The sequence below is a fragment of the Phymastichus coffea genome, unplaced genomic scaffold, assembly GCF_024137745.1.
Source record: "Phymastichus coffea isolate CEN01 unplaced genomic scaffold, Cenicafe_Pcof_1.1 PCOF00125, whole genome shotgun sequence".
Classification (NCBI taxonomy): Eukaryota; Metazoa; Arthropoda; class Insecta; order Hymenoptera; family Eulophidae; genus Phymastichus; species Phymastichus coffea.
Window position 1 is genome coordinate 390,996 of NW_026706936.1, and position 66,539 is coordinate 457,534.

The following is a 66,539-nucleotide window of genomic DNA, read 5'->3' on the forward strand; positions in this document are numbered from 1 at the left end:
AGCAAATTGCGTCTTAAATCATATTGATTGTAATTTTTCAACAAGTAGATATTTTTATGTGTTTTATAAAAGTAATGAGAGATCGCAACAAAAATTGAACTTTTACAAATGAAAAGATGGTTGCCATGAACATTAAACCGAGTAAGCGAGATGAGAAGTATAAAAAAAATTCAACCTCTGGAATCTTTACAAATATAGCCAACTTGATTCAAAAATTTTTCAAGCACAGTAGTCACACGTGAGAATACTACGGGGCAAGTCTGAGGCACTTAAACGAACGTTCACTTGGTTTAATCCCACGATTCGTCATCTTGCGTTGCCAAAGCTGTCTCGACTGGAGGTGCCTGAAAAAGCGAGGTACAATGATTGATGAGTAATAGGCTTGTACTTGAAAAAATTGCACGTATTATTACGTGCTCGGAACAAAACTCACAACAAAAGAATTAGAACCAGCTTTGGGCTCTGAAGGCTTGCTCTCTGCCGGCTTTGGAACAGAGCCACTCGGTGAATCCCAATTCTCTTCCCAATCCTTCGCAGGCTTACTGTTGAAGGATGTAAGGGAGACATACGATGGGCTGTCGTTGTCATTTTTGTTTCGGTCAGGCAAGCTTCGTCCAAAGGGTTTGTTGCTCCAATCTCGATCATGACCCCCGTTATCGCGGAAACCGCCAGGTAAGCTTCGGCCAAATGGCTTTTTGCCCCAGCTGTCGTTATCGCGAAAACTACCTCCACGTCCGCCTCTACCACCTCGATTACCTCTGTCTCCTCTGTCGCCATTTCTTTCATAGGGACTGTGTCTGAAATAATACGGAAAATGAAAAGTTGGAGCAGAAAGATGATGTTAATATATAGCGGCAAGTAGAAATCATGAACTGACCTATTTCCCCGTGAATGTCGGTGGCTGAAGGGATCTCGTCCTCTGTCTGCAAAGCTTCGATCATTTCTATCTCTAAAGCTTCGTTCGTTTCTGTCGAACCCGCGATCATTATTGGACTTGTTTCCAAAACCGCGACCCCCGCGACGCTCTCCGGAGAAGCTACGCTCACGATCATTAGAGTTTCCAAAACCGCGCCCGCGGCGATCCCCGCTGAAGCGGTCACGGTCACGGTCATGATCACGATCACGATCACGATCACGATCACGATCACGGTCACGATCACGATCACGATCACGATCACGATTATCACCGCCAAAGCCCCTATTTCCACGATCCCAACTGGAATCACGCTCACGGCCACTAGAGCCTCCACCAAATCCAGAGCCGCCAAATCCTTTTTGCCCAAAACCTTTAGCCAGACTCGCCTTGGTAGATCCGCTGCCTTCGCTTCTCTGACCATCTGAGTCTGATTGCGTTCGGGCGCTTGGTTTGAAAATGGGAATGTCCTGGGCTACCGGTGCCGGTGTGTCATCGTCCCAATTTTCTTCACCGTCTGCCGCTGTAGCTGAGCTAGTTATTGGCGTTGACCGAAGTGCAGGTGAACTGGAACCATTGTTGTGGCTGCTGGGAGGCTTAAAAATTGGTATTTCAGCAGATGGCTGTGGCCTGCTTATTTCGCTGGGTTCGTCCCACGATTCTTCCTCGTCTTCATTGCTAGTTTGAGTTTTGCTTGGTCTTGATTGTACTTCTGGTGTGCGAATGCTATGATGCTGTTGTGGAGTACTTGACACGCCACTTGGTCTAAAAATCGGTATGTCAGTTGCCGCGGGTGGATTATTCTTGCTTTCCGAAGGGGCATCATCCCACCATTCTTCTTGGTCTTTAGCTGCATGGTTAGTGATAAGACTAGTACTATTGCTTTGCCTTGAAAAGCTTGGACTATAGGCTGGAACATTATCTGACTGTGGAGTGGCTGCATGGATTTGTCTTGCTGCAGCTGGATTAAAGATAGGTATTTCGATTGTCGCTTGTGGAGATTTGTAACTGGAACTTTCTCCCGATGGTACATTCCAGTCTTCATTGTCTACTGCAGGAGTATTTGCGAATACAGGAGCTGTCGCAGGTGGTGGTTTCCATGCCCCGTTTATATGACTGGCAGATGGTGTTGGAGCATCCCAGTCTTCGATGACAGGTACAGGAGGTCTGCTTGAGAATCTAGGTTTTGATGTACCAAAGGATTTTCCAAAACTGTTGTTTTGTGAGAAATTGTTGTTACGTTTTGTTGGATCAAACCTAGAAGATAATGGAGCGGTATATTTGCACCAACAAGTAAGCATGAGACAGTATACCTATTGCTACTGTTTCTTTCATGTCTAAATGGCCTTCCTTCTCCGTAAGCATTTGAGCGCCTCGACCCTCCATAGGAGGAGGGTTCAACCCAATCGTCAATATTTGCTGGGCTTGCCAGAGCTTCATAGCTGTATTTGTAGCCATCTGTGATTTTCAATGTTTGATGAGTACTTGAACTGCAGCTGGATGTAGCAAGTGCTTTTGGGGTACTTGGAGTACTTGGTAAGTCCCAATCCTCATCTTCAACCATTTTTTATATACCTTGATTGTTTTTATGTCACTACAATTATTCACAATTTTTAACATTTGAATATTTCAGATAATTGCATATTTTATTAAACATGTAAATAAGATTAAATATTTTCAACATATTTCGAACTTATTAACAGTTGTTATAAAGTATTCAAAAAGTACCAATCAAATTTTGAAGACATTTAAAGTATAAAGTGGCTGTTGTCATTAACTCAAAGATTTAGATTAATGTAATAAAAATGCCGACCAAGTGTGCAAGGAAATTCAACCGAGCTAATATATCTCAAGTTTTTCACGTGGGAAAAAATGGCTTGGACATTAAACAGCTGATTTTAAATAAATAGTCCGAGCAAATACAAGTTGATTTGTTAGAGCGAAATCAATAACGCGTATCAACTAATCTCATAATATTTAATCTAAGTAGCGTTTGTTTTTTTTTCCGTGCAGCGAACGTGAGTAACTTAACCTACCTGAGATTTTTCACGATACAAAACCGAATCCAGTATTCCTACGTTATACCTCCAAGCCGGTCAAACTAATAACTTAAAAAATGTGGTCCAGTGTACGGAAAGGTTTCGTGAATAAAAAAAATAGCATCTTATCTTAAATCATGCTCAGTGCTCTGCACTGTCAAGGGGATCCTAAACTGTTCACTAAACTCTCTCGTATTCCCGCACTGGCCACTGATATGACACACTGCACTGACTATTTGTACAATACGTACACACAAAGGCAATGGTGCCACACTATCAAAAATATATACAAAAACACAAATAATGTTCGGGAGAGATGAGTTTTATCAAGGAGAAATGTTTCGTTGATTGTGTTTTCTTCATTGATTTTTCTGAAAAGAAACGCAGATTGTTTCAACACATCATTTGAATTGCATTTAACTTGACTCGAACAGGTAAATACGCGTATTAATATTCATACTTGCTAGTTTGTTACGTACTCTGCATATTTTAATGGAAGGAATATATGTTATTTTTTTCTCTAAATTAGAGATTGCAATTACGATTTCAATTTTGTTTATATATAGCAACGCAGCTCTTATAGCTTATAATAGTTATTATGCACATATAGTAAAATTAAAAATGAACACTCGATCGTTGTTGATTTTTATTATGCGTACATGTATCCTGGAAAGATAATTTATCTAGGTCTAATAATTATTTAACAAGTTCAAAACGTCATTAACATTATTGAAAATAACCGCGCATATTTTACGTATATACATACATGTATACACATATTACATACATCAGCATTTTGCAATCTGCTCTGCATTTATTTTTTTTAAAATTGTAAATATTATTATTTTATTTTTATACTTTTAAATGACTGAAATCGATTTATATCGATACATCGATAAATAATTTTCATGAATTCTAGATATGAACGAGTATATTATCAAATTATTATTTATAGTAGTGCACAATTCAAAAGTATGTATGACGTATGTGTTTTGTAAAAACAGAAAATATATCTACCTAATCTCTAGTATAACAAATCAATTAAGTAACATTTATTCACTTTAATTCTGTAGGTAATGATACTTAATAAATTTAGATGAATTTGTATTGAACATAATATTCAATCCATCTAGTCTCTTTTACAGCGTTTCTAGATGAGTGAGCGTATATAAGGGAAAGTGGAATGAAAATTAAAATATAATATAATAAATTGTAGATTGTAGAAAATCGTAAATTGCGCGAGAACAGCAGATGTCGCGGAGAGCGCGGCAGCTATAGATATATTGAATATTGCCAGAACAATTTTTGCGTGCGCACATTGAGGTTATAAATTAGAGCTTTCGAGTCGTGTATAGCGTCGCGTGGCGTCGCTTCGGTCGGATACTTTCTTTCCCCTTTCGCCGTGTGCCAACTATCCCCTCGGTCGCCACGGAATTATTCACTTTGCCTGTACGTTCGACAACGACGCACGCTAGCGACCTTAGACTTCAGCCTCCGATAATCGGAATAAATCAAAGCAATCACAATGGCAGAAGAATACCTTTACGGTAAGTTTCATTGTACGGCTTAGCCGACGTATTATTAGCGCGAAATTTCAGCGAATTAAACATTACTTGCGGTACAATGAACGTTCGTTTTCGGCGTTGCGTAGACGCCGGTAGGAACGTTCGGCCATTGTTGAAGGCAACAGCTCTAATTTCGTTAACGTTAAGTGGGAGTTTTTTTCTTTTTTACCTAGCTTACACAACCTTGCACCGAGCGTAACTCTATGTAGATATCCTTTTATGTAGATTTCCAACTCGCTATGAATATTGTTTACAAAAGACTAAAATCATTTCCGTTTGTGTATGTGTATGCGGGTAGGAGTCACGTTGGACGGCGCCAAGACCAGCGAGGTTTGGGATCCAGAACCAAAAAATGAAGACTCTGACAGCAATCAACAATTTGGCGTAGATCAAAAACTCATCATCAAAATGGTAAATATATCTTTGTGCACATTTATTTTGAGCAATTGAACTGACAGCATCGATTTGCAAGACTTCAAGCCCACTCCACGAGTGACCATCTGCTTTATAAAATTAAATAAAACTTGCTATGATCGATAATTTGGATAACAAGTAAATAATCATACTGTTATGATTGAATAATATTTAAAGATTATATACATTAAATCCATGTGATCATTCTGAAATTAATGTGATTAATTGTTGGCATGATACTTTTCAATATTTTAAATTCATATGGTAAGGAGTAAAAAGTAATTGAGATATCTTATGAAATAAGAACTGAAATACAATGTATTTTAAATAAGTAAAATGTATTATTTCATAGAATGCTTTTGTTTGTTCAAAGGTTTTGTAAGTAAAAGTGTTGAACTGAATTTGAACTGTTTTGTAAATATATTAGATAATTTAAACTTATTATTAAAATATTTCTAGGCACTTTTGGGACCAGAAGCTAAGCCTGGTGAACTGAATGTTCTCCAAGTAGAAGCCATGGGACTCAAAGGACCGATAAAAATTCCCATTGCTCTCCTGGAAATGGGAAAGACTTCACAAATTATTCTTGACCTCAGTTTCCCAGATCCACCAGTAACCTTTTCGCTTATCAAAGGAAGCGGGCCAGTTCACATAGTTGGACATAATCTCCTTGGTATGTTTACATAACAATAAGATTAGTTGTATAAAAAATTGTTTATATCACTTATGATATTATAAATCTTCAACAGCTACACATATCGATGAATTTGAAGACATGGAGGATGAGGAAGTTGAGGTTGAACATTATGAAGATGAAGACGATGAGAAGGTATGTTGAATTTTGTATATATTATAGAAAGAAAACTTCTTTTCTATTAAATATGTTACTAGTTGAGGGGAAGTTTATTGTTAATGAGATTCTTTTTTGAGTAGACATTGCTCCCTTTGTAGAGTGAACTATTATTTGTAAAGACTGGCCATAATAGTTTCAGGAACCACAAAAGAAAAGAAAACTGTCCTCAGAGTTAAATAAAAATGGCACCAAACGCGCCAGGGTGGACGAAGGGGTAGACAAGTGATTGTGTTTGACAATTTACTTTTGTTTTATATATCATTCAACTTTTATAAGGCGATATCGAATCGATCTACAGTATTTTCATAAGACTAAAAAGGATAATTACTATTCAAACTTTCAACGACAATTTCTATAATTTCTTGTAAATATAAGTATGATTCAGTAAATCTTTACCACTTGAGTTCTCTTTTTAATAAACTGTCGTACAAACAGGCAGCTCAAGAGTATGTATTGATGACCTTTCTCTGCATCTTGGCGCATCAGTCAATAATTGTCGATAATAAACGTTTCAACCCCGTTCTAATAAAAGTAATTTGAAAAACAAAATGTAAAATACTTTTTATATGCAATGTAGGACCAAGAAGATGAAGAGGAAGAAGATGATGAGCCAAAAAAAAAGAAGAATAAGATTGCTGGACCACCCAAAAACAAAAACCAAGTAAACAAGAACCAAAACCAAAATCAAAAAAAGAAGTAAATTTGGTTGAAATATAGCTACGAAAAATCACAAGATCACGTATATTAAAATAACTGTAAGTTTACTATTAGCATTTTGTAAAAGTGACATCGTTTTATTATCACTTCCAACGACAAGCGCTCGGTAGTTAATATTGATAATGGATCATTATATTGTGATTCTGGTGTGGATTCTGAAGCAAGTGGTTTATTTATAATTTATTAACAAATTAATTGAGAAACTAAACATTAAAATAGCTGTCACGCAGAATATTATTAAATTTTAAGAAACAGTAGGCTTGTACTTTTTATCGTTTATTTTGTACAGCACTTTGTTTAAACTATAATGCTAGCTTCAGAATCATGCAACAATACATTTTCGAGTGCTGAAGAAAAATCCATTTTGTTATAGTGCATAAACTTTCATATACATTCAATTTCACAAGGCAGAAAAAAAAGCATATTTTTTTAAGTATACATTTTTCATCTTTAGGAATACACATGTATAGTTTAATTTTAGACACGAAGAAGTTGTTCTTATTCTTATCTAAAATGAATAAATTTTTCATCAAAAACTCAGTTTTGTGGCTGCTTAACAAGAGCAGAATTGAAAAAAATAGAAAAAAAAACTCGTTTACCGATTTATAATGTACAAAGCATCAATTGATTTTTACGCTGTTCTTGCATTATTAGCGAGGAAACGAGTATGAGTGACCATTGGATTGTTCGTGTCAATCTAAAAACAAACTTAGGGCTAATGATCAAATGTCTTGAATTTGTTTTTGAAGGCATTGAAGCGATTATAATTGAGAATAGTCCAATTGATAATTGATAGTGTGAAAAGGGAGACTAGAAGTATTCGTATTTGTGCTAAAACATTTTGCAATGGGAATAAGCTGACCAGAACTAAATAACATTTTATTTTGCAATAAATCCTCATAATGGGTAGACGCTGTGTATTTTACAAATATAACTAAACTTCTTTATTTGTGTGAATGATTATAGTGTGTACATTCATTTTGTACATATATGAAATAAACGAAATAAATTTCCGACCAGTGAAAAATGGCCTTTAGACTTTTGAATGATAATGTCGAAACCTAGCAAGAAGTGGCTACTAGCATCGCAGTAAGCTTCGACGTTGGTTCCTAGATTATCGACCGGTGGTCGACAAACTCATCAGTGTGTAGTGCTGTTCGGAAAAGAGTAGAGGGCGCAGGCAGCTCGAAAAAAAATGGCAAACAGTATAAACGAGCGTTATATAATTAATAAACTGTTGAGTCTTGTGAATGATTGGCGAGCGGAGCGTGGATGTAATTGTTTGTCCAAGGCTGGCCCAGGAGGGAGATCGAGGCTGCAGAGAGCACGCTGAAGCAGGCTGGTCGGAGGTAGAAGCGAGGGAACAAGGAGACTGGCGCGATAAAATAAAAGGTAAGAAGGGAATTGGAAAGCGAGATGGTTACGGAGAGGAGAGCGCGACGAAACGAGCGCTGCTAAAGTGGCGGCGGCGAAGGGCAAGAGAGTGGAGAGCCGGTTCGAGGAGAAGAGAAGAGAGCGGAGAAGCCACTTAATGATCGCACATAAAATTTGCGAAGGAGAATTAAGACGTTGCAGCGGTCGGGTAGCTCTAATAAGCAATCGAGCGCCCAGTCCAATTAATGTCCGGCGAGGTGTAGCAGCAGCCGCGCTCTCGTTCGTTTTGTCGCTGCTCGCCTGAATAATTGGCCCGATTAATTTGCCGCGAGCGGTCGTCGAAATATGGGCGCAGAGCGTCGCGGAGCGCGCGCTCGCAGCGTCGCACTCGCAGCGTCGCGCTCGCGCTCGCGAGCGACACGGATAGTCGTCTGTCGAGGCAGAGCAAGAAGCGGAGAGAGGCTGCTTTTTGCAGGCTCTTTCGGCTCGCGCGCTGCTCGGCTCGCGTTAATTGGCCCGAGCAATTAATTGCGACAAGTCCCGACGATGTTGCGGGGGGCCGCGCGCCGAGTGGCGAGTGCCCGGGAAAGCAAAGGAAACCTGTTCGCACGGCCGCGCCGCGGAGGACAATCGCGGCGGGCGCGAGGCCGTTGCCGCCGATATCCGATTATTTGCGCGCGGCCCGACGTTAATCGCTTAATCTGCGCTCGGGTCGCCGCCGCTAATCAAGACTCCCGAGTACGAGCGGGCTTCCGATATTTTTGCCGGTGCTCGCGCAGCGCCCGGGGGCCCGAGGAAAAGCTCGCGCGCGCGCGCGCGCGACTAATTGGCCGATAAATCAAGCCTGCCTTTGCTCGCAGCAGCGCGCGCTCCTCTCGACGTCTCCCGCCGATCGTCGACGCGCGTCCTGCAGCGGCGTCGTTAGGTGCTGCCGGCGCGCGCGATCCGCGCCCGAGCAGTGCGGAGGCGCGGCTCCTCGCGGCTCCTCGCGGCTCCTCGCGGCTGCTGCCCATTGTTAGGGCCAGCCTCCACGCGCTAACGATCCCCGGCGTCCGACCGCGCGGGTTCGCGGGCCTGCCTTTGTCCTTTGTCCGGGCTGCCCGATTGCGCGGGCTCGCTGCGACTCGTTTTGGCGCTGACAGAGCCTCGGCCGGCTTTTATCGCCGCTCGCTCTCACTTATTGTAATTGTGCAGTGCGCTGCCGGCAATTTGCGAGCAGTATAAGCATATCGTAGAACGCGGCGGCGCTGATTTACGCCGCGACGCACTTTATTAACAATTACCGGCAACCTGGGTGGCAATTAAACTCGCCGGCCGGCTGTCGCGAGAGCTACCGCGAAGCGCGCATTGCATAATTCTGCGCGCCGAGCAGCCGCGGCCTGCGACGCTTAATTGGCTTTTTTGGCCGGCGATGGGCCGCTCGCGCAGGCCCAGCAGAGCTCAACGTGGCCGGCATTCGTTCACGCTCGCGCTAATCGCTGCAACCGAGCAAAGAGCCTGGCCACTTGCACAGCCGGTGCGCGTCAGCGCCATTGTCGGGCAGCGAGCGCAAAACTTTCCGAGGCGTCGGCTATACGCGCATCGGAACTTCGGGACGACGGCAACGGCGAGCGATTAGATAGCGGGCTCGGCCGGCGAGGAAGTGACATAAGCAGCGCTCGAAGAGCGGGCTCATCAAAATACCTAATCTCGGCTGATTTCCATCGGCGGCCGATGGGCTGGCCAGCGCTCGAACAATCGGAATAACAGCGCTCGCAAAGGCGGACTGCGAAAATCACAAACAATGAATAAAGATGCGGTGCGGCGAAGTTGCGTCAAGCCGAACGAAGAGGCTACTTAGTGTTTCAAATCATTGATCCGCAATCCGAGGTCAGCGCGCGATCGGCTTGCGAAATGGCGCTGGGCAAAAGTCGGCTCGACGCGTCGATTACCGCCGCCGGGGGCCCCGGGGCTAAAGTCATAATCGGGCTGATCTGCAGCGATTGATCGTGTTTGCTCGCGGCACGTGCCGGCCCGGCTATCTTTCGCAGATATTAGATATACGGAGAAGGATATGGGCCGGGCGGCCTGGGATTATTAGAGGGATTAGGTGCCGCGGCTGCTCGCTTAATTATTTGGCTCGCTCCCTCGGCTTCGATCCCTCAGCAGACGCGCGCGCTCAGCAGCCAGCCATTATTGCCGCTCCACACAATAACCTGTCAGCGATATTACGGCCGCTTTTTCCGACGAAAAACCCGGCCTTTTCAATAAGGGCATCCTGTAACCGCCTGGCAGCGCCGAGCGCGCGACCAAAAAAGCGCGCATCCTCGCCTGCCTGCCCGCCTGCCTGCCTGCCCTCCTGCCTGCCCGCCTGCCTGCCTGCGCTTCTCGGAAGACAATCGCGCATAATACATATGCAGTGCTCGGGCGCGCGCGACGTCAGCGACTGCGTGTCCGCCTGCAGCGGGCCCCGCGCCTCGCGATAATTGAACGCCCAACCCGGAGCCCTCTGCGCTCGCCTGCTCGCTTCTCGCCTCTTCGCTTTCGCAGCTCGCCGAGCGCAGGCGCTTTTTGCCCGGTCGCCTGCATCGAATAATTAGATCGCGGCCGCGCCGCCGACGATGAGTCCCCGAGTGCTGCAGCGACGGCCGCGACGACAACGACGCCGCCATGAGAATCCGAAAAGATTCCGCTGCTCAACTGACCCCTGCACTTCGCCGTGAGCATTGACCTTCGAGCGCCAAGCTGATTGTATTCCGATTGCGCTGATTGCGCGCGCCCGGCTATAATCTAATCGTTTCATTAATCGGTCGACAATCGCCGGAAGCCCGGCGCGCTTTCCAGCTCCAGCCTCGGCCAGCTGGCCGTCCGCCGCGACAATGTCGCGCACTCCGGTTTCCCGAAAGGACGCCCGGGCAGCGCAGCGCCAGTTCATCTCTGGACAAAGCCGGCGACGAGTCTATCGACCGACGGCGAAAGAGTGCAGCCACTCGGTCAGGAGGAACAACGGGCCGAGTATCTGCCGATTCACGCGGCCCTCGGCGATCGCTGACAACTCGACTTTGTCAGCGATGACTCGGCTCCGGCTGATCGGGCGCCATTGTCGGCCACTTTCCGGCCACTTTCCGCGGAGCTGAGTCGGCCGTGCGCGCAGAGCCGCCAGAGCCGCCGGAGCCGCTCGTAAAGGGGACGCTCTCGGGGCTCGTAACTTTGGAGCTCGCGGCCTCTCCACGCACTCTTATTTATTCGCGGAGAGCGTTTAATGAAAAAAGTTGCGCTCGCGCCGCAGACGAGTGGCGACGCGCGCATAATGGCTCATCTGGCTGGCTGCGCTGCCGTGGGCGGAGGGCGGAGGGCGGCCGGCAGGCAGCGTCGCTTTTCTCGCGCGACTTATCGGGAGCCCGGGCATATTTAATTTCCGCTGCCGAGCGCCGCCGGCGAGCCGCCCTTATCTACCCTTTTCCAATAAGGCTTTGAAGCGCTGGCTGCTGGCGGCGCTGCCGAGAATTACCCCTTTGCAACGGCACGCTATCGCGCCCGCCGCGCACTTTGTCTCGCGACAGCTCGCGGCTGGCTCTTTGTTCGGCGGCGCTCGCTAAGCCGTCGCCGCGCGTCCCTCGGAGCCCGATCAATTTTCGCCAATTGCATCTCGCGGCGTGACGTCGCGCGCTATCTGGGCCGTGTCCGCCGACGCCGCCGCCGCCATTACGGCCGCCGCTATTGCTCGATGTTTTCAACAGTTATGTAATTTCCTGGCCATTGTCGGCCCCGCAGTTATCGTCCGTCGCCCGCGCGCGCAGTTCCGACAGCTCGCCCAGCCGCCACCCCCTAGCAACCGGCGCGACCGGCGCGACCGGCGCGACCGGCGCGACCGGCGCGACTGGCGCGACCGGCGGCAACCCCCCGGCCGCCAGTCCTACTTTGCGCAGGCGTGCACTCGGCCAAAGTTTCTGGCCTGCCGCGTCGCTCCGGCGCGCTATCGACTGTCGGCGGGCTATCGACGCGGCGCCTTCTTTCCCTCCTTTCGCTCGGCCGCGGAGCGCACTAATTAGCCCCGCGAGCCGCGCGCCGGATCGCCAGCTGTCGGCGAGGCGCGCTCGAAAAACTTGGGCCCGGAGCGCGCCGGCTCGGGGCTTTTTGCGACGAAGCGCGAGCCTGCGCTCCTCGGCGCGCGCGCGCCGCTGAATATGCATAGGCCGACAGCTCGAGCGAGGCGCCTAACGAACGGCCTCGCTCCGGGCACAATGACAAGTTGACAGCGCGCGGCGCAGCGCCGAGACAATGGCGGCGGCGCCGTGGAGCGCGATAACGAGACAGCGCTGGCTATTGCGCTGCCGCCAGGCCGACCGGGAGCCTCGGCTAATTCAGGTCTTATTAATAAACGCCAGCTGGCACTGGAGCCCGCGACGCGGCGAGGCTCGTATCGAGCGGCGCCTGCGCAGGCTGCCGCCTCGCGGAGGCGCGGGCCGCGGCGACGAGTGCCGACGGCCACGTCAGCCCCGCCGGCCTTCCGCGGGCCGTCCAACGCCGCTCGTAACTCGGCGCGCAATTAGAGCGCCGACAACGTCGTTGAGATAGCGCTGGGCCGCTGGGCGCTGGGCCGCGGGGCCAGGCGCTCCTCCGATGCTTATCCGCCGAGAGTTGATCGCGCGGCCGCGGCCATAACGAATATTTAATTAAACGCTCAGCGAGCGGCCGTCTGGACCGAGGCGACTGCTGCGCCGCCGGGGGGCAGGGGGGCGGCCAAATTCCCGGCTTATCTGCGCTGATGAAGTCGAAATTAGTAGCCTGCTACCGTACGGAGCGCACGAACGGCTGGAAACGAGCCGTCGGATTCTCGGGCGTTGTTTAAGTAAATTGGGCCCCTAACCGGTTTTCCCGCTCACCGTCTTACTCGCCTCCGCGCTGCCCGCGGCGCTCGCGTCGCGGCACGCACTGGTTGGCCAGCGAAGCGCTGAAATTTCGCTGCACTCGCGCGACGCCGCGGAGAATGGCTAATTAAGCCGCGAGAGCTAATTAGCCGGCGTTGGCTGGGGCTTCACCTGCGCGAGTCCCAATTAAAGTCGATCGCGACTACGACTACGCGCCCTTCGATTGTACTCGCGGCTCGCTAATTTCTGCAGCTGCGGCGCGCCGAGCAGCTCGGAGCTCGCATCGAGCACCCGATGACAATCTCGGCTAGCGGTGCTAGGTGTGGTCCGACGATGCTCGCGCGCGCTCCTCGCAGTCTCCTCGCAGTTCCACGAACGCCCGGCCATTATATTCGCCGGGCAGGCCGAGCCGCGCCAGCTCCGGTCCCCGGCCCTCGGCCTCGTGCATCGGGCATCGTTTAATTAGCTCGCCGCGTCAATCGGCCCCGAAAGTCCATTGTGCCGTTGCTGTCGCTATGACTACGCGCGCCCCAGCGGAGGCTCGTTTCTCGGCGCGCGCCCGCTGCATTTGTCGCGCTCGCTCGCAGCGGCGATGCGAGCCGGCGAGCCTGGGAGAGCCTGCGAGAGCCTGCGAGAGCCCGCGAGAGCCTGCGAGAGAGCGCGCGCGTCAGAGCGCGCAGGTGAACGTCCGAGTTATTGTCGGCGCGCTAACAAGGTGCCGAGCGCGTCCTTTTTCAGAGATGCGCGCGCCCGATATAACGAGAGTCCGACTTTTTGCGCATTCAAATATCGACTAATTGCCCGCCCCGAACCCGAACTCGAGCCTCCGCGGCCGCGACGGCGCGGACCGAGCGCTGCCCGCTGGCTCTCGCTCTCGACCGCGCGGCTAATTAATCGACCGGCCGAAGCGCGCGACGGCTTTCCTCCGCCGCGCTGCGCGCGCCCCGATCCGCAGCAGATCTACAGTTTATGCGCAATTAAAGCCGAAATTCGGAATTCCCCGGCGGCAGATCGCGCCGCGCCGATAAGGCTCGCCGAAAGGCCGAAATATACGAGCGGCCGCTACTGAATTTTAATAGCGTGCGCGCCGGCCGGCCGAGCGCCGCGCGGACAATGGGCCGCCGGCCACTGGAAAAGTGGAAAATGACCGGCCGGCCGGCTAATCCGGCGCGCGTGTGCGCCGTGTAAATTAGCCGGCGCGCCGTGCGTAATGGCGTGTCGATGCGCGAGCGCGCCGCTGTCCTTTTTCTCAGGTAGCGCGCGCCGCTTAATTTACGACCAATTAATTTGGATAAACCGAGCGGCTGCGGGTGCGCGCGCTGCGCGTCCGCACGGCCCCCGGCTGATGCGGCCGACGCGGCCGATCCGGCCGATCCGCGAGCCAGCGCCCGAGCGCCGCGCTCGCTCATTTGCTTATTGATTCGTCGGACGCGCGGGCGCGCCATTAATCATGTTTCCGCGCTCGACAATGGCGGACACGGCTCGGCGTAACGGCCGAATACCCGAGTGGCTGGGCCGATTCCGAGAAAGGCCGATAAGCCGCCGCTCGCTACCGAATAAATAATCTAATTAACATAAGTAAGAGCGGGCGACACTGCTCGGCTGCAGTCCTCCGTTCGCTGGCCGCTGCCTGGCAACAAATTTGAAAACGGGCCATCGCGCGCTATCGATCGGCTCCCGCGCGCCCAACAGGCCTCGCGCTCGACGCGACCCGCTATTACGTATTCCGCGCGCATCGCCGCCCATAATTGGCCGCCGCCGCCGCCAAGTATCGACAGAAGAAATTATTCTTTAATTAATCGGCGGATCCGAGCGCGACGCAGCGGCCCGTTGGCGGAATACAATGAGCGCGGCCTCAATTAAAATAGCTCGTTCCGGAATAAATATGATCGGCGCCGATCAGCCTTGTGCGCGCGGATCTGCATGTGACGGGCGTCCCTCCGCGCCGAGGCGATCCGCTCGGCTCCGCGCCTAATCGCGGGCCAGATCTCTCGCTCGCTCCTGTTCACGTGTTCGGGCGGCGAGGCTCCTTTGATCGAACAGTCCTGAGAAGCAGCTAGCGATCTGGACCATCTCCGGCTCCTCCGCTCGCGTCGAGCCGCGCTGCTTTTTTTCTGGCCGGCTCGCTTTCGAGAGCCGATAATTAGAGCCACTTTCCCGGTGGGCCGACCGAATCAGCCTCCTTAATGAAGAATTATTGGGCTGGCCGCGCGCAGGGAACAAACAACAAGCAACAACCTCTTGTGTATTCAAATCACTTTTATTTCGCTATGCCCAGCTCTCGGCAGCTTATCTTACAGACTCGCTCGCTGCTGCCTGCCCGCTCGTGGCTACTTACAAGTATTTACACAAGCCCTATGTACACGCTGCTCACTCGGTCGCCGCTGGCGACGCCGTCGCCGCGGCCGCGCCTCCGCCGCCGCTATTTACACTATGTACACAGTGCTGAGATCAAAGGGGCTACCGGGGCGAGCTCAGGGCCGGTGCGAGGGCGGCGGCGCCATGAACATGGCCGCGGCCGCGGCGGCGTGCGTGTGCCTGGCCATCGCCGCGGCGATGAAGGGCGGCACGGCCGCGGCCGCCGCCGCCGCCGCCGCCGGACTGCCGGCCGGGCCCACCCCCGAGAACATGAGGCCCGAGCCGAAGCTGGGGTGCAGCAGCGGCCGCGCCGACAGCCGCAGCTTCTCGATCTCCGCCTCCTGCAGCCGCTTCGCCTTGGCGCGCCGGTTCTGGAACCAGATTTTCACCTGCAACCAGCCAATTCACACCAGCCTCATTCACCTGCACTGCGGCTCGCCTGGCCGCTCGGGCCCGGTCCGGCGGCCCGGCGACCCGGCGAGCGGTCGGAGCCGCCGTCGAGCGGCGAGGCCGCCCGGCGGCAGCGCGCGCTGCGTCGGCGCGCCGGCGAATCGATAGTCGGCGCGCAATTAGCCCGAGCCAGCGAGAAGTCGAATGAAAAAGGCGCTGGACCGGCGCGCGGGCGCAATCGATACTCGCGGCGCGACGGCGCGACGCGGTCGCGCACGCCTGCCTACCTGGGTCTCGGTGAGGTGCAGCGACGAGGAGAACTCGGCCCTCTCGGCGATCGTCAGGTACTGCTTCTCGCGGAACTTCTTCTCCAGCGAGAGCAGCTGCTGCGTGGTGAACGGCGTCCTCGGCTTGCGGTTCGGCTTGTGCTTGCGCAGCGTGCACCGCACAGGGCCCGCGTTCGGCCCCGGCAGTCTCAGATCGCCTGCAACAAGGTCGCGCTCTGGTCAGGCGCCTGGCCGACTGCCAGCGGGGGCCGGGCCGCGATAAGGCTGTCGGAGGACGCGGCCCAGGAGCCGCCGGCGGCCGGCCGAGGGCTGGGCAAAAACCGGGCGGCGCGTCCTGCCGGGCGCTCGCGCGCGCGCGCGACGTCTTCATCGGTAATTGACGTGCGGATCAAGGATTAATTGACAGTGTTTAATTGCCGGCAAAAAGGCCTGATGGATGCGAGCGGTCGGAGAGGCCGCGCTCGATACGCGCGCTCGCGATTGCCGCGGACTCGAGTGGCGGCGGCGGCGGCGACGGCGAGGAGGCGGCATTGTTCGCTGACATGTGTTATCGCGCCGGCCGCGGCAAAAACTCGAGCGCTATCGCCGCGATGTTATACACAATATCCCCTGACAAATACCCCGACTGGCGGAGCGCTGCTCGGTCGGTCGGTCGGTCGGTCGGTTGGCCGCTCGCTCGACGGCTCGGCGGCTCGGTGGCTCGGTGGCTCGGTGGCTCGGCGGCGCGCGCAAAAAGCGCTTATTGACAGTCGCGATAAATCTCAATTCATTGAAGAAACTGCACGGCAAAAATCCGCCGCAAATAAACATCGGCGCTGCTGACTTATTGATGCCGATTGCGGAAAAACTGATAAGCGGCAATTAACCGTCGGCATTCCAGCGCCGGCTCGGCTCGCTCGCGCGGAAAAAAGCCCAGCAATATTCGCCGCCTAACAAGCACGCCGCTTTTTGCATCCGCGTAATATGCGCATTATGGGCCTATGACTCTATCAGCGGCGGGCGCGCGCGAACGCGGCGGCGCGGCACACTTGGCCTCACACTCGCGCTTTATACGGCCAGCCGCGCGACCGCCGGTCCCGCAAGATTTCTTTCTCGGAAGCAGCGCCTTTCCCATCAGGCTCGTCGAGCATCACACGCCCGGCGGCCGCTGGAAAAAGCGCGAATTTCGAATGAGTCTCGACTCGGCCTGACCGGACTCGCCGCTGATTGCATACCCGTTCGCGCGCGAAAAACGCGCGAGCCTGTCGATCGCCTGCGCGCATTCCAGCGAATCTTCGTTTCGCGTCGCGCCCATAATCGGCCGGCACTCGCGAGTCCCGCGGCCCTCCGGCCCTCCCGCCCTCCCGCCCTCCCGCCCTCCCGCCCTCCCGGCTCGCTCGATTGAGCTGCAAGAGCGTAGCTAACGAACGTCGATAGGCCTCGCGGCGCGGCTAATTAAAGCGAGCGAGCCGCGATATTAAGTTGGCGGGCTTATCGGGCGAATTAATTAGATACGGCCGGGCACTTGCCTCGCGCGCTCGCCGCAGACAAACAGCCTATCGCGCGCAGGCGAGAGAATCGATGATAGGCGCAATTGAGCGGCCCGATAAGCGCTGCAAGCGCGTAGGCGCGCGCGCGCGGCCCGCTAATTGCCGGGCGACGCGCGGCCGCCGCCGCGGCGTCCCCGGCCCGTCGGCCGGCCGCGGGCCCGCTATCTGGCCCCGCGAGATTAAGTGGCCACTGGCCTCGCGCCGCCGCGACTATCTCGGCGCGCGCAGCGCCGCCGCCAGATAAATTCAATTAAAAAGCGCGCCTCGCAGACGCTATCGCGCGCCGAGCGAGACGCGCCGGGCGATCGACGGCGCGCCGCGCTGCCCGTCGGCCGCGGCTCGGCGCATGCGCGCCGCGCCGGCAGCTCGTTAGGGCTTCCTCGAAAGCTCGTCCGACTGGTCGCCGCGGCAAACATGGCCGTGGCGCGCGCGCTAATGAGGCTAGTTACCGTTGGGGCTGCCGGCCGCGCCGTGGCCGTGGGCGCCGTACAGCTGCGCACCGTGCGGGCTGTGCGGGGTGTGCGGGTGCGGCGGTGGCGGCAGCCAGGCGAAGCCGGCCAGCGCGTGCGGGAAGCCGGGCGGCGCGCCGGCGGCCCAGGCCGGCGGGCCCTGCGCGAAGGCCCGCGGCAGCCCCGCGTGGATGGGCTGCGGGTGCACCAGCGCGCCCGCGCGGGCCCCCGCCGCCCCCGGCGCCGCCGGCCCCGAGCTGTCGTCCGAGTCCAGCACGTTCAGGTCCTCCTCGCTGCAGCGCGAGTCCTCCGGCCCCGGCGCCTCCGCCGGCCCCGCCGGCCCCGGCTCCTGCTCGTCCGCGCTGTCGTCGCTGGCGCGCTCCTCGGGCTCGCGCCGCAGCAGCCGCCGGCCCGAGCAGCCCGCGCGGCTGAAGTCCCTGGCGGCGATGCGCTGCGCCGGCGGCCCGCCCGCCGCCGACTCGGCGTGCCCGCGCTCGCGGTGGCGCGTGCCGCTGAGCAGCGCGTCCACGCTGAAGCTGATCTTGGCCTGGCGCGGCGCCTTGAGCCCGGCCGCGGGCGGCGACGCGCGCTCGCTGGCCGCCTCGGCCGGCGGCGCCGGCTGCTGCTGCATGCCCGGGCCGCTCATCGGCCGGCGCGCATCGCCGCGGGCCTGGCGCTGCTGCTGCTGCTGCTGCTGCTGCTGCTGCTGCTGCTGCTCGCGGGTGGCGTGTCGCGCTCGGGGCCTGGCTCGGCGGCGCGCTCACTCATCACCGCGCACTCGGGCACTCGCGCCTCGTCTGCCCGCGGCCGCGGCTCGGGCTGCGGCTCCGGCGCGGGCGCGTCCGCGTGCTGCCGCCGTCGAGAGCGCGGCTGCGGCGCTGCGGCGCTGCGGCGCTGGCCGACTCTCGGTGCGTCTCTCCGCGGCTGGCGGGAGAGAGAGCGGCAGCGCAGCGGGCTGCCTCGGAAACGGCACTGATTACCGGCGACGCCGCCGAGCCGCGGCTCGCGAGCGCCGCCCCCGCGGCTCGCGCCGCCCGCCCCCCGGCCGCGCCGCCCGGCCAATCGCGGCCGCGCCGCGCGCTCCCCGCCGCGCCCCCCGCGCCCGCCCGGGAGGGGCGGCGGGGAGCGCCCGCCCGCCCCCCGCCGCCCGGCCGCGCGCCGCTAATTGTCTAATTCCCGCCGGCCGATTGATTAGCGGCGGGTCGCGGCGCGCGGGGCCCGTTGCGCTTTCGGCGGCCGCGCGCACGGCCTTCGCGCTCGCTCGCCGGAGCCGGCGTTTTGCACGTCACTCGGCCGGAATTTACGCTGCCGGCGAGAGTCTGGCGGGGCCGCGGAGGAAAAGACATTTCTTCGTTAACGTCGAGCTCGACAGCAGAAAAGGCCGGGCCGGGCCGGGCCGAGCCGGGCAAAGAAATTGATTCTTCGGCGTCGGCGAGCGAGAGACTGGAAATTACGGGAAGACACGCGATAAAAAGGAGGCTTGCGAGTCGCTCGGGAGGCGCAGTCGGCGCTCGCCCGGCCAGACAATGGCCCCGACTGGATTATCGATTGTCCGCGCCTGGCGAATCCGCTTAGGCAAATCTCGCGCCGGTAGACGCGTTCTCGGCCTCTCGGCCACTCGGCCAGCCGCCGAGATGCGAGTCGTTCGCGCTCCGAGCAATTAATTTGGCGTCGCCGCCGCCGCTGCTGCCGCCGCCGCCGTCGCCGCTCGCCGCCGCTCGCCGTGCGAAAGTGCGAGGTGTCAAGCTGCAGCGCAGTCTATTAAAGTGACTCGGCTGAATCGCAGCTCCGCTACAAAATGGCTGTCGTTTAGCCAGGATTAATGGTCTATGCGCGCGCGACAGCGGCGAGCGGCAGATGCACTCGAGAGCTCGCTCGGCTCGGCGCGAAGCGGCGTTAACCTCATTATGTACAGCTATCTGGCTGTGGCCTCCATTATGCTCTTTTTATACGCGCGCAGGGGAAGAAATGAGCTTTCATATTTGAACGGCGTTTAGCTGGGCGTTTCACGCTCGAGTGGCTCCCCTCGGCGCGCACGCACGCTCCTCGGCCGGCTCGTCCCTGCAAAAGGGCTATCTCTCCGGCTGTAGGCCGCCACCTTATAGCCACTCGGCGAGCTCCGCGCACACGCACGTACACACTCGGCCCGGCATTATAAAGCCCGCTGACAGAGATTTAGAGTGTATTTAACGTTGAATTAGTCCGGCTCTCGCCTGCCTGCCTGCAAGCGTCACTTCTCTCTCTCTCTCTCTCTCTCTCCCTCTCTAATTCTTCGCGCCTAATAAGCTGACGCTAATCGATTGACTTTTAACGTTTCCTCGAACATCATCGTCATCTCGGCCTGGGAACGGTCCAGCCCCGACGCGCGCATCCTCGAGCGCGCGACAAAAGGCAGCGCGTCGGCGTTGGCTGCTCGGTAGCCGTGCACTTCAAAGCCGCCGAGGCCCAAGGGCCGCTCGCGTACTCGCCTATCGATTCATCTTTCCACTCTGTCCACCAACACAGCCCCGTTCATTAGAGCCATTGCGCTTTTCATCGCCACCTCCTACCAAAATCCACTCGAGCAGCACTGTCCTCGCAGACGTTGAAGCTTATTCAAACAGTAAATGATATTCTACGCTTCGTCCGTTGAGCGCGCCGGCTTCAACGCAAGCGACAAAGACAGGCCTCGCTCTGCGCGGACATCAGCAAACCTTTCCCAACTCCGATAAACGCTCGCTCACCTCGCTTCTTTCCTACGGGCTGGAGCTTCATAAAGAGCCGCGCTGCTTCATCTGACAAACACAGCTGTCCACAAACTAGTTCCGCACTCTCGTTTTTCAATTTTACGGCTCGCAATGTCACAGTCATCTTTGCTACTCGATTGCACTTGCGAGCCTATTGTAGACTCGCAATGCGCACTCGCACTGATATCAACCAATGCATACTTTCAAAAGTGCAGTCACTTCGTCGCTTCGTCGCAAAGGAGTTTTTATTCTCATTCGCTTCTTTGTAACACCTGGCATGCATGCTTTTACATAACGTTCGTAGTTCATTGGTTCGATCGACCGACAGTGTTTTACAAACCACTCCACGTCCGTTTTGCAAAGCTATTTTTTGAGCGTTACTGCAAAAATAAGTGTGACGAAAAGCGACAGATATGTCAATCCTGTTAATTCAATGCAATTCTACGTACTGCAGCTTACCCAATCACTGCAAAGGTTAGTAGCATTATCTGCAAAAAAATTATCTCCAAGATTAATTAAACAAACTAAAGTAATTCTCTTCTTGATGACGCATACAAAGTAACAAAAAGCTTTCAATTGACGAGGACTATTATTTACAAGCAATATGTCCAAGTAATCCCTTCCAAATAGAAGGTTTGTCCCAGTAGTTCTACAAATGTTTTTGTTTCATCGATTAGAGTACAACATTTGCTTTGCATATAGCCAAAGCAATTTACAGTAGTTTACAAACAGTTGGCCTCGATTCTTTCAACAGAACCATTACGCTTATTTCAGTCGCATATTTGCATCTTTCGAACAAACATCGTCGAAAATTCTTATGTTGGGAAGAATGAAAAACACTTTCTTATTACTTAATACCCCATGAACAAGCTGTCAAGAACTACTTCATTGAAGAGTCAAAGTCATAAAGAGATTGTACGATTGACGTTTAATATTGCTCTTGAAAACTTTTTTACCTTATTACATTTTACCACATTCGATTATTCGCTCACTTTGAGTACTCATAGTTGGCTTGAAAGTATTTTAAAACTCAATTAACAACGATTTTTTCATAATGAACACGTAAGCCGACATTGCCATATTAAAAGAAATTTATGTACACATCGTTACTAAAGTGGGTGATAAAAATCAGATTGAAAATTAATTACAAATATGAGGCGTTTCAAGCCAAGTGTTCTGTTTAGTGCACTATAATACCGACAATCAACCGTTTCCTTTCTCGCCTCTCTTGGCTTAAGAAGTAACAGACAATTGAAACGCAAGCGAGGCTAAGATATGGAAACAACGGCCTTTTTTTGAAAGCTGACAAAATTAACTTATGAGGCCAAAACAGAAATAATGTCATTGTAAAATAGCATTGTAAAGAAGCACTCAGCTTTACGTTTTAATTCTAAATAAAATACGTTAACAAATCCCAAAACAATACTAATTACGAGAAATGGTATAATCCATTTTTTTATTGTATAAGATATTCAAAAAGTTTTTTTATGCATTTATTCTCAAACTGTACAGAAACTTTGGCACGATAAATTCGTGAAAATATGAGATGATTAAACTTTAAAAATAATATAAGGTCGATGCATAAAATCCATCTTCTGCAAAATCCTAAATTTCTATTTCCTATATAAAAAAGTAATGGCCTGCCGAGTGAAGGTATTTTATTGGTAATCTGATTGGCGGAAACGTAGTCACGTGGGCTACCACTGCGTGGCAGCATGAGTGTGTGTATATGCACGTGTACTGGAATTAGTGATATATAATAATATTATATATTAGCGCAGCAGCTCGTATGTTCAGCAAATTTCTGCTAATAAGTATCTCGAGTCGTTTTACTTCGATTTTATATTCATTAATTGAGTATATAAAAAGTAAATAAGACGCTTTGTAGATATTAAAAAAGAATAACGTCCACATTCACTCAACGGCCTAACCTTAAAATAATATGATAAAATATTTTTAATGCTCTTCAATTACATTTATTCTTGAGGCATATAAATTTATTGAACATCTTTGTTACAAAGTTTAGTTTCGAATAGACATCATTAGCATTGAAGAGAATCATAAACTGATTGAATATTTCATAAAATAAAATACTATGAAAATATATGGAAAAATAACCTCAAAATTGTCATGGATGAATTGGTAAAAGATAACAGTTACGTTGCTAGAAGTAAAAATTAAAAAATATAGTTTGCGAAAAGTACTACTCCAAACGAGCCGAAACCTTAATAACTGAGTGCCAGTTTTATTATAAATAATTTGTTTATAAAACAATTTGTTTATAAAATTGCTAGATTTACATGGAAACAGATGAAGCATGACAGTCAAAGCATAGAACTATGTAGTGTATTTTATAATGGTTTTAATTTAATTGAAGCATGAAATTGAATGTTAATATAAACGAGAGGTGAGCTTGACAACACTAGTGAGTTAAAAAACCAAATGAAACTTTGATTTGCTGCTTAACCTTTAGAGGACGGGGATTTGGAATTTTTAACTGCTCAGTATTTTCTATAGAAAATGCATAATATGTGTGTCTAATATCGGAGAATACTCACATGTGAAGTGCCGATCGATGGTCGAGCCACTATAGTGGCTTTCCCGTCCCAGGGGTGATGCTAAATTTGACACTTTGAAAAATTATTTTATTTGGCACTGGAAGATAGTACCCTCGGGTGTTTTATGGTATTTTCGTAATTTTTACCTTGGAATTCGATTAGGCGTTCAAAATTACATCAGAAAATAAATTCACATTCCCTTATACTATAGAAAGTTTTTTTTCGCGACTAGAAGAATAGTTTACCCTTATTTTGGGGTTGGTTTATGGTTGTTTCGTAATTTCTGACTTATAACATCCAATTCGTAATCAGTATGCCAAAAAATCCCAGAAGTAACTTATTTTACAGACTAACACGAGAAACTATTTTGAGCCACTATAGTGGTTTTCCCGCCCTCTAAAGGTTAAACATTAAGTATGCCCTGTAAAACGTGTTTAGTAAGTGGAGTGAAAATAAAAAGAAATTTGAAAATATTTCAGAAAAGTTTACTTCCCTTAATTCATGTTGCAGAAAATTTGGTATCTCATTGGCGTTCAATGAGTGAGAACGCATTAATCTAATTGGAGCACATAAATCAGAAATTTTACTTTCAACCTTTCGAACTGATAATACAGATAATCCCTCTTCGCGAAGGCTAAGAACTAGAACTAAAAATGTGAAGGTACAGTGTCAACAAAGTAACGCTAATAGAACCCGTGCTGTTATTTCTCCAGCTGCTCCAAATATAAACACAATGCATCTAAAAATAAAGTATTGATTTTTCAAATACAAATAAAGGTATAATTATTAACAACATGACTTATGTATTAGTAAAATATTGCATTTTCGACGATGCAAAGAAACCTGATTAAATAAACATAGCAACATTGTAAAGAGAAAGTATTTGTTGAATAAGAAAAAAATTATATGTTGACCAATTGCTGTCAAGTATCGTGAGTATGACAAAATAAAGTAAAGTAAGTACCATAAGAATTGAGACAGAAATTGAATTCTTAATATAAATTTACTTGAAAATTGGTGCTTCGCTTTTACGATGCATTTAGTTGCTGCGACTGCCGTACTAAAAAACAAATTGTCTTGTCTCAAGATTATCCTCTTTAAACAGTCAATGGTCTTACAGAATGAGGAATTCATGTTGTAAAAGCACTTTTCTCTCATCAAATGAGACTCAATTGGTCAATGATTTTTTTGACTAATTTCAAAATGACGAAGGCATTATCCCTCGGAAGTAAAAATATTTGACACTGTCACAAATAGCACTAAAGAAAAGTGTGCCTATCAACGAGAGGGTAGTCATTTTCAAAAAGTCTTGTACGAAGATGACGCGCCTTCTTGCAACAAGTAACGAGCAAACAAGCCACCGAGAAGATTGTTGTTGCAAGGGAAAAAATTCTCGTTACAAGAAGAGGAATGATTGTGGTCTTTGCTTATAGCGGAGCAACTAAAGCGATAGTCAGTGATAAAGTAATGATGTTTATCGAAGTTTTGTGCCGCGCGATGATGTTGAATGTTTTTTGAGCAGCTTCCCAGAGGAAAATAACTTTCCGAGAAGAGGGATTTCGTTGAAGGAGATTGATTTCCGATAGCGAGAACAATTGAGAAGAGCAGGCAAAACGGATAAGTAGTAGCGTAAATTTGCATTGCGGACACAGTCGAGGTGGGGGGTCTGCAGCTAGAAATTTGTTTACCCGCGTAAAAAAGTCAAGTCGGCGAGGGATGGGAGCAGTTCGACTTGTCGACCGGGCCGCGGTAATCCCTTTGGTCGTCGGGGCCCGTGTTTGATATTTTAGGATCGCGCGTGCGGCCAAGCGAGTATTTTCCAAGGGGATCCGCCTCTTTCCACAAGCTGATCGAGGTCAGAGAAAGAGAGAGAGAGAGAGAGAGAGAGGTGCAAACAAAGCTCAAGCTAATCTGAAAAAACGGCCAGTGCAGGCTAACGCCTCCCCAAGGAGGTGGACGACGCGGCGCGGGCGGCTTCGCCCTAAGCGCATCATCACCTGCACGGCCGAGTTTTGTTGGAGCCTAACGAGCAGCATTATTTTGCTAAACTGTGGGCCGTCCGGCAGAGGCCAGCGCCGTCAGACACTTTGCTCGAGCCAACTGGGAATTGGGATTTGGCGACGGGCTGGGCGTCTCCGGGGCGCAGCTCCTCGCAAAAATCCAGGCGCGACTATTTTCGGCAGCGTCCCGCGGTGACAGCTGATTTTTTAATGCCGCGAGTCGAAAGGCCAAGCTTGTTTGCTGGTCGCGCGCTGACGCCAGTGCCTCGGCCAGTGGCAAACGGCCGAGTAATTAGTCGACGGCAAAGTCGAGGCGGAGAGAGCAAAAAACAATTGGTTTCGGGCCATCTATTTGGGAATCTCCGACAAAGGACAAGTACAAAGCGAATGAAGCCAAGTAGAAGCAGTGTTGCTCGAGACTGGAAAAGACTCGAGACGAATTTCCTGGTTCTCCGTTCCTTTTCGGTCGGTTGTTGTTATTGTGAAGCCCGCAGCGCCTGCGCGCGCAGGTAACGTGTGTCAAACTGCCAAATGAGTGGAGGGCTCATTGTTCCGAGGTGAGTGTCGCTCGTAAAGAATCCGGCAAGCTGCTGCTGGCGGCGGGGCGACCCTTCGGGCTACAATATCGCACACAGCGTCGCCCTTTAACGAGCCGCTTGTAAGAGTCGAGCGGCTAATGTGCCGCGACGGCTACCCATTGTGTTTATTTATCATTAATAGCAAATTCATAGCAATCACATAATGGGAGCTCGACACTCGGCGCTCGCGGGGACAATGAGCGAGGCCCGTTTTTTCGTCCGCCCGTAGCGCTGCACATATATCTTGCTGACAATTTCGAGAGCGAATCGCCTTATAATTTAGTCGACTCGCTGGCTTTCACAAATTGTTTCTCGAGCTCGGCGAGCACGCCCGGCCGAGCGGGTATTCGGGTATTCGGCGAGAGCAGTGCACGCGGGCGACGCGCCGCTCGCCGAGCGGGGGGAGGGGGGGAGCGCAAAATGGAGCCAGAAGGGCCGAGGGAGAGGCGACGAGGTGGGTGGGGGCGGCCGCTGATAAGGCCGATAAACGACGATGGCTTTCAGAGGGTGTAAATTTCGGCTCGTTCGAAATTCAGGACAGGAAATTAGAGAGAGAAAGGCAAGGCAAGTTGGGGTGCGAGAGCGCGTGTCTTTTGTGCGTCCTATCGCGCCTACATCTCGGCGCTGATACGGCGAGCCGCGGGAGCCCCGGGGGGTGCGGGGCAGAGACGAGTGCCCGTCGGCCGCGTGCGATTGTCGGGCGCCCCGGCCGACGGGGCCGCCGGGGCCGCCGGGGCCGCCGCCAGTTCCGCGGGAGCGGGGCGCGCATCCGCGAGCTGCCAGCGTCTAATGGGCAGCGGCGTTGCCAAGCCAATGTCGTCGGCGCGGCAGGCGCGATGAGCGCGCGCGATTAGCGTCATCTGCATATCGCGGCCGGGACGCGCGCAGCCGCTGCCCGCGTACCGGGAACCGTCCGCGGGCGCTAGCCGGAATCGGCGCGGCAGCCGCGAGACTCGACGAGCCCCGCGGCGGCTCGGCCGTGCGCCCGGTGGTCGACGCCACAACGGCCGCGCTTGTTCGCCGCGGCCTCCCGCGTCCGATCGCGCGCGCTTCCGGCGCACTCGAGATGCCGCTGCCGCGCGGTCGTTTTCCGTCTGAGCAGCTGTTAATTGGCAGTGACTAATTGCCGCGGCTTATCTAGCGTCCATCGGCCGCTGCCGGGCTTTCCGAAGCTGCCTCGTCGAGGCCGAGTCGACTGCGCGTCGAACACAGGCCGCTTTTTGCTGCGTGCAAGCGCGCATCGCGCATCGCGTATCCGGGCGCGCGCTGCATTGTACGACTGGCGGCGAGCGATGATTATCGAGAGAGCGAGGGGGAGGCGAAGGGGGCGGGAGGAGGAAAAAACGAGGCGATCGGGCGCAGTTTCACGCTAATTAGCCGTGGCGACCGAGTTCCGGGAGTCGGAGGCGCAGCGCCCGGCAAAAAAGCGAGAGCCGAACAAAGGCCAATTGGCGGCCACCACGCCCTGGCGAGGCCGAATTCGACTCGGCGCCGCCGCTCTCCTAATTACGGGCGCGGAGCCGCGGCTGGCCGCCGATCAATCGCTCGGCTCGGACGGCCGCGCCAAGTGCAGTCCGAACATCGGCTCGGCTCGGAGTCGACAATTGTTGCGCGCTGACTCAGCCGGCTTAATAGTTGAGAGAGCGAGAGAGCGCAATGGCATAAATCACGACTGCGGCCGGGCGGACAGCTCGGCGAGAAATCGACGTACGCGCGGCGACGATGGGCTTTTAATCGGCATTAATTCGGGCTATGCAGTTGGGCCTCCGTCGTCGGCGCGGCCTCGCCTCGCGCTTCTCGGAACGATAAAGCGCCGACGCCGAGGCGGCCGGCACTCGGCGTCGAAGGGCGCTGGCGCGTTCGACGCGCTGCGCCCGTCAATGGGCGCTCCGCGGTCAACGAATTGCCCTTAACGAGCGGCCGGTGCGCGGAGCTCGCGCGGCTCGCGCAGCTCGCGCACTCGCGAAAGCTCATCGGCGACGCATTAATCACGCGCGCCCGATCGCCGCATGCGACGCGTCGCTCGTCCGCCGACTTGGCCGAGGCTGCGACGCCCAGCGCTCGCGGCTGGATTTATGAATTGGCCCAACAATTTATTAAGGCTAATCCGTGAATGGGGCCAAATTGAATTTGATTTAAGTACAGCGCGCGGCATTGAGAAACGAGCGAGACGACGAGCAGTAACGCGGCGGCCCATTATGCCGTCTCTATTTTATCGACACCTTCGCCAGTTGGCTGCATCCTCTTTGTGCCGCGCGCTGCTCGCGCTCTTCCCTTTTTCGCCGCGGAGAGCCGGAATTTGATTGATAGCGATCGGCTATTCGCTCGCGGCTGCGCTCGATCGCGGCACGTCGGAAAACGGCCGGCTAACGACATAATTAATCAGCATTAAGCGGCGGAACGATATATCTGTCGAGGCGGCTCGACCGGGATTGACCAGTCATCGCATTGATTCGGCCGATCGCGCCAGAGCCGGCGGCCCGCGAGCCAGGCTCGCCAGGAATTCAATTGCGTCAGCATCAAACGCCCCGAAATCGCGGCTGCGTGTGGCCTCCCGAGCCGCGTGACGACGCCGCGACAACAATGTCCGCGCACGCACGAGCCCACACAGACGGCGACACTCGCGCGCGGCCAATCAACGGCCTATTCAGCCGCCACACCTTCGAGCCGCAGCTCCTTGCGGAGGCTGCTGCTGCTGCCGGTGGCCGAGTCGGGCGTCCTTGGCGAGCCGAGACGCCCGGGAGAGCCGGGAGAGCCGGGAGAGCCGGGAGAACCGGGAGAACCGGGAGAACCGGGAGAACCGGGAGGACCGGGAGGACCGCGCCGAGGCCCGGCGAGGCCCGGCGAGGACCGACGAGGAGCGACGCGACAGTGCCCAGCTGCGCGCGCTAAATCATGTTCCGGTGAGCGCGGTGGGGGCACCAGGTGTAATTCTCGCAATCGGACTCGCCCCGCCCCGTTCGTTAGATGCCACTTTAGCCTGCACGCCGCCGCTGCGCACTTACTCGGCCGAGTCAATGCGGCTCTAACGGCTCGGCCGGCGGCGAGTCGCGCGCGCCGAGACGAATATTTTTTGGCCAACAAAGGCCCAGCGCGCGCGGCTCTGTTTCTTTTTTTTCCCCCGCCTCGTCTTTTCAGGCGCGCAGAATGTACGGCAATATACGGCCCATCTTCGCATTGTGCGCCGGGCCCACGCTCCTGGACAATGAGCGCGAGGCGACGCTCGACTTTCAATGTAAATTAATACTCGGCCGATCAAAGGACGAATGACTGGGAGGCCAGCGACAACAGGCGCAATTGGCTCGGTGAAAGTCGCCGAGTCGCCGAGTCGCCGAGTCGCCGAGTCGCCGAGTCGCGGGATCGCCACGGGACTGCGCGGGACTGCGCGAGACTGCCGCGAGGGCCCGAAGGGAGACCACTGGAAACCAATGGAAAGCAATCGAGCCGGCTCGGAGTGCATCAGCGTGGATATTAGGCATTGTGCCGCCTCGCCGCTGCGCCGCAACGCCGCAGCGCCGCGGTGTGTTTCCGAAAAATGGGCAAACAGATTTGGCTGTCACAGACGTATAAATAAGGCTGGAGGTGCCGGGCGCATTGTCGACCGCCAGAATAAAGGAGGCCAGCTTCATGAAATCCGTCAGTCGCGTCTCTATCCGCGGCAATTTTTTGGGAAAGAGCGCGCTCGCAGGAATAATGGACCGAGAGTAGGTAGCCAAGCGGAAGATCGATAGTCTAGATCGTATTAGGCTGCAGTTTGGCTCAGCTGCTCGCTCCTGGAAAAAGTCAAGAGTCGCAGCGGAAGAATGGCATATTATGGGAGCAGCAAGCAGAGCGAGCCGAATGAAAGGAGCGGAGACTCAATCTCGGTCCTTTCAGAGGACCGGGCCAGGCCGAGTCAGGCCGAGCTGACAATGAGCTCGCGCCACTCGAAGAAACGGCTTGCGCGCCGATGCTACGGCCACTCCGACTGCACTCGCTCGCTATGGGACTCCTCGGCGCGCTGACAATGCGTCCCTTCTCTCCGCGGCACTTCACCTTGCCATTATTCGGCCTGGAAACTGATCCCCAGAACTAGCCTCGAGCATCACGCCCGCGCCCCCACCGCCACTTCCCCGTAAGGCGCTCGGCTCCGAAACACAACATCTCGGCGGCTGGCTTTCGCCAAAGAGTCTGGCTCGTCGTTAAAACCAAATCGGCCAGTATTTTCGGCCGATGCCCGGTGCCGCGCGCGCGTGGCCTCCTGCTGCTCCTCGTCCGCGAATCCTGCCCGCGGCAGAGCCGAGCCGCGCGCTGGGCGTCGAGGCGTCGAGGCGTCGAGCGTTCGATTGGCCGATTGTCCGCGTCGAGTGGCCGCGGCATTGTGGCTGCGGTCCTCGCTCGACGGCTGCAGCTGGGAGCCGGGCCCTTAAATCGCAATTATGCGGGCACTCGAAACTCGGAACGAGGCAACGGCAAAGGAAAAGCCCGAGGAGAAGAAAGGGAAGAAAAGGTACGCGTTGACCTCTCGCGTAGGAGGCGCGCGCCCGCGGACTCGCTCTCCACTTGTGCCCCATTGGCCGCGCATTGTCAGGACCTCCCGACACCGTCGCCCGGCCATTCATCGGCGCAACGGGCCTCTCCGAATCGACGAGCGCGCAGCGTGACACCTCCGCCGAAATGCAGCGCGCGCTCTGCCCGCGGCTAATTGATCGGAGCTCGGTCCGCTCGCCGAGACGGAACGCCACACGGAAATAGACGCCGCGACGCCAGCTAGCTGAGTGCTCCCGTAATTTGGACTGGAGTGGGCCGGAGCTGGAAAAAACCGAGGAAAAAACGAGCAGCCGGAATTTCGCGCTAAACGTCGGGAGCACGTGCGGCGGCGGCGGCGGCGGCGGCGGCGACGCCGACAGCGACAGCGACGGCGCGCGCGCACTGCACTCGTCCAAAATAGAATCGGCAGTTGGAGCGGGTCGTACGTCATTGGGGACGCCGCAAACAGCCTCGCTCCCTAATAGAGCCGGCTGTCTTCTTAATTGACTGGGTGGTGCGCCGCAGCGCGTGTTTGTTTATTTCGGGCCCGGGGCGCTGGCTGGCGCGCCGCGCGGGTCCGCGGCCGCGGCGGGCCCCGGCCACTCGCGCCGAGCCGGGCGCGAGGCGCGGCCGCGGCTAACGAGCTGCCGCAGTAAATTTGTCGCGACGCGGGCGCAGCGCGCTCGGCCTGTCGCTTGTCGGTTTTGCCGTAAAGTGGTTGATGCGCGGGTTCCGGGAAGGGCTCGCGAGCCCGCGCGCGCCGAGCTCGCCGACCGAATTAGCAGCAAATTGGAGCGCGCATCGGGCGCTGCGTGGGAGGCGCTCGCGGCGGACCAACCGCCGCGTCGCGCCGCCGTGACGCGGCATATCAATTCATCCGCCGGCCGGCCGGCCGCCGCCGCCGCGCCGCGCCGTCTATTAGCGAAAGTCCGGGCAGCCGAGGCCGACGAGGTTGCCTCGCGCGCATACCTCTTAATTGGGCGCCGATATTGCGCGCGCGCCGCGACGCCTATTTGCGGCTCCGCCGAGCGTAAAATCCAGCCGCGCAGCAGTCGATATTTCACTGCGCCTCTGCGCGGCTATTAATAGACGATATGAGCGAGTGACGAGCGAGCCAAACCTGCGACGCCTCGACGCAAACGAGCCTCTCGCCGGCAAAAAGGCGAAGAGGCGAAGAGGCGAAGAGGCGAAGAGGCGAAGAGGCGAAGAGGCGAAGAGGCGAAGAGGCGAAGAGGCGAAGAGCCGCAGAGGCGCAGAGGCGAAGAGGCAGAGGCGGCGAAGAGGCGGGGAGGCGGAGAGGCAGAGGCAGAGAGGCAAAAAGGCAAAAAGCGGCCGGCGGCCGCGCGAGGTGCTAGAGACGCAGACGCGCTCATGCCTCGGTTTGTTTTTGGAAGCAGCATTTGGAAGCGTATTGCTTACAAATGTCGCGCGCCCCTCGTAAAAACCGACTGCGCGAGGGCTAAGCAGCGGCAGCTAATGAGTCTGGTTTGTTAGCGGATCGCTGCTGGCGCGTCTCGCTCGCTCCGGTTTCGGCAGAGCGAGCGGCGGCGCCGCTGCGTGCCGTTCGCGCGCGAGCCCGCTGCCTGGCGACGCCGTCGGCCCCGCAGCCGGCGGAATCTTAATGCCTCGAGCTTCGCGGAAGGGCCCGCCGAGCCGCTCGCGGAGCCGTTCCCCGAACGGCCGGCCGCCGCGCCGCCGATCGATGATGTCGCCGGCGAGAATGCCGGGCGGCGAGCCGCGGCCGCGAGCCGCCGGCCCCGCGGCTCGGTGCCCCCGCGCGTTTTACGACGGGAAGCTCCGCAGACGCCCGCGAAACACGTGTTCGCGCCCGGCCCGGCGGCAGCGCCAACAGCTCGGCGGCGCACCGTCTGTCAGCAGCGCCGGGCCGCTAACGAGGCGAGGGGCGGGGGCGGGCCGCGCCGGCCTCGTCCGCGGCGCGCGCCCTGGCCGCGGCGGCCGCGGCTCGCCTCGGGCGGAGGAAGCGGCCGCGACGACAGCCCTGGCGCCGCGCGTCACGCTCCGGTGGCCGGCGCGCGGCCCGCGCGCGGTTACGACGGCTCCGTTAATAGCCGGCTTTTTGCCGGCGGCCCGGCGTTTGAAAGAGGAGGCAGAAAAAACGAGGAAGTGCTGCCGACCGCGGCGACGGCGGCGCTAATGCTTTGATTTTGATTGATGCTCGGCGCGTTGCATCATCGATCACTCGGCCGAGATGCTAAACGCTCGCCATTGATTTATCCAGCTCTTCCGGCGCCGCGGACTCGCGTTAATTTGGGCGGCGGGCGAGGCGCTGCGACGCACGGCCGCGCGGGCTCGGAGAAGGAAAGCTCGGCCGAGGGAAGGACGGGCGCGGCGGGCGAGGCGGGCGAGGCGGGCGACCCGGGCGCAGACACCTAGGCGCTCCGACGCATGGCGCGCACGTGCGCGCCGAGCCGTCCACTCGGCCCTTCGGCTTACTGACGATCACGGCTAGTTTCCCCGCATTACGCGATCGGAATCTCAAATATTTATCTCGGCGACGAATCGCACGAGCGGCCCCGCGCGTGCACGTGATAATGCTGTTTGATTCTATTATTTCTCCGGCTATAAACGCGTACACACGGGCAGCCTATGGGAGCTGTGCAGTGGCGCGGCGGATGAATAATGCATGGGCTCGCGATCGAGGCTGGCCGGGGGGAGAGCGCTGCTTGTTTAGTTTTAGCAAAAATAAAATAATGCGCTCGTATTTTTAAACGGCTGACTTTGAAGAATAGGAGGGGGCTCGGCGGCGCTGCTGCAGTAGCAGTAGATGAAATTTAATGAAGCTATACCGGAGCAGGCAGCGCTGGCACGTATGCATATATCGATCCGATAACATCTCTCTCGGCTCGGCTCGGCTCGGCCGCGCTCCGCTCCGCGCCGCTCCGCGCCGCTCTGCTCGGGCTCTGCTCGGCGCGCAGAAATAAGATGTCTCGCGCGGTGCGCGCTTCGAGCGCTGCGGCGATTCAGCTCGTTTGTTTCGGATTCCTCGCGGCAGCGCTATTTGCATGTGCGCGCCGCTCCCGCTCTCGCATAAAGCCCAGCCGCCCCCTCCCGGCGCTCTTTCTGCCGTCGTTTCCCGGCCTCGCCGTTCGCCGGGCATCCGCCCAATAATTGAATATCGAGAGCGCGCAGCCCCCGTCGACGAACAAACGTCAAATCCGCCAGAGGAAATGAGAAAATAGAAGCGAGAGACGGCTGCGCGCGGATTTTATTCGCAGCCGAGAGCCGCGGCCGCGGCCACTGCGCCTCGGCGAGACGGGCAAAGTTGCGCAGCGAGCTCGCGAGACGTCTCCATCGGGCGGCGGCCCTCGCTAACGAGATTCAGTCCCGTACAAATGCAGCCGAGGCGCGCGTACACGGCTCGCTACACGTGTATCGCGCCCGCCGCGCGAGCTCGGCTCGGTGCCTTTTAATTGGAGAAAATAATTGGCAGTTGCTGTCTGGCGCGCGGGGCGCCTCCCGCCCGGCGGCCCGGGGGATGAAAACGGAGACCGCTATCTCTCGCGCGCGTCCCTTTGTGTCCTTTCATCCCGCGCCCTTCTTCCATTTCCCCGTTTTTGCCGCCGCCAGGGCGCCGCCTGCCGGCGCGCAATTTCGCGGCGTTTAATTGAATTTGGCCGACGCTCGCCGCCGCACGCCGCCGCTCGCCGCGTCGCACGGCCGCTTATCGGCGCCCGCGGCCCGCGGCCGCGGCCGCGGCCGAGACAATGGGTCGGCGCTGCGTCCGCCGCGCGCTCCTCTGAGAATAGCAGGTCTAATTCGGTGTGACGCGTGGCCGACGGCGCGCCGAGGCCCGAACGGCAGGAGCAGCGCACGAGTGGACCGTCAAAATAGCGCGCGAGCGCTGGCAGAATGCGTGTCCGATCGGCGATAGCCCGCGCGCGCGCGCGCAGCTAATTGCGGCAGCGCGTCTTGGCAGCGGGCAAAGTCAACAGGCGCGCCGCTGAGTAATGATCTCGGTTGTGTAAACGCGCAGCGCGAGCGCGACCGAGTGCAGTCGCTCAGGATTGCTGGCATATTTGCGGGCCGCGCATTCCTTTGTGCGCGCCTCGCGCCAGGCAGCCGGGGACAACAACCGCTGGAGCCGCGCGCGGCGTTCGGCGGACGCGGCCCGATATAGCCGCGCGGCTCCGCGCGCTGTCGGGTGGTCCTCATTACGGCAGCGCGACGCGACCGAGCGCCCGTCCTATCTATTTAACGTATCGTTTGCCCTGGTAATCGTCCAAATTGGAGCGGCAGCTAGCCATGCGGCGCGCACGCACTCGCGCGCTCGCCAATTACCCGCTGGCTGCGCGCGGCCGACCCGGGGCGCGCCGAGCCTAATTGGCCAATCGACCTCTCCGCGGCCGCGCGCGCGGTCGGTCGCCCGGTCGCGCCGGGCCGCGACCGCGTCCGCGCGGGCAAAAAGCTGCGTCCGCGCCGCCGCAGCCGCGCCGCCGCAGCCGCGCCGCCGCCGCCTCGGAGCGCGGCCGCCGGCGCCGCCCACTTGGCGGGCCGGCCGCGGGCTCCGCCTCCGCGCCCCTCCGCCGCGGCCGCCGGGCCGCCGCCGCGCGGCGCGGCGCGGCGAGGCGCGTCAGTCTACGGCACGAGCTCGCCTGGGTAGCACGCGCGCCTCCTCCGACCCGGCTGCGACGAGACGACGAGCCGACGAGCCGACGAGCCGACGAGCCGACGAGCCGACGAGCCGACGAGCCGACGAGCGACGAGCCGACGAGACAAGTGCGCGTGAGGTGTGCCGGTAATGAGGCAGGCTTGATCCCGCGTTGAGTGTGCAGTGCCCGCAGCAGCGCCTCGCGGTCCCGGCACTCGGAGGCGTAGCAATGACTGTTCTGAGGATGACGTCGCCTCTGACACCGGCTCCGAGCAGTCCTCGCTCGGCCGAGGCCGGCCCGCACGGCCAGCAGCTGCGGCCGAGCGCGCAGCGGCTCAGCTTCTCCGTGGCGGCGCTGCTCGCCGACGACCGCAAGCAGGCCGGCCAGCGCGAGCACAGGAGCGGCTTCCTGCAGCCCCACGGCCAGCTGCTGCTGCAGCACTTCCAGGCCGCGCGCGCGCACCCGCTGGCGCAGCAGTGCGGCGCGACGGACCTGCGCCTCGGCGACAGTCCGACGGACCTGAGCAAGGACGCGGCGGCCGGCGAGCCGCGGCGCTCGCCCTCGCCGCGGGACCCGTCGGCCGGCGCCGCGCCCAAGTCGCCGCAGAGCTGCTCGCAGGAGGAGGCCGCCTCGCACTGCTCCGACGACCTGGGCAGCCTGGTGGACGTCGAGGACCTGGACGCCGAGCTGGCGCGCGGCGCGCAGCCGCGGCCGCTCAGGCCCACGCCCACGCCGGCCTACGTGGCCGGCTTCTCCGCGCTGCAGGGCCTGCCCGCGCTGCCGCAGCTGCACCCGGCGCTCTGGCAGGCCGGCCACCCGGCGGCCGTCGCCGCCAGCCTCTACTCCTCGCACTTCGCCCACCACGCGCCTCTGAACGGTAGGTAGCCGTGCCGCGCGCCGCGCGCCGCCTCGCCGTGCCGTCGGACCGCTTCGCGGCGCGCGCTCGCTCGGAGACCGTGGGCCTCGGCCGGAGCCGCCCGGGGACTCGCGGACCGCCGAGCGGCGCCGTGCCGCGAGCGAGCCCGCCGGCTCTTATCGCGGCCGCGTCGACAACAGCTTGCGCAACCGCCGCGGGCCAGCGTCGCCGCGCCGTCGCCCGCGTCCGCCGCGACTGGCTCGAAGACTGACTTGACCGTTTTGCAGAGAACGGCGAGCCGGCCAAGATCAAGTGCAACCTGAGGAAGCACAAGCCCAACCGCAAGCCGAGGACGCCGTTCACCACGCAGCAGCTGCTCGCCCTGGAGAAGAAGTTCCGCGAGCGCCAGTACCTGAGCGTCGCCGAGCGGGCCGAGTTCTCCTCGTCGCTGCACCTCACCGAGACCCAGGTAGGTCGCGCGCCGCCGCCACCGCCGTCGCCGCAGCCGCCCGCGCGCCCACCCACTCGGCTGACCGCCCGGCCGTCGCTTGCTTGCAGGTCAAGATCTGGTTCCAGAACCGGCGCGCCAAGGCGAAGCGGCTGCAGGAGGCCGAGATCGAGAAGCTGCGCATGAGCGCGGTGCGCCAGCACTCGGCGCTGTACGGCTCGCACCCGGGCCTGCTGGCCTCGGCGGCCCTCTACCCGGTGAGCATGCTGCCGCAGCTGCAGCCGCAGGCCCACGCCAACTGTACGCCGCTGGCGCCGCAGCAGCCCGGCGGCCGAACCGACTGAGCTCGTCGGGGGCCCACCTTCTGTACATAGACGCCCCTCGCCTGTAAATAAATCGTCCCCGTCGTGTTTCTTGGTCTCTCTCCTCTCTTCCACTGTGTCATCGTCATGCGCCTAGGTTATCGCAATTGTACATAGAGCGCGCGCCGGCCGGCGCTGCGCCGGAGTCTTGGTGTTTTGTATAAATGTAAACAGCTGCTTAGCCACATAGAACCAAATATTTAATAATAAAAGAAGCGAGCGGTCGGTCGAGAGCCCGATCGATCGACTCGCTTGTCAAAAACTTGAGCGGATCGCTGTTGTTATTGGCTTATCTTTATTCGTCCATCATCCAAGCGAGAGCCCCCAGTTGCGCGGCTAATTGATAAGATAGGCGGCTCGGCTCGGCGGGCGCGACCGGCCGAGCGAGCCGCGGGCAGCGAGTTGGCCGGGCGGCCGCGCTGCCGCGCTGCGCGCCACCGTCTCGCTCTCGGCGCTGCGCGGAGACGAGCAGCGAGGAGCCGAGAGCGCGGATCCGCGGCGAGCGATTATCCGGCCGTTAATCGCGCGCCGCATCAGATTATGCAATCGGCTAATTGTTGATGAGCCGGGGTCGGGCGAGCTAATGGCGCGGCCGCGGCCGCGGTCGCGGATAAGCATCGGGCGCCGCCGCCGCCGCCGCCGCCGCTCTTTCCGCGAAGCCGCCGGATTTCCAAAATCTGATCGGCCAGCCGGCCCCGGCGCTGCCCGCCGTAATTAGCGCATTAGTCGCTCTCGGCCTTATCGCCGATCGCACGCGATCCGCCTCGTGGGCCGTCGCGAGCGTGCGGCAGCGCGGCAGCGCTGCTCGACTGCTCGCCAGCTGACGATCTTGCGCAATCAGTGCCGCGATAGATGCTAATTGACGCGCCTGCTGCTGCTCGGCCCGCGCGACGCGCGATCCGGCGCAGACCGACCCGCGCTCTTATCAGCGCTACGTGCTCGATGTGCACGCGCGCGCGCGCGCCGCGTAACGAGCGATCGAGATCGATTAGCCGCCGCCGCCGCCGCCGCCGCCGCCGCCGCCACCGCTCGTGCGCACTTACGCAACCGAAATTAATTAGCCGACGATCGCTGGCAAGCGCGAGCCCCGCGGATCGCTCGCCGCCGAGAGCCCACCGGACAGAGCAGCGCGCGCGCGAGCCATCGTTCGTCGGCCGATAACAGCGTCGCGCTGTTTGCGCCTTCGGCCGGGCGCCCGAGCGTCCGGTCGGCGACGGCACCCGCGCGACACGTGGGACGAGCGCGCGCGGCTTGCCGCGTTACGCTCCCGATCGATTCCTCCGGCTCGGCGCTGCGAGAGCGCGGCCGAGCGTCGGCCGGAGCGAGAGGGAGAGCAAACGTTTGCCGATCCTCCGAGTCTCGCTGGGTCTCGCGCGGAGGTGTAGGTGCGCGCCGCGCGGCTCCGCTGCCAAGGAATAACAAGCGAGCCAGGCGAGCGACCGCGAGGCGAAGAATTAAGACGAGAGTGCCGAGGCCCGAGCAAACATTTAATCTGGCCGCGCTCTCTCGCGCTTCAACTATGTAATCTAGTATTACGTACTTTCATTATCGCGCGGCTTATCGTCAATAAACACTGGCGATAATTCCGAGACATTGAATGGGCGAACCGAGCGCGCTGCAAGCAGTGCGGCAACAACGTAGCGCGCACAGAAGCTGCCAGCTGCCGAGGGAGAAGCCGTTAATTCGGCGCCGCGAGCCGCGAGCCGCGCGCTGTTATCGAGGCCGATTGACGGAAAACAAGTAGCTGCGGCGGCGATTTACTCGAGCGGAGCCCTGCCGCTAAGTGGCAGGCCGTGTCCGCCGCCCGATAGGTGGTCAAAATTTTTTATCGCCCAGCTTGTTTTCGGCCGAGTGGCACTTTGCTCGTGTCCTCGCGCCAAGTCGCGTCGCGCGCGTCGCTCGGGCGTCGATACGCGCGCTCGGCTGCCGGCTGCCGGCTGCCGCCTGCCGCCTGCGACTGCCGGGCCAACGTGAGAAAAAACCAAAGCTCCGAGCTCCTAATCGCGCGCGACGATTCTCGAGAAAGAGGCGAGAGAATGCAGGAGAGAAGAACGGAGCCATCCTAGCGTGGCTATTTCGGTAGTGCAGCGCGCGTGTGACTTTGGGAAAGCGGAAAATAGGATGCTCTCCGGAGAGCGGGAGCAGCGCGAACAAAGGCGCATTGTGGGCCACTCGGCCGGTGCGAGAGCTCGAGTCTTTTTGTGCCGCGCTCGGGCCACTTGACTCGCTGCAGTCCCAGTCGGGCGCTCCGTTCGGGGGCCCGTTCTCGAGCGCCGCGCGGCCAGTCGAGCTCGTCGCCGTCGGCGCCCGTCCAGCGCGTCGGATGGCAGCGGCTCGGGCGCCCGATAAACGAATTAGCGCGGAATTAGTGCTCGGCCGGCGAATCCGCGCGCCGGATAGCCAGCGGCCGTGCGAAGGCGGCGCGAGGCCCGCCGCGGCCGCCGGTCGATGGGGCGAGAGGCCGCTCGAGTGGTGCGCGCCGAGTCGCTTCATAACTCGCCTCGGCGCCGCGAATGAAGTTGTCGCCGGCTGTCGTGCGGGGCGCTGCGCAGCGGAGACAATGCGCCGCATAAATATCTCACGAGCTCTCATATTGTGGCGCGGCCGCGCGCGCTCGTGCGCCTTTGTCTCCGGGCAGGACAAAGGGTCCGAGTCGCGCCGGTGCGCGCCGCGGCACAACTCGGCGCGCGCACGGCTCGAAGTATCGATGATATCGCGGCGGCCGGCGGCGGCCAGCGCCGCGCGCAGATCCAGCGCCCGAGATAGGCGCGCGGCCCAACCGCCCGCGGCCGGCCGCGCATCCCCGCGCCGCCCGCGCCGCCCGCGCCCAGTACAAATCGACGCCGGCGAGCCTCGCCGATCGCGGAGACGAAGCTTGCTCGACCAATTGGCGGCTCTCGGCTCTCGTTAGCGCGGCGCGCTCCGCGCGCGGAAAAGCCCCGCGAGCGCGCGGCCGCCGAGTTAGCACCTCGCGCGGCTGCCGGCGCGCGACAAAGACGCCGAGAAAGGGCCGAGGGGAGCCTTATCGCGCGCCAGATAAGCCTTTTCGCACTTGGATCGGCGGGGCGCGGCGGGGCGCGGCGGGGAGCGCCGGGGAGCGCCGGGAGATGCCGACCGGCCGATAACGCCGAGGTGCACGTGCCCAAAGTCGAAAGCCCACGAGAGACGATGACAAATGACGCGAGAGAATGTTATCTGCTTGCCTATGCTTATTTACCCAGTTTCGTCGCATTCGCGACTGCGCGCTGTTAATAACTCGCAGTGGATCTGCCGGCGGCGTAGGCGAGGGGTCGGGGCGAATGGAGCGGATGGCCGCGCGCGCGCCAGCCGAGCCAGCCGAGCGTGAGAGATTAAGCCCTCGCGCGCCGTCGTATATCGGCTCGCCGATAAAACGTCTTACTCCCTCGCCTCGGCTCTTCCCGAATCTGCACGTGAGCGCGCGGCGCTGGCACATGACGGGCCGGGCTTCCGTCGCGCCTAATAGCTGCGCCCACAGTGCCGCTGCTCCTTTGAAGCCGGCCCGCTCGACTTTGACTTGTAAGCCGATAAGCCTGAGTCAACGGCTTGGTGATTTTTCGAGCCGCCGCGGGACGGCCTCGTGTTTGCCCAGTTGGCTTTCGACCGGCAGCGCGAGGTGCCGGAAGAGCGGCTAAGCTCTTCTCTCTCCGTCCCTCTGTTTTCACTCGGACCAGCCGTCTCCCTCGGACGCCCTCCGATCTTTACTAATTTTCTCACTCTCGGATAAATCAGAGGCGAGCCTCCTCCTCTCCCGTTGGTCCGGCGCGCAGGCGGAAGCCATTCGGCCCCGAGGCGAGATAAGTAGAGCCGGCCTGATGATCGATTTACGGGGCGCGCGAGCCGGCCAATGGACTTTTTGCAAAGTTGCATCGCGAGCGAATATCCGGCGGACAGCCGAGCAGCGAAAAAAATAGGGGAACAGGTATATATAGATGTAGTCGGGTCGAGGCGGGCATTAATAACGTCGCGTGCGGCGGCTCGACAAAGCGACGCGCATGAATAAAAGGCTCGTCCGTAAACGCCATAAAAGTGATTTGGAGGACAGGAACGAATGAGGAAACGATAGAAGGAGAAAAATCGACTGGCAGCGCGGAGCTGGCGCATGCAGGCAGAGCGAGAGAGAGAGAGAGAGAGAGTGAGAGCGCGGAAAAGGGAAAAGAGAGGAGCAGCAGAGAGAATCGAACTGGGCGGAGTGAGCAGATAAAGGGCGTTTTATCTGCGCGCGAGTATTGGCTCGCGCAGGCGCGGCGAGCGCACTCAGCCTTTTTCTCCCTCTCGCGGTGGCGGCGGCGGCGTCGGCGGCCTATCTGCATCGAATCTTTCAATAAAAAATTTTGTAGCGCCGGCGCCCCGCGCGCCAGCCATTTTGCCAGTTTAAATGGAAATCCGCAGCCGGCGCGGCGGCGACGGCGACGGCGCGCGCTCTTAGCATGCAAATGAAAGTGCCGCCGCCCGAATGCGAAAACTCGGGCGCTGACTGATCGGCGATCGCCGCCCGGCGCGCGCCCCCGATTGGAAGCTCCGCGAGCTGCTCCGGGGCGCCGTCGCCAGCCGAGGGGGTGCAAGCTCGATAGCACTTTTACTGGCTTCGCCGGCGCGCCCGCTCGTATTTCACGGCTGCTTAATGCCGCTCCTCGGCCGAGCAGCGCGCCGCAGACACTTATGAAATTTCTCGGCAATGATTATTTGGCCCCTCGAGCCGCGCAGCTTTTTACGAGCTTGCACTCGAGCGGGCGAGGCGCCGCGCGATAGATGGCGAGCGCCCCCGCGCATTTGAATATTGAGCGAGGCTGCGATTGAAATTCCGTCGGGCGTCGGGCCCGGAGCAGCTCGCGCGAAATTGGAGCGCCGATAAGCGGAGCGGAATAGCGCCGCGCGAGCTGAAAATGCTGAAAATCGCGCGGGACAAAGACCGGGGCAATGCCCGAGGGACCGGCGCTGGAGCGGCTTCGGAGCGGCATGCGCCATCCGTCGGCGCTTGACTTTGCCTAATGCGGCTATTCCTATGTGTCCGCTATTCCGATGGACGGCCCCGCGGCCAAGCCGAGTAAGTCGCGCCCGGCTCGCGCGGCCCCCGAGCGGCGGGGCCGCGGCCAGATATCGGCTGCCAGATAGCGCGCGCGGTCATGAATAAAAGATGGCCGAGCGCGCGCGGATAAGCGGCCCCGGCCACCAAATCCCGATATCGATATTGGCCGCGCGGCCGGCGTCTGCGTCGCCCCCGCGTCCGTCGTTCACTGCGCACTCGAGGCCGCGCCGCGCCGCGCCGCGCCGCGCTAATGCCTGCGCCCATCGCTCTCGGACGCCTCGGGAGTGCGCCACTTTTCAATCGGCGCCTCCATGGGAAAGCCGTGGCGGGGGCGTGCGCGGGGCCGCGCGATGATCGATCGGCCTAATATTCCGGCAGCTGCGATAAAGCGCGCACGCGGCGCCAGCCGGACCGCCGCTGCCGGGCCAAATCGCTCGGCGCGGCGTTAATAGGCCTGTAAGCGGCGCGATGATTTCATTAATATTCATCGCGCGCCGCCGCCCCGCCCGGCTCCCGCACGCGCCCGTCATGATTTACGCCCTTCGTTTGGCCCGAGCAACGTTTTAATGGGCTTATCGCCTCGGATCGATCGATTTCCGCGCCCGCTCAAAGCTCTGCCCGCCGATCGGTCCGTCGCCGGAGACGTCCCTGCCTCGTGTCGGCATCCAGCGTCCACCGTGAGGATCCGACGACCTCCTCTGCCCGCCGCTTCGCGCTCATCTTCGCCTGCTCGTCGCTTTCATCGGAGACCTGCCCGGCCGCTCGAAAATATTCCAGCGCGATAACGAGCCGACCCTGTTCGGCTTTCACGGCCACTCCGTGCTCTATTATTTACCGTAATCTTTCGCGTTACCATTTCGTTTGACAAGTCTGTAATTAAAATGATGAACCGGCACTTCGCACCCCACCACGCCTGTCTATGTAAATATAGCCTTACCGCTACTGTCACTCGTTTATGCATAATTATCAATATTTATCTAGCTCGCTGATAAGAGCAGTAAAAGTTTATAAATCTTCGGCACGGGCGACTAGTTTTAAAGATGGATGGTCCTTGGAATTAGTTGACTGTCTATAAACAAGAGTGGTTTATCGTTTGTATGCCTCAGCCGAGCCGAGACGAGCTTCCGAGCAGCTTCTGCCGACTTGCCAGACACTTGGAGCAGGAGCTCTCAAAAATTAGCCGAAGCACTGGAGCTTTCGAGGGCGTTTCTCGAATTGCAAAGCGAAAACCAGAAGAGCAATACAGGCTCTCGGGCCAATTGTCAGGTAGGGGCCAGTAGGAGCTGAAAAATGTAATGGTACAAGCGAACGACTTGGAGAGCGCGCAATTATAAATGAATTTGTCGATGGACAGGCACGTTTAGTCACCGCACTTTTATACGTGTCTCGTGTGAGCTCCGAATCGTCAAGTGCGTACTGCCAATTCAAGCGAAAATAACCGAACGAACATCAAACAACATCGATGTCAAGTATTAATTAATGCACGTGCTCTGGAATTCTTCGGAAAAGTTGACATATCAATTTCCCAATGGATATCGTTTAACGTTAAAGAGCCTCATGCGTGTTTGTATAAGCAAGTAATATGGCATGTAGTGAGCAATGAATATTCAACGAAAGATAAGGTCCATCTGGCTTGATCTTGTTGTCAGGTTTTCTGTTGAAATTCAATATTTGCCTGTGGACGCCGGTTATCATAATTACATCGAGATAAGCGTATTAGATCTGAAAGCGGTGCCAAGGTTATCCTTAAAGCAAAAGGTGGCAGCTGGCAAACGTGGTATCGTTGCGGCGAGCAGCTGAAATTGCCGCGGCGGATGAGCTCGCGGGGCACTCGGTGGAGCGATGGTCGCGACCACGGTAGCAGGCCTCGCGGTGCTCTGCAGGCTCCACGTTCCGCAGTACCGCGTGATTGTTTCCGAGCGACATTCAGCGCACGACTCGCGTAATAATGTCACTCAATCGGCGACGCGATCGAAGGTCGGGATGGTCGAGCAGCACGAATGACCACCGAGGACGGCTACGTTTCAGCGATGCACAGGATAACCGGCAGTCCGCTCGGTCCGAAAGCTGCTGGCAAACCGGTCGTCGGAACTGATGGTCGTTCTGGAGCCCGACAACTGCGTACTGCGTACGACTCGCGTGCAGCTCGCCGAATACTCGCCAAAGCGACACCTGGTGCTTATCGTTGCAGCTCTCGCGCTGGCGGACGCCGGCTACGACGTCTGGCGAGGCAACCTCAGGGGCAACTCGCTGTCGAGACCGCATCGCGAGCACTCTCCCGGGAGCGGTGCGTTTTGGAACTTGAGGTAAGTCGCCGAGCATCCCGTACGAGCGGCACGCAAACACAGCTGCACCGTTGCAGTTTGGACGACATGGCCTCCAAAGACTTGAGCAAGTTGATCGACTTCGCTCTCGAGAAGTCGGGAGGACGCAAGTTGACCTACGTGGGATACTCCGTGGGCGCGACTCTGAGCAACGTGCTCCTGGCCGAGAAGCCCGAGTACAACGAGAAAATGGAGCTGCTCGTGAGTTTGGGCCCGTCCGTCTATTTCCTGCACTACTCGACTAGTTTCAGGAGCGTGAAAATGCGCGGCCTCGCGTCAGTGTTATCGGTGAGCATGCAGCATGCACGCGCGCGCTCGCTCGCACTCGTCTACGTTGTGACACGTCGACTCGCAGGCTGCCGCCAAGCTGCGCTCCGTACGCGAGATCTGGCCGTAGTCGGTGGTTATCGGCAGGTGGGCAATGGAACACTGCAACGCAAGCGTAGCGGACGCGTGCCGCGAGCGCATGTCCACGTTCGCCGACGTCGGCAGCGCGAACCTCGCGCGGAGTGGAGGCGTGCCCTCCGAGTCTCGGGTATGCCCTTGACACTCGCGTGTTTCCAGGCCCGCGTACCGACGATCCTGAGCTACTCGCCGGCAGGCACCTCCTACAAGACGCTCGAGCGTCTTTCCGCGAGAATTCCACAGGGAAGCCGACCAAGTACGACTACGGGTGCGCCTCCACGCGGTTCTGGTGCTCCAACGACGACTACTATCGGACTCCCAGTCCGCCTGAGTACGGCCTGCCCCAACGCGAGCGTTCCGGTGGCGATTCTGCACGCACCCAACGACTCGTTCGTGTCGGACGCGAGGTAAGCTGCGACAATCGCACTTGCGCGTCCGTTATGCAGAGCGTGGAATACCTGGGGGAGGAAACTGAGCATCGGTTCAACCACGTGGACTTGATCCGGTCAACGAAGGCCGACAGGCCGGTGTACCGCAGACTGCTCGACGTCGTGTCGGAGCACTTGCGATAAGTCGAGAGCAACGAGGAACAACAATAAAGAACAGTGGCCCTGGGAGAAGCGTTTGTTGTGATGTGGCTTGTAGGCGGAGGAGCGTCGCGGCTACAAAGGCGAACGAATAATATTTGGAGAAGGTATCGGGGGCAAACAAGCCGGCGGGGCGAAGCCTTTCGGAGGCCATTACACGCGAGGTTTTCCCGGGCTGTCGGGCGCTGCGTCGCCAGCTGGCGGCCTCTTTGGCAGCTCGCAGCTTTCGGGGGCCGAGGTAACCGGAGAGGCCTCGCGCGTATCCGCCTCGGCAAACACTATCAACGGAGCGCTCGCCTCGATAAACAGCGCGCGATGATCGGGCCGAGCTTTCAAGCCGCCGCTCGTCGGCAAGTTTGCCGTGATTTGGTGCGGAGCGCCGGCTGAGAGCGCCTCGTGGCGCGCGACGCCCGGAGAGAGGGCGTAATGGCCGGGGATTGAAAATTCAAATGGCGCGAGCATTGGCGGGGGCGGCATTATATAAAGTGAATAACGAGAGCGAGCTGGCGCGAAATATGAACAGGCCGATGATTTGCGGCCCCGTAAAGCTCGCGCCGGCGCGAATAATAATGTCAGCAGCTGGAGACGTTAAGGCTGGCGCGTATCAGCGTTTTTCCGGGCGTCGCGCAGCCGCGAAATTAAATAATAAAATAGGCTGAAGCGGCGCGCCAGCGCTGCGCCTTTATTGCCTGCCAGCGGCCGCCTTCCTCGTCCGTTTATTCGGCTTCTCGGCTCTTTGCCTCTTTCGCAAATTAACGCCAGCCAGCGAAAAAACAAAGAGCGCTATTGTGTGATTTATAAGCCGCGGCGCGACTCGTTATTTGCATGTGCGCCGCGAGAAAGGCCTGCAAATAGGCTGCCAGGCGAGAAGAGCAAACGCAAGCGCGGTCACGTAGCACCTTGCGCAAAGTGCAGCGCGCTCGCGAGAGCGCCTAACAGCCTGCCGATTGTCCGCCAATATAATGAAGATGTCGCCGGCGCGCCTTAATTAAGCGGACGGCGAAAAAACCCAGTGGCGAGAAACAAACAAGTGCAGGCCCTTAATAATCGCGTCCGCGTGGGCGTTGCCGGCTGCGACGGCTATCACGGCGCAGCGGCTAATTAAGCCGGCGCGCGCGGCCGTAATTTGTGCTGCTTTTAATTAAATCATCCGTTGCACGCACGCACACCTTCTTATGGACGGGCCGGGCCGGGCCGGCCCGCCTCGCTGCCTTTTTTGCCTCTCTTCTTTCGCTCTTTCTTGTCCCGTCCTTCTCCTTCTAACCGGCGCTGCTTCTGCTGGCTACTGCTGGCCAAACAAATTTTATGGAGCCGAGCAGCTCTTTCTGCTGTCTCTCTCGGCTCCTTCCAGCAATTAACCACCCTGAAAGTTGGTCCACTTAGGCCGGCATCAAGGCTCGCGGCGCGGAAGCTGAAAGCTGAAGGCTCAAAGCTGAGAGAATGAAAATGCTGGGCCGCGATTGAGACGTTGCTCGAGCGCTTTTTTGCGAGCGCCAGCAGCAGCAGCAGCAGCAGCAGCAGCATTAATGAAAAGTCCGTCGGGAAGAAAGGCCCTATTATCGCGGACAGAAATGATCGGTTTCGATTAAAAAGTCGTTGGTAACGAGCTTTGACGTCTCTCTCTCCCTCGCTGCCCCCTCGCTGCCCCCTCGCGGCCCCCTCGCTGCCCCCCTCGCTGCGTGCAGCTCGCTTTTTGCCAATTTTTATCGGCTACTTTTCAGCCTCTTTCTGCGAGTCCACTCGCCTCTCAATGGCTCGCCGTGCCGAGGGGAAGAGGATTTTGCATGCGCGATTCCAGCCTGCAGTAGAACAAAGGCCGCAGCTGAAAAGACAGGCAGGCGCCGACGACAATGCGGCCCCCCGCTCGGGCTACACTCAGCAAGCTAAGGCTGCGGCCACTCTAATATATTGCCACTGCATGCCCACGCCACCTTGCGCGCGCACACACAAAGTATCGAGCAGCAACTGGCCGCTTGTTAGGCCCAACTCTGTAAGGGCCTGTCTGCCTCCTTCCCTCCGCTCCGGTCGGTCGGTCGGTCGGTCGCTCGCTCGCTCGCCTGCTCGCTTAGCTCTGCACTTTTCTGAGAGCGCGCGGAATTTTAATGCGAAAAATTGCGCGCGACCGTCGACGACCAAATTATTCGCACCTAATGGTCCTTTTATTTAACTTTCTCGGGCCGAGGAGGCGGCGCGCCGCTTTTTTCAATAAGCACTGATCTCTGTGGGAGCAAAATAGCCGTGCACTTTGGTCCTGCAGTCTAATAAAAATCTGACGAGCGTAATCCCCGGTTAAGCCGTGCTAAGGTTACACCGTGATAAATAAACCAATAAAACAAGCTGGCGGCCGACCCCTCGAGCCTCGCAGATTATCTGGATGGTAGGCCGGCGCCGACGGCCCCCCTCGATTTTTATTGACACAACTGAAATCGACTCGCGCCCCATTATCCCGCAGCTCGGCTTCCCCCGCTTGCCTTTTTAATAAGCCGCGCGTTATTTCTGTCGGGCGCACATCAGCTGTCCGCACATCAGGCGTCCGCCGCGCCTCCCAAGGCAGAGCCGCCGCTCGCGATCCTCGGGGGCCGCCAGGTCGCCGGTGTCGCCTCGGGCCCGCAACAACGCATAAACAATTAAGACTCATCGGATTTCACGAGTGAGTTGGCCGCACGAGTCGAGTCGGTTTGTCGTAGGGGCTGGCCGCCGACCCCCGCTGGCTGCTCCAGTCGAGTCGAGTGTGTAGCGCCGGAAGACACGCGAGCTCGATTACATCCCCCGACGGGGGCCAGCGCCAGACATATGCCGCTCTCTCGGTCTGATGTGGCTCTTTTTCCCACCCTCGCGCCAAAAGTCAATCGCAAATCGCCGTCGGAGCTCCGGCGAAGGCGGCCGACCCGAAAAAAACCCCTGTTTACCTTTCGCACGCGGATTCCGCCGGAGCGCCGCGGCGCCGCAGCCCGGCCAGTCGATAATCCGCCGCCCGAACAACGAACGACGAACAACGCGGCGAGACTCTCGGCTGCATCGCAGCAGCGCGGCAACTCTAATCAGTTGTGCAATTAGTGGCTCGGCTGCGTCGGCCGAAGAAGCCTCGAGTCGCGCCCGGCCGGGGGCCTTGACGAGCGACGAGGACGGACGAGGCCGCGCATATTTAGCGATCGGACTCGGCGGCTGGCGCTGCGGGCTAATTGCGAGCGACGTCGCACGCAGCTCGAGAGGCTCGAGAGGCTCGAGAGGCTCGGGAGGCTCGGGAGGCTCGGGAGGCTCGGGAGGCTCGGGAGGCTCGAGAGGCTCGCGAGCAGCCGAGTTTAGTCGGCGAGCGAGCGCTCGGAGAGTGCAGTGCACGCCGATGACTAATGAGCTTTTGAGTGGGCCGCTCGAGTGGCGCTCTTAGCACGAACGCACTCGCGCGCTCTCTCCGCGCGCTCTCTCCGCTCGTTCTTTCTCTCGCCATCTCTCGTTTTTTGGCTGCGCTCTTTCGGCCGCGAGCGACTCTGGAAAAAGGCGTCGCGGGAATCCGGAGGATTTGGCCCAGCTCGTTCGCGGCGGAAAGCCTCGCGAGAATAGATCAAAGCGCGCGGCCCGATCGATAGCCCCTCCGTCGGCCGTCGACTGCTCCCTCCCGCGGCCCCCGCCCTCGCTCCGCGCCAGAATCGGCGCCGATTAATTTAGCCAGCCAAACAAAGAGTCGAGTCGACAGTCGGTTTTCGGCTAATGGAGTCGGCCTCGTGGCGGCGACGCGTATCACGCGAGCGACGAGAATTGAAAACGGGCCGCGCGTCTCCCGAATATTCCGGCGGAATCGCCTCGGCCGAGCAGGCGCGAGCGACCGACGCTAGCAGCCCGAGCAATTGGCGGCCGCGCTCGGCCTATTGCTTGACGCCTCTGACAAATTGCCCGCGGCAGCGCCACGGCTCCAATTGATGCCGGCGCGGCCAGATATTTCCGAGCTCTGTTTGCGTGAGCCCCTTAATCGAGGAATTTATAAGCTGACAGGCGCCGCATGGAAATCCTTTTAACGTCTATAAATGACGCGCGCTGCCGCTGACTAATGCGGGCGCGCCTTCGTCAGACACCAACTAGCAAGCAGACCCATTACAAACCAGCTACAAAATATCCCCGCCGGCTATATCTGCCCGACAAGTTCGCGAGCAGCTCTCGTCGTCGAGAATGACGACGAGCTGGAGCCCCGCGCTGCACCCGACCTGCGGATTCCGCATCCCGGCACCTGCTCGAACCTCGGCTCGGACACCGATCGTCGCTCGGCTTGCTTTCGCAGGCGCCAGCTTACAAGTCATTTCTTTCAATTGCAATTGCAATTCGCGGTATCTCGGTTTTCCCCGTTGGGCTTGTTTCGAGTCACCTGCCAGTCTCCCGAGTACATTATTCAAATGCTGCTGATCCGAGCTAAAATGCGCATCTCAACGGGATCGAATGTTCCGTGATCCTCTTCGAGTCGCCTACTCGGAGAACCCGTGCGAACACCGTGCGCAAATCGCGTTCATCGGAATTATTCAGAACACATTTGCGTTTGTCGGTAAAGCTCGGGAAACGCGTGCTGCTTTTCTAATTTTTCACCGGCACTTACGGACTACGCCACTACGGACCAAGCTGCTTCTCATTTTTGAAACACGCTCGGGGCAAGTGGCGGAAACTCGACGGAAACAAGATCCGCGGAAAAAGCCGGAGCGCGGGCTTGATTAGGCGCGGAATGAGCGAGCTCGACATCATTGAAAAGGCTCACAGCAATGGAGATGAGTGTCGGAATAGAGAGACGAGGTGGAAGAGGTGGAAGGGAGAAGCAACGGGAGCGCCGGCCGAGAAAAGAGCAGGAGAATGGAGAGCCGAGAGGGCAGAGGCGAGGCTAATGAGGCTGCGCTTTGCCGAGATCCAATTAGAAATGGTCTGTTTTACCGACAGCCTCCGAGGGCTGCGTATTGAGTTGTATCGGCCGAGTTATGTTGGCTTCGTTAGCGCGCTGAACGAGGAGGATGCGGCGCTGTTTGCGCTTGATTTACGGCCGCGGCGAGTCAACGTACGTCGGCCGACGGGAGGAGGGGGCCGCTAATAGTCCGCGCTGCCGAGAGCAAATATTCCGCTCTCTAATTGGAATTGATTAGAAGCGAGGAGCGAGGAGCGAGAGAGAAAGCGGAACGGCGCTTTATGGATGAATATATGGCGCAGGCGGCTCGTCGCGGCCCGATCGGCGGACGCGCGCGGACGACGCCGCGACGCGTTGCGAGCCGACGAGGCGACGAGGTGTCGGCAGAAGGGCCGCCGCGCTAACGAGCCTGTTAGCAGCAATGATTCTAATGAATATGGCCGGTCGAAGCGCGATAGGCCGATTCGTCGGCTGGCTCGCTTCGTTTTTGCTCGGCGCCCGAGCCAAGCCCCGGGCAGTACGGCAGTATGTGCGCCGCTGCTTTTTTGCCCTGTCCCCTGATTGGCTATTACATATCCTGTGCGCCGCCGAGCCCGGATTCAGTCGTGCTTTCTCCAACGTCTCAATTACGCGGCGCTTCGTTCGCGGCTCGCGGCTCGCGGCTCGCGGCCCGCGACTCGCGACTCCGCGGCCTTTCCCCCCTTTTCCTTTTCCCTCCCGGCCGCGGCTTTACATGCAAAACGGACGGACGCTCGATCGATGGCCTCGGCGCCGCTCGCGCACGCGGACAATCGTCCCTCGCGGGCGGCTGCTCGGCTGCGCTCCGAAATGGAAGAAGCCGAGGGCCGGCGTCGGCCGCGGTGATAAATCAATTATCGGAGTGGCATGGCCGCGCAGCGCGGCGCGCGGACTGCAAGTGAGCAGCTTTATGTACGTCGAGGAGCACGAGCGGCGCGGGGCTGCACGACTCGCGCATGAAATACGGCCGCCGCGCCACAAAGCCGGCCGAGCGCGCTGCACGTTCCGCGTGTCGCCGAGCAAAGGACCAGCGGACCAGCGGACCAGCGGACCGGCGCACCGGCGCACCAGCGCCAGCAGCCAATTGGCTCTCAGCCGTCGAACTCGGACGGGCGCTGCCAGCAATAATTAAGCACCTCGGCTCTGCTCGCTGAAAATTGCGCATGCACGCTGCCTCGGGAGGAGCATCAGCGGAGAGATGTTGCTGGCCGATAGCGCGCGCGCGCACACACACACACACACACACTCACCTACGGCATACGTGGGACGCGATTGAGATGTCTTGCTCCCTTTGCTTTGCCTCGCTCCGGCTCGGCTCGCTTGGCTTTGTCCGGCCCTATTTACGAGGCGGCCTGCGCACAATTCGGAAGCGCGCTTGCAGCTCTAATTAAGCCTGTCGCATAAGCGGCGGCGACGAGCCGAGGCGAGGCGAGGCGAGGCGAGGCGCGCGCTGAAAAAGTCGCGCTGGAAATGACGAGAGGGAGAGCTTAATGCCAATTAGCGTCAGTCGAGTATCAGTGATTAGGCCGAGGTCGTTAGAGCTACCTGCTCCGACTGTACGCGCGCGATAGCCATCTCTCATTCCTCGCTCGGGTCGCATTGTCATTCGTTTGTCCAACCCGCTCTCGCTGCCGGCGCCGGATTACAGGCAGTCATCCTCGTCAAAGGCGCAAACGCGGATCCGCGGAGCCCTCGATACGCATCGGCCCAGCCCCGAGCCAGGCTGCAGCTACTCGCCGTCCCAATAAAGCACTCGCTCGGTACACACTCGGCTCCGCTCGGCCGGAAAATTCGGCTGCTCCGAGCGGAGTGAGCTGCGCCAGAAAATCCGAAAATCTGGACGAGCACAGCCGAAGCTGGTCGACTGGGTGATTTACGAGGAGTAACGCGCCCGTGGATAATTCGATGACGACTAATAGCCAAACGCGAGCTAATAAAGCGCGTCGGATCGGGCAAGCAACGTCTCTCGCTCTCTCTCTCTCTCTCGCTCTCTCTCTCGAGGAGAGAAAGCGCGCAGGTGTCGGTAATGCGCAACATGGCCTCGCTTTGCGTGCTCGCCGACAAAGCGCGCTATTTATGAGGTACACATGCGAACAGCGAGCAGCGGGCTTTGCAAGTTTACGTGCGTCGAACAAAGGCAGCAAGCAGCCTTTCTGCGACTGCGCGGCCGCCTCGTTAAGCTCATCCGCGACACGCTAATTAGCCGATTCGGAGGCGCGATCGACTATGGCTAATTACTCGGCGACTCGGCGCTCGGCGGCTCGGCGACTCGGCGCTCTGCTATTTCTCTTTGCCCTCCGCTTCTCCGCTCTGGTTTTTTTTCCTCCAGCGTCCAGCGGCGGCGGCGGCGGCGGCGGCGGCGGCGGCGGCGGCGGCACCGTTTGTTTTCAGTTCAGCCGATGTTCAACCTCCAAAGACATTCGTATCAATTATGGGAGCTTAGCCCTCAGTTCCAACCGCGAGCCTCTGCCGCTCTCCTATATATTACGCAGCGGGAGGCCGGGCCTCATCCCTTTTCTTCTGTCTCTCTCTCTGTCCGCGCGCAGCTCCATCCTTGCCGCGCCCGACGACTCGCGCATTTCCAATTACCTCGATTAAGCCGAGCCGCCGCTTCCTGGAAAATCTGGCTCGGCGTCGCAGCGAGGCGGCCAGCGCAGCCCGTCGAGCGGAGCAGCCAGATAAGCGCCGACAAGCCAGCAGATAAGCAATTTGTAAGCTCGAAAATAATGGAGCGGACACTTTGCCGCGCGCCGGAGAGACCGAGCGATAGGTTATCTGCGCGTGACGAGGGCCTCGCAGCGCTCTCGTCGCCGGAACGGCGCGTCCAGCTCGCGGCCGGGTCGGACCGCGCACTCTGCTCCCGCGGCCCTCCCTCGCTCGCTCGTGCTCTTCTTGGCGCGCCTCGTGCCGTCCTCCGATCAATTACGATCTCCGCTTTAATAGGCTCGCCGTTGTCAGAAACAGTATGTGCGTCCAAAGGGACCAGCAGCTTGAGCGCTCACTCAAACATCATTTTTCCGCCTGGTAATTGGCCTTTCCCGGCTCGTTTTTTCTCAATCTAGGCCTGCCACGCTGCCACGCTGCCACGCTGCCACGCTGCCATCCTGCCGACCACCTCTCGCCGACTAATTTTTTCTTGATTTACGACTGTCGGCCGCGCCGCGCTTCAAAGACTTTTCTGAGAGAGCAGGTCAGCCGTTCGAGGAACCCTCGCCTTCCTCGCCCAGAACTAGTTTCGTCGGCTCGGATAGGCCATCGACGGCGCAGGAATTCATTAGCGATCGATTATCGCTGCCGCTGCCGCTGTCGCTGCCGCTGCTGCTGCTGATTACAATGTTTCTGCTGGCTGTCCGCTGTCGAGTTCTGCTCGGCCGAGCCAACGCCGTGGGACAATCGCGACAGCTGCCCGAGCAGATCAGTCTTCCGATACACGAGCGCGAACTCTTATCGGCGCCCGCTCAATCACAATCGCAACTACCACTAGATTCAGCCCGTGCGAATCGTCGCGGAGCCGCAGCGGAGAAGGCTCCGTACTGCCACCTCGCGGCACCGCCCCGCGCGCTACGAGCCGACTCGCAACTTGCAACGGCCAGCGGGTGCCGAGCTGGCCGAGCGCAGCCAACGACGGGGGCGACGGGGCCAACGAGAGATCCGCCACTGTCGCGGGCTACAACAGCAGCCTTCTTTACCATCGCGTCGTCCTTTTCGCTCGCCGCTCCGGCAGCTGACTGCTTCCGGTAACTTACCGGCGCTCGCTCACTCATCCACAGCGATCTATCTGTATCTAGCTCTCGCTGGCTTTTCTGCTCTATCTTACCTCGAGCACTTCGCATTTTACCAATAAAACAAACTCGACCGACTTACCAGCATCGGCCGACGGCCTTCTCCGGCAGCCAGTCAGCCTGTCGGCTTGCCTTCGTTTTTTCATTTTTTTAGCGCACTGCTGCGCATCGCTTGCAACCGTTGTCTCATTAAATCTGCCAGCTGCCCCTTTTTTGCCTACAGTGCCGTTCTGCCTTTCGGTATCGGTGCCCACCTACAACGTCAATTAATGAAACTTCGTCTAACTTAACACTCGTTTCTCCTAGAATTTATCTATATTCCTACAACGGAACGCGAATTAACAATCGTGGGACAAGTAAGGTTTTGACAACACCCAATCTATGACATCCTTTGATGGCAACGGAATTGAATGTATTACGATCAAACGAGGGAGAAGCGAGTGAACAAAATAAACTTCCAGTCGCTCGATGTAGCTAACAACGTTTCGCTGACCTTATCAGGCTCTATTACATCGAAAAAACCAAAATGGAACATTAATCAAATATTACAATCGACTATTACAATGCAGTATTACAAAATTGTGTGTTGGTTTACCTGTTCGCTACTCTTCAGTGACCGATAGTTTCTTTTGTTCACTCACTTTTCCACCGTTTGATCCTAATATTTTCAATTTCATTAAGAATATGGAGGGGAATACACATATAATGACGATACAATTTAATTGTTCTTCATTGGATTCATTGGATTTTTCATCACGTTTATCATCCATCGATCGTAATGATTCAATTATGATGAATAATGCAATATTGATATTTATTATGAATGTTTGAAAGAAATACTCGTTAATATGTTTCAATAAAGAGACGTAAAACATGAGAAAAAAATGTTGTATCAAATCATCATTAAGAGAAATCTGAAATGACGTGTTTTTAGTGCACTAAAAAAGAAAGGAAGAGAGAGGAACGGGTGACGCTATCCAGAGCTCAGGCCACGTCCTGTCTTTCTCAGCATATTCAAGATTTAGGCAGCAAATAAAAAAAAGAGTCGTTTGATAAGCTTTGATCGCTAGCGGGCTACCGTTTGGTATTCTTAAATCGCTTCTGGAACTTCCGCCGATGCTCCCTTTCATTTAATCACTTCTGCTCGCGCGCGCGCGCGCACCATCGAATTAATATCTCGAGCCGGGAGCTAACCACACGGAATTTCGCGCAAACTTCACACGAACAGCTCTTGTTTTCGCGCATTCTCGCTCTTCAATTGAATACGACGTAGAGGCTACTTTTGAAGCAACTGTAAAGCCTTCGCGCGAATGAAGCTAGTGTCGTTTGTTTGCTGCCATAAGAACACAATCCGAGACTCGTTGGCGCGACCGTCATCGGCACAAAATATCCAAATCGATAGCTACGTACTCGCCAACAGTGCTGGCAATTTTAATCATTTTTCTTTGCCTTTGGATGAGATTAGCTGAACAATCGCCATAAAAAAACAACTTTTTACGCGGAAACTCGCTCGTAAAATGCACCGAACGGAGGCGAAAGACGCAGTAAAAACAACGCAGCCAACCACATTAGCGAAGCCCCTATCTCCATACCAAGACTTCAAATCTGGTACAAAATGAATTTGGCAAACCTATGCAATAAGCTGAGTGTACTCGAATTCTTACTATCGTTTATTAACAACGGAGAGAAGCTACCGTGCATGCAAATCAAGTGCTACGCGGAAAGTTTCGTGAAAATGAATCAGTTTGCGGGCTTGCGCAAGGTTCTCACGGCGATCGACACAACCTAACGCAAGCAGTCGGCCATCTCTGTCGAAAGCCGCAGCAATGTGGCTATCGAGGTACCGACAGGTGTCCGATGAAAAGGTGAAAAGGTTAACTGTTAGAAGGCAAACAGTTAGGTATCAGGCGCAAAGCGGCAAAGCGGCAGAGCGGCAGAGCGGCAGAGCGATAACGACGAACGCTCGTCCACTTTAACGAAGAACTGGTCCGCATGCAGCTGAAGTAAGGATCGGAGCCAGACTTTTCCGAAAATCTCCAATAAACAAGGTTTCAAGTGACACAGCGAGCGTGGTAATGGGGAGCGAAGCGCGTTTTCGCTTCGTCAGGCGGCCGATTTTCGAGGTCCCGGGCGTTCTGGAAAATGTTATTCGGCCGAATAACGAATAAGGAATAACGTACGAGGCAGCGCTCGACTCGACTCGATCCGGTCGTCTAGACAGCCAGAGCCGCGCGATCGTCTGGCCGGCGAAGCACTTCGCCACTGGCCGGAAGAGCAGCCCGCGCGATCCGGCCCGTCGGCGCGGATCGCTTGCAGCCGGAGCAAGCGCTTCCGTCCAAGCGGGGCGCAGCGCTCGATCGGTCGTTCGGAGTCGTAGGTGTAAAGTGGCCGCGTAGCGGACGGAGCCCCGAGTGGCGCGCGCCGGTCGTAAACCCAGGCGCCAGGCCGAGCCGGCAACGCGGGGACGGTGCGCGAGCCACTTCCGCGTGGCTGTGGCTCCGACGGCAGGCGGCCCCCGAGCGCGCGGGTGCGCGGCTCGGCTCGTCGTGGGAGGCAGCGACGCGCGCCGCCGACAATGGGGCTCTTTGTGCGCCGCGCGGCGCCGCCGTCCTGCAACTGGACACCAGCCACTCTCGATCGCTTTCTCTCTTTCTCCGCTCCGCGACGCGATGCTCCGCTTTGCTCGGCGCGCGCCCAGTTTGCCGCGAAAATGTTGCGAAAACGCGGCGTCTTAGCGCAAGCCGTACGCAGAGCCCTCGGCCGCCGAGCCGCAGCGAGCGGCGCACTGCACCGCCCGTTCGGACTGCAGCGGCGCCTTTCCCACACTCGCATGCTCGCGCGCTCGCTGCCTATCGCTGTTGGCCGCAGGCCTGTCGAGGGACGCGAGCCACAAGTGCGTGGGTGCTGCCACGAGGAATTACCCTCTCTCTCTCGCTCTCGCTCTGACTGCCTCCCCGCGTCGCGTCGGGTCTACGCTTCCAATGCCCACGTCTGGACTATGTTATAGACCGCTTCGGGGCAAAACAACAGAACCATTCTCTCGTCGCGGCATTCCCCATGGGAAAATCGATGCCGGTTCACCGCGTTTCGAATGCGCTTGTAGCTGTACATCATCGGCCACATTGGCCCTTTCCGCTCGTGGTGCCGCTGCTGCCTGGCCAAGACAACTCGGTAGTTTCTGGCGAATCTGGCGAAACAACGTCCGTCCCGGGAGTGCCCGGCGGACGAGCGCCGTGGAACGAGAGCGGCGCCGAATATCCCGTGAAAACGATGTGCCGCGCGGGCCGCGCAGCCGAGCGAGCGCTATATAGGCCGCACGTGCGCTTGGCGCGCGCGATTGGCTTGGCAGTCCGCGATAGGCGGCCCGCGTGCCTCGATCTCCGCCCAGCAGTCGTTTCTAGCCATGGCTGTCTCGACGAAGCTGGCATAGAAAAGGGCTCGACGGAGCTTCGCGCGCCGGCGAGTCCGCGAGCTCGCGGTCGGCCGAGCGCCGCTCGCGGACCCGCGGACCCGCGGCCGGCCGAGCGGCCGCGCAGCCCGCAACGATCGAGCGGGGAGGGCAGGCCGACGGCCGAGGACGCGGCGCCGGGTTGACGCCGGTGCCAACGCGAGCCGCGGCCGGCGAGGACCGTCGGGGGCCGGCCATTGGCGGAGAATCTCCACCCACCAACGGCAGCGCGGCGCGACGGCTCGACGGTCGGCCGCGCGCCGAGACGCGCATTGCGCGCCCACCCTCCGAGGCGCGCGCTCGAGTGCCCGTCGCCAGCGCAGTCTCCTCCAGGCAGTCCGCGCGCGCGCGCCGCCCCGGCATGCCCCTGCTGTAGGATGCTGTCGAGCGCGAGTTCCGCCACGCCGTTCGGGGTGCGAGACATCCTCAGTGCGGAGCAGGCGGTCGACGCCATGGACTGCTACCAGACCGAGCTGCAGGCCCAGCACGGCCTGGCCGGCCAGCTGCAGCCCGACTACTACGGCTACGCCGCGCTGCCGGACCCCGGCTGCTGGGACCTGGACAGCAAGCCGAAGGACCAGCAGCTCGCGCCGGGCCAGGCCTTCCAGGCCTACGGCGCCGAGATGAGCCACGTGCAGCAGCTCGGCCAGGTGGTGCCGCCCGCGCCCTACCAGGACCCCCCGCTGCCCGAGGACGGTAAGCGCCGCGCTCGCGGCCCGCCCGGCCCGCCCGGCAGGGGGCTCCTCCTCACCGACTCCGGCTTGCTTGGCGTTTCAGGCGACCTCGTCACCTCCAGCAGGACCGAGCTGCGCAAGAGCCAGTCCTGCAAGCGGACCAAGCGGAAGCCGCGCGTGCTCTTCTCGCAGGTGAGTGCCCGCAGCAGCGAGCGGCCCGACCCGCGCCAGCCCTCGACTAACCCGCCCGCGCGCTCGCGCCGCAGACGCAGGTGTACGAGCTGGAGCAGCGCTTCAAGCAGCAGCGCTACCTGAGCGCGCCCGAGCGCGAGCTGCTGGCCCAGGCGCTCAAGCTGTCGAGCACGCAGGTGAAGATCTGGTTCCAGAACCGGCGCTACAAGAGCAAGCGCGCGCGCATCGAGGACGCGGAGAAGCTGCAGAAGGGCGCCGCCGGGCCGCGGGCTCTGCCGGGCAGGCGGCCAGGGCCGCCCGCGCCGCCCGCGCCGCCCGCGCCGCCCGAGCCCGCCAAGCCGCCGGGCCTGGCGTTCGGCTGCTGGCCCGCGGCCTGCGCGCCGCCCGAGCACGCCGGCCCCGCCTACGCCCCGGCCAGGGGCCCGCCGCCCGGCGACGCCCCCGCGCCCGCGGACCTGGGCTTCGGCTTCCCGGCGCCGGCCAACCCCCCCTACCCCGCCATGCAGCCCTACTACGGCTTCGTGGAGCAGGCCGCGATGGACCAGAGCTACCAGAGGTTCTGGTGAACGCGCTGCGCCGCCCGCTCCTCGCGCGTCCGAGGCGCCCTTGTAAAGACTCTCTAGCCAGTAACTAGTGTTTAAGCGCTCCTGCGAGCAACCAAAGATTCTCCGCTGTTCTTACTCGATGTGGCGATCGCTCGCCAAACGCTGTAGCCATTAAAGCCTCTTGTTTCTACCAAACTCGCTCTCTTCCTTCTTCGTTCTCCGATTCCTCTGCCGAAGCGCTCTGCGCCCGCGCGACCGGCGACCAGCCGGGGAGACCAGCCTCCGAGCGGTCACGCCTCGTCGTTGGACGGATTGCGCCCTGGTCGCGCCCTTTTCACGATGGGACGACGAGCCAGCGAATCGCCAGTGGATCGCCCGTGAGACCAGACGGCCCAGCGCCATTGCAAAGTTATAAATATTTCCTCCGCTGGAATGGCAACCGGACGTTATAAATAGGCAAAGCTCCGACAAGTCGGAGCGAGCCGACCGGAGGCTTTTAGGTTATCTTGCAACGACGGGTCATCTGGCAGTCAAGTGTCTACGTATAAAACGTTCGCACGCGCCTCTACATACTTACGCGCGCGCGTGTGTGTGTGTGTGTGTGTGTGTGTGTGTGTGCGGGTGCGCGGGTACGTGTGTGCTCCTTGCTCGCATCGTCTCTCCGATTAGCCGGAACATATACGCTGCTACCGCGGGTATCGTCAAACGACGGTGGAAGAGACTTAATAAAACTGTCAAGGTGTCCAATAAATACACCTAATACGTTCTGTATTTCCATTTAATTTGTCTACTTTGCGCCTAATCAACGACAAATTTAAAATATTTTTCTATCCTAGACACCACATTTTATTGATTTTCCAAGTTGTCTCATTATATCTTCAAGTATCCGAGTCAAGCTATATTTTTTACGTTCTTTTCGCATAAGCGTTTTTTTTTTGGCGTATAACATTTTCTTCGTCCTGATTCCTTTGTTTTCTACGATGTACTTTATGCGCTACTTTCAATTCTGAGATTGAACGAAAATAACTTGGCGGATCATTGTTCAAAATCAATCGAATAAACAAACGCGTGGAATTATTTTCGTGAACATAAAAGTTCGTTTTGCAACGACACAAATTCTACGCGATCCTTTACGCGACTTTATTGGAAAGATATTTTCTCATTTGTCTTAATTAATATTACATTTCAATGGCATAGAAAAAAGTAATCTATGTTAAAAGTGCTTCGATGGTCTTTCGTAGTTATTCATTTCTATTTTCTTTAATGAATTGAAACAATTGAATTTATGGATTAGTTTGAAAGGAATTTAATTATTAAATTATGTCACAGCTACGCTGATAGAGGTATAATTTGCTTATATAGAATATTACCCGTTCAAATGAGCTCGATAATGTAATTAAAAAAGAACGTCAAATCGGTATCGCGTCAAAAAATGATATTTACTTGTAAAATCAATCCTATTTGATCAGGACACGTTTATATTTTCTATTAAAATGTTTTGATTTGTATTTCACGTGATATTTGAAGGGAGCGCCCGGAAGAGTACTGTTGACACTTAATTTTATGGGCAAAGTTCAAAGTGCCTTGCATGTTACCCTGAGCGTCAAATCACTCACGTGACAATCATGTTTATGGAGTTCACGTTATTTGTCAGGATTAACTGTACTGGAAGATAAGTTTTAATAAAATCATTTTTTCATATCTAAAAAGTAGTGAATCTGTGCACACCGTTAAACCTTTTAATAGATTGTGTATCGTGTTGAGAATGACTAATTCTAAAACGTATATTGGAAATGTTCAAACATTAATTAAAGCATATTGCGAGCATTCCGAGAGGACAAGTTGAAACAAAGACAAAAATGGATATTTGATGCCTTTTGGTATACTTTTAGCGAAAAAACAATAAGAAATAACACAACGAGGAGGGCGCGAGCAATAGAAGCGGAACGATGAATTTAAAGGAAGCCAGCGATTTAAAATGCGTAATCAATCACGTGTACGAGAGTGAAATTGGATCGTGTTTGACTAGCAAAGGGGTACGTTCGATCGGGGGCTATACCTTCGTACAAAATCAACGCGTCCTTTTATCTTGCACATATGGCCTGCCTTTACGTCTCTGCGTACGCGCGTAAAAAGCTTCGAGTGCTGTATTTACTCGTCGTTTTTCCAACGTCATTTATCACAGTGGCTGGCTTGTCTTCATTCGGACCTCGGAATGAAATCAATGCCACGCAACGTAAACATTCGGCTTTGATTTGCTATTGTTATTCCCGTTAACATAATATTATTGGGCCGAAGCTCATCAGGCATACAAATTTCAAGTGTATTCCACGTGACTGCGGAATATGTCAGAGGGCACATTCCTAATGGCGGCGCGAATGCGCGCAACCTACAGTCGATAACGCAGCGTGCTTTGCGTATTAACGTTTGAAGCTCACAGAGCGGACGCCAATAATATCTTGTCGGATATGTATCATTCAGAGATAACATCCAACGGTTGGTTTAGATGGCTGCTTGCCGTATAATGGATAATGATTCGCTGCGATAGCGATTTGCATTTGAAAGGTCGTTCAACTGTGCACACTTGTGAATATCTGTTTTGAATATCTGTAACTACCTCGGTATGATTTAGCATCGATAACTGCTGGGCAATAAATTGAATTTTGAAAAGATTAATCTTTGTTTGATACAGTCGAAGAAAGCTTTCATTCGCACAATTACCCGAATGAAGCCGTGAAAGGAAATAAGCGATCGGTCAGAAGTCGAGATTCGAAATCCTCTCGTTTGGTTTGGTCAAGTTCCGAAAGTAACTTTCGTTTATTTTCGTCGGATGAGGATAAAAAGCAAGTTACGGTCCGCGTCTCGTCAGCGGAAGAAAATGATTTATTTAAACGAACCGAATAATTAAAAAAGTAAGTAGTCGAGTGTCGAAATGTGGGCATTTAACGAATCTACAAGTCGAGCTGGCAAAGTACGAAGGCTCGAACGAGATCCCGACTCGAGATCCGGCACGGGTGAGGCTTAATTGATAGCGAGGATGAACGAGCAAGGAGAAGCGAGAAGAAGAGCGAGAGGAGTGCGAGAGGAGTGCGAGCGGAGAGCGAGGTGGAATGGATGGCGAGTGAATGAACAGTAGTGCATATACCGAGCACTAATATTACATCTTTGGACTGACAGACGTGTGGACTTTAAAAGCCAAGACTAACAAACAGTGAGCAGTCATCCGGTCTTCTTGTTTTTATGTTCTTCCGCGGATAGGACGGAGCCGCTCGGCTCGCACGAACGACCGAGCGAGCCTCGAGTCTGGAGATTATTTTCGAATGTCTCGTTGGCGCTGCATTCTATTAACCCATCGGGGCTGCGGAGTGCAGCCGCACGGCCGAGCTGTCTCGGCGTTTCGGCGTTTCGAACAAAGTTGCAAAAGTCGGCTGTGCCGCCGGGTCAGCGCGCGCGCCGCGGGGAAGCTCCAAATAAGGTATAATTTTCCGCGCCAATTAAGGTCTTTAAGAATTGCGACCAATCGAGCGGCAGGCTCGTAAGGCTTTGGGGGCGAGCGAGCGCGCGCGAGATGTTGGCAGCTGCTTCTCCCCTGTAATTTATTATTGATTAGATTGATTCGCGACGAGAAAGGTCCTTCTCCCCCCCCCCCCAACCCGCCTCTTTTTCTTCGCTGCCTTCGCTTCCTTCCTTCCTGCCTGCCTGCCTGCCTCCTTTCGCTCGCGACTTGACTCCCAACTCCGATCCGAGTCGCCCTCCCCGCGGCTCCGATCAGACTTATCATCGGCGCAACACTTTGCGGTCGCGAACGCGCGCACTCGCCCCGTCGATCCGTCGACCCGTCGCCCAGGCGCAGGCCAAAGAACAAAGGGCCCCGCGGGCTACTCGACTGCGAGCACCGGCGCGAGCGGATAAAGGCGCGCCCAGTCACGAGTGCGGAATCGCCTGCGAAAATGCCGCAGGGACGCACGCGCCGGCCCATCATCGGCTCAAGTGAGGCGTATTTAACGCTCCTGTGGTTCACACCTAATTAAACCGACAGAGTCGCGGAGTGAACTCGGAAGCGCAGCACGTGCCAGCACAATGGCCCACGGTCTTTAGCGCCGATTGTCATGTAAAGCACACCCGACTCGCTGTCGCGCGCTCGCGCCTCCGTGCCTCGTCGCTGGCGAGCTCTGTCGCTGTGGCGCTGCGACGCGTCTCTCGGCCGAGCCGAGGCCGACTTGCGAAAATCATTAAAGCCCATTCATACTTGAGACGCACTCTCCCGTCTCGGCCTGACCGCCACCAGCGCGGACCTCGAACACGTAAGTCGATACCCACTTGCCAGCGCTCGAGGCACAGGCTGACCGATCGCGGTCTTGCCGAGCGTAGGCATTCGCAGCGTGGCCACCGCGGAAGCACGAAAGGCGGGAGCGTCGGATGATCCAAGTGTGATTAATCGGCCGGCCCGAAGGAAGCAGGGACGACGCCGAGTAAATATAAGAGGCGCGCAAGTGCAGCGTAAGTTGGCCGAGTGTCGAGTGGAGCGAGGCGAGGCGAGGCGAGGCGAGGCGAGGCGGAGAAGAAAGAGCGGGAGCCTGGAAAAAGTGGAAAAGGCACTCTCGCGAGAGAGCGCGGAGAGCGGGTCGGAGCTTAAAAGCCCTCTCGCGGCAAGTTCGCACTCGGCGCAAGCTCTGGCGCGCGGCCGCCGGCTGCAGCATTGGCTGGGCACTCGGCTGGAGAGCGGCGTGGATTGGTCGGCCGCGTCGCGAGTCGGGCCGTCCCCGGCGCGCGCGCTCGCTCCTCCCCGCGCGAGCCGCTCCGAGCCGCTCGGCGCCGCTTATCCGGCGCGCGACACTCGAGCCGCGGCGATGCTCGACTCGACAGCAGCCGGCGTTGCGCTCCGCTGAACGGTCGAGCACCCGAGCCGCAGTTCGCGCCGCGACCCGCCATGCAGGAGGCCTCGCTGTCGCCGAAGGCCGCCGGCAGCCAGCCGACGCCCTTCAGCATCGCCGACATCCTGAGCCGCCGCCACGGCCGGCAGCCGCAGCACTCGCAGCAGCAGCAGCAGCAGCAGCAGCAGCAGCAGCAGCAGCCGCCGCCGCCGCCGCCGCCACAGCCACAGCAGCAGAGGCAGGAGCAGCACGAGCTCAAGGTGGCGCGCATGCTGGTCAAGAGCGAGCTGCTCGAGGCCTCCTACCAGCAGCTGCTGGCGGCCGACCTGCTGCGCCGGAACCTCGCCCAGGCCGGCGGCTGTTGCCTGGGCGCGCGCCAGCCCGAGCTGCTGCTGCGGGCCAGCCTCGAGCCCGACGAGTTCGCGCCGGCCGGCACCGAGCCGCGGCGCAGGCCGCACCAGGACGAGGCGCTCGACATGAGCAAAGCCAAATACCTCGGTGAGACGCACTTTGCTTTTTCCCGGCTGGACCTCTGCGCGCGCTCGATTATCGCTAAGCGGCGGCGGCGGCGGCGGCGGCGACGACCAGCAGCGGCCTGCGCCTACTGAATGTTATTTTAGTATGGCATAAGTGCCCACTTGACGCTCCGCGCGAGCGCTTATCTCTCTCACTGGCACTTTGTGCACTTGCCAGCGCGGCGCGGACTACGTCAGCCGCTGGTGCGTCGCGTCGGGCCGCGATCCGGTCGCCCGCGAACGCGCGCGGCGCGCAGCCTCGTCCGGCCACTGCGCGTGCAGTCTAAACAAGCGCGCGCGCGATGTTTAGCTAGCTGATTTATTAATAATCCGCGAGCGGCGCCCGGAGCTCGTCGTGTCACTCGAGGCCGATCGATCGTCTCGGATTACGCGCGAGCACTTGCAGTGGAGCGCGCCATCACGCTGCAGATCAGCTTGCCGACCGGACGTCCCCACGCGGCGGGGAATCAATCACGCCCCGGAGCGCCACGCAGCACCCGGAGAGGCTCTCGCCCCCGCGCGCATCGGATGACAAGTCACACATTCGCACTCGCGCTCTCTTGACACAGCTCTCGCGCGAGCCGATCGGCTCGGCGGCTCGGCGGCCCGACGGCCGACGCGCCCATCGATCGACGCCCGCGCGCGAGCAGCCGCCCAATTAACTAATGCATAGCACCAGTTGGCACCGATTCAACGGCTCCAGTTCCATTGGCCGAATGGCCGCTATCCTTTCAGCCGGCTGCACTCGGCGCCCGTGATTCGCACAAAATCGCGCGCGCGCTCGCTCGCGAAAGAGCTTAACGAGGCTGCAGTTTATTATAGGCCGCGGCTGAGAGAATCCGTGTCGAGCGAGTAACAGGGGGAGCCAGGCACTGCGCGCACCGCGTCGCGTCGCGTCGCGGAGAAAAGGAGCAGCCAAGAGTGACGGACTAAACTATTGTGGCGGGCAGGCGAGCGTTGGCGGAATTGAGTGGACGCGCCCGTACGCCGCCTGCTCGGTCGGACGGACTTGGAGCTCCGCCCGCAGGCACAGGCACGGGGCCAGGCGCAGTCGGCCACGCGCGCGCCGGCTGCGGCCCGCGCCCGAGCTCAGATTGCAGCTCTCGGATGCTTGCAGACGAGATGGACGAGGACCTGTACGAGGCGCAGTGCCACGCCGGGCAAGCGGCCAGCGGGGGGGCCCTCGGCTCGGCCAGCCGGAAGAAGCGCAGCCGCGCGGCCTTCTCGCACGCCCAGGTCTACGAGCTGGAGAGGCGGTTCGCCGCGCAGAAATACCTCTCCGGCCCCGAGCGCGCCGATTTGGCAAGAGGCCTCAAGCTCACCGAGACGCAAGTCAAGATTTGGTTTCAAAATAGACGGTAAGCTCATCCGCGTTCGTGCCTCGTGCCTGCCACGACTACTTGCCGCCCGGGCCAATGCGAATCCTCGAGCACGCGTCGGAGGAAGGATCTCCGGCCAGCCGATCCCTGGATCTTACTCGGTCCGGCACCCAAGCAGATTTTCATCGCGCGCCCTGCGCCAAAGTTCGTCCTTTGCCTTTTGTTCTGTTCGTTTGCAGACGTACCTTGCTGCGATTGCGTGCGACTGCCAAATATCGTCATCAACGGCGCATCAAAGTTATCGCGCTGACTCTCCAAAAATCGTCCTCGTCGTTTTTTTCCTGTCGAAATACTTTGCAATTTTTTCAAAGATCGAATTTGCAAGGCATAGCTTTCGACGTTGCGCCAAGCTGTTATTAACGAATCACGTATATCGTCTCGCAATTTTTCACTACGATTTCCTGGCCTTCTTCGTTGTAGCCTCTTTCATCGTTTAATTATTTCTTACACTGACACGTCTTCGTCGTACTTTCTTCACTCTCTAGTCCACTCATTTACGTATCTTTGTTCTTAAACTAATTCGTAGCTCACCTAAATTATGTGATGCCAGGATTTCTCGAGACCAATAACGTGTTTTTTCAAAAAGTCATAAAACGTCGTTTCGACAATCATGAATAATGACGGGCATCGACATTTCGTTCGTTCTCTACGACGCAAAACCAAGACAAGTCAGTCAGTGTTTTTAAAAACTCTGTGAAAGCCACGTAAAAAAGCCAAATAACAGGAATAAAAAAATGTATTTAATGTATTTTATATGGCATCGACAGGATTTCCGTATCAAGCCGCGTGAATCTTTTTGTCAGCCCTCCGGTAAATATAAACGAATCGTGTAAGCGTGAACGAGTTGAGCCCAAATTTAGTTGCGGGCGACAGTGTTATCTTGTTAGTCGTTATCCGAGGAAAGTCGAAAAAAGCATCGAGTTGAATATTTTCTTTTCCATTCGGAAAGTCGAAGACTAATAAACCGAATAATCTGTACAACAGACTAGCATTAGGCGGAGGAGCGAGAGCAATATCGATATCCAATTTCGAGCGAACGCGAGCAGCGCTACTCCCCGATGAAAAGCTCGGGAGAAGCTTGCGAGCTACTTGCAGGTGCTTTCGGGGACTCTCGTCCGATTTTCAGCCTCCACATATTCGGATGTGATTTCTTAGGTTAACTCGCTTTCTGAAATCGACCGACCGAGCGCGCACGAGTTGCACCTCGCGACGCGAGACACCGCGTCTCGTGGAGTCCACGATAAAGGGAAAGACTGTGCGCGAGGCTGCGTGCTCCGGGCGAATTGGCACGGGGCAAGTGGGCGCCGCCACGAAGGCACGGATGGACTGCAAGGTGACGTGTTGCAGGTACAAGACGAAGCGGCGCCAGCAGCAGGAGCTGGGCGCGCTGGTGTCGTCGCAGGCGGCGGCGGCGGCGGCGCGACGAGTGGCGGTGCGCGTGCTGGTGCACCCGGAGGAGCAGCAGCTGCAGCCGGGCCTGCCGCTGGC

At 57.4% G+C, this 66,539-nt stretch overlaps 7 protein-coding genes across 11 annotated transcripts in view; 5 read left to right on the top strand and 2 right to left on the bottom strand.

Annotated features, from left to right (window-relative positions):
• Window positions 1-210: 210 nt before the first annotated feature.
• On the bottom strand, window positions 211-3,303 carry LOC131671383 (uncharacterized protein DDB_G0284459-like). Its single transcript, XM_058947758.1, has 5 exons — window positions 2,950-3,303; window positions 2,227-2,507; window positions 878-2,170; window positions 434-797; window positions 211-344 (listed from the first exon to the last, which is right to left on the bottom strand). Exons 2-5 carry the CDS (start codon window positions 2,475-2,477, stop codon window positions 291-293), a joined length of 1,962 nt encoding a protein of 653 aa, XP_058803741.1. The 5' UTR covers window positions 2,478-2,507; window positions 2,950-3,303; the 3' UTR covers window positions 211-290.
• A 1,036-nt stretch (window positions 3,304-4,339) lies between these two features.
• On the top strand, window positions 4,340-7,510 carry LOC131671396 (nucleoplasmin-like protein). 4 transcript variants are annotated; one of them, XM_058947778.1, is made up of 5 exons: window positions 4,340-4,499; window positions 4,816-4,928; window positions 5,391-5,604; window positions 5,681-5,760; window positions 6,362-7,510. In XM_058947778.1, exons 1-5 carry the CDS (start codon window positions 4,478-4,480, stop codon window positions 6,482-6,484), a joined length of 552 nt encoding a protein of 183 aa, XP_058803761.1. In that variant the 5' UTR covers window positions 4,340-4,477; the 3' UTR covers window positions 6,485-7,510. The 4 variants fall into 4 exon arrangements, with proteins under 4 accessions (XP_058803761.1, XP_058803762.1, XP_058803763.1 ...); XM_058947779.1 differs by having other exon boundaries at window positions 5,705-5,760; XM_058947780.1 differs by lacking the exon at window positions 6,362-7,510 and adding an exon at window positions 5,918-6,222.
• A 7,468-nt stretch (window positions 7,511-14,978) lies between these two features.
• On the bottom strand, window positions 14,979-18,691 carry LOC131671398 (homeobox protein MSX-2-like). Of its 2 annotated transcripts, none has more exons than XM_058947784.1 (3): window positions 17,739-18,691; window positions 15,761-15,957; window positions 14,979-15,454 (listed from the first exon to the last, which is right to left on the bottom strand). In XM_058947784.1, exons 1-3 carry the CDS (start codon window positions 18,382-18,384, stop codon window positions 15,200-15,202), a joined length of 1,098 nt encoding a protein of 365 aa, XP_058803767.1. In that variant the 5' UTR covers window positions 18,385-18,691; the 3' UTR covers window positions 14,979-15,199. The 2 variants fall into 2 exon arrangements, with proteins under 2 accessions (XP_058803767.1, XP_058803766.1); XM_058947783.1 differs by having other exon boundaries at window positions 14,979-15,472.
• A 16,028-nt stretch (window positions 18,692-34,719) lies between these two features.
• LOC131671403 (homeobox protein MSX-2-like) lies at window positions 34,720-36,609 on the top strand. The gene is made up of 3 exons (XM_058947789.1): window positions 34,720-35,596; window positions 35,863-36,044; window positions 36,134-36,609. The coding sequence occupies exons 1-3, from the start codon at window positions 34,948-34,950 to the stop codon at window positions 36,365-36,367; spliced, it is 1,065 nt and encodes a 354-aa protein (XP_058803772.1). The 5' UTR covers window positions 34,720-34,947; the 3' UTR covers window positions 36,368-36,609.
• Window positions 36,610-43,432: 6,823 nt separating this feature from the next.
• LOC131671426 (lipase 3-like) lies at window positions 43,433-44,572 on the top strand. Its single transcript, XM_058947816.1, has 4 exons — window positions 43,433-43,553; window positions 43,624-43,738; window positions 43,795-44,044; window positions 44,321-44,572. Exons 1-4 carry the CDS (start codon window positions 43,433-43,435, stop codon window positions 44,570-44,572), a joined length of 738 nt encoding a protein of 245 aa, XP_058803799.1.
• A 12,594-nt stretch (window positions 44,573-57,166) lies between these two features.
• LOC131671420 (homeobox protein Nkx-2.5-like) lies at window positions 57,167-58,405 on the top strand. Its single transcript, XM_058947810.1, has 3 exons — window positions 57,167-57,568; window positions 57,650-57,738; window positions 57,813-58,405. Exons 1-3 carry the CDS (start codon window positions 57,250-57,252, stop codon window positions 58,302-58,304), a joined length of 900 nt encoding a protein of 299 aa, XP_058803793.1. The 5' UTR covers window positions 57,167-57,249; the 3' UTR covers window positions 58,305-58,405.
• Window positions 58,406-63,137: 4,732 nt separating this feature from the next.
• The window catches only part of LOC131671410 (homeobox protein Nkx-3.2-like), a 3,681-nt gene continuing 279 nt past the window's right edge, over window positions 63,138-66,539 (top strand). Inside the window, exons 1-3 of the mRNA XM_058947796.1 lie at window positions 63,138-63,655; window positions 64,790-65,030; window positions 66,399-66,539. The exon at window positions 66,399-66,539 is cut by the window's right edge and continues 279 nt beyond it. Of these exons, the coding sequence (XP_058803779.1) occupies window positions 63,214-63,655; window positions 64,790-65,030; window positions 66,399-66,539 (824 nt within the window). The 5' untranslated portion in view covers window positions 63,138-63,213. The remainder of the gene's footprint in view (window positions 63,656-64,789; window positions 65,031-66,398) is intronic.

Coding starts and splice junctions, on each gene's coding strand:
- LOC131671383 (XM_058947758.1), bottom strand. CDS start 2,477: ATGGTTGAAGATGAGGATTGGGACTTACCAAGTACTCCAAGTACCCCA. Junction 798..877: donor CGACATTCACGGGGAAATAG/GTCAGTTCATGA, acceptor GTATTATTTCAG/ACACAGTCCCTATGAAAGAA. Junction 345..433: donor CTGGTTCTAATTCTTTTGTT/GTGAGTTTTGTT, acceptor TCGCTTTTTCAG/GCACCTCCAGTCGAGACAGC.
- LOC131671396 (XM_058947778.1), top strand. CDS start 4,478: ATGGCAGAAGAATACCTTTACG. Junction 4,500..4,815: donor GGCAGAAGAATACCTTTACG/GTAAGTTTCATT, acceptor GTATGCGGGTAG/GAGTCACGTTGGACGGCGCC. Junction 5,605..5,680: donor AGTTGGACATAATCTCCTTG/GTATGTTTACAT, acceptor AATCTTCAACAG/CTACACATATCGATGAATTT.
- LOC131671398 (XM_058947783.1), bottom strand. CDS start 18,384: ATGAGCGGCCCGGGCATGCAGCAGCAGCCGGCGCCGCCGGCCGAGGCG. Junction 15,958..17,738: donor CGCGGCCGGCAGCCCCAACG/GTAACTAGCCTC, acceptor ACCTTGTTGCAG/GCGATCTGAGACTGCCGGGG. Junction 15,473..15,760: donor TGCACCTCACCGAGACCCAG/GTAGGCAGGCGT, acceptor GGCTGGTTGCAG/GTGAAAATCTGGTTCCAGAA.
- LOC131671403 (XM_058947789.1), top strand. CDS start 34,948: ATGACTGTTCTGAGGATGACGTCGCCTCTGACACCGGCTCCGAGCAGT. Junction 35,597..35,862: donor CCACCACGCGCCTCTGAACG/GTAGGTAGCCGT, acceptor ACCGTTTTGCAG/AGAACGGCGAGCCGGCCAAG. Junction 36,045..36,133: donor TGCACCTCACCGAGACCCAG/GTAGGTCGCGCG, acceptor GCTTGCTTGCAG/GTCAAGATCTGGTTCCAGAA.
- LOC131671426 (XM_058947816.1), top strand. CDS start 43,433: ATGACCACCGAGGACGGCTACGTTTCAGCGATGCACAGGATAACCGGC. Junction 43,739..43,794: donor GGTGCGTTTTGGAACTTGAG/GTAAGTCGCCGA, acceptor GCACCGTTGCAG/TTTGGACGACATGGCCTCCA. Junction 44,045..44,320: donor GCCTCGCGTCAGTGTTATCG/GTGAGCATGCAG, acceptor GCGTGTTTCCAG/GCCCGCGTACCGACGATCCT.
- LOC131671420 (XM_058947810.1), top strand. CDS start 57,250: ATGCTGTCGAGCGCGAGTTCCGCCACGCCGTTCGGGGTGCGAGACATC. Junction 57,569..57,649: donor CCCCCCGCTGCCCGAGGACG/GTAAGCGCCGCG, acceptor TTGGCGTTTCAG/GCGACCTCGTCACCTCCAGC. Junction 57,739..57,812: donor CGCGCGTGCTCTTCTCGCAG/GTGAGTGCCCGC, acceptor CTCGCGCCGCAG/ACGCAGGTGTACGAGCTGGA.